The sequence below is a fragment of the Eptatretus burgeri genome, chromosome 10, assembly GCF_056783735.1.
Source record: "Eptatretus burgeri isolate ZD-2024b chromosome 10, Ebu_testis_v1, whole genome shotgun sequence".
NCBI lineage: Eukaryota > Metazoa > Chordata > Myxini > Myxiniformes > Myxinidae > Eptatretus > Eptatretus burgeri.
Window position 1 is genome coordinate 69,025,590 of NC_140970.1, and position 72,089 is coordinate 69,097,678.

A 72,089-nucleotide genomic window follows, 5' to 3' on the forward strand; every position below is an offset into this window, starting at 1 on the left:
ATAAATGTGTGTGCTGCCCGTTGGAAGGATGTGAAGCGGGAGGGGCCATCTGCTCGCACTGGTTGTTTGTGGGTGGACGTCATGCTGTCTTTCACGAAGAGTCGGCAAGTTATCCCCGGCATCCTGAACAAATTACAAATTCTTGCCATGACTGATTGCTGGGAAGGCAACACCAAACCACCGTGCATGCGTGACCCTTGTGAAGAGGCTGCTTTGGGACCCCCTTCCGACGCTCCATGAAGAGTATGGCACATTGCCCATGATACATACTTGTGTATAAAAATACAATGAATACCACTAATCATACATTTACTTGTATGGGTAATTAAATATAGAAATATGTAAGCATATTTTGTACGATTATGTGAGTATCTCGACTGTCTAACCTTTTAAAATGTCATCTGGACTCACCACACATGTTTGATTTTCTGTCTTTTCCACTTCTGAATCAATTTTACTCTCAAAGTGAAATACAGTGTGTGTGTGTGTGTGTGTGTGTGTGTGTGTGTGTGTGTGTGTGTGTGTGTGTGTGTGTGTGTGTGTGTGTGTGTGTGTGTGTGTGTGTGTGTGTGTGTGTGTGTGTGTGTGTGTGTGTGTGTGTGTGTGTGTGTGTGTGTGTGTGTGTGTGTGTGTGTGTGTGTGTGTGTTGGTTGGTTGTTAGTTATCTTCATACAGGGTGTTTCAAAAAAGTGGACTATTTGATCGTTTTATTGTAGAATTACAAAAGGTAGCAAGTTGAGTGATACATTGATGGAAAACATACATAATGCCATTTTCAAAGCACTCGTTATACTGCTGATAATTCACATTTTAATGTATGCTCCACCTCTGTTCAAGCAGGCTTTGATCCTGACTCCAAAATTCTCCACAACTCATCTGCAAGTGGCTGGCGTGGGAGCCTGATGGTCGTCCTCCATCTCCTGCTTCAGTAAGGCCAAGATTCGTAGTTTTTTGTTTTTGACGTAAACTTGACCTTTGGCAGCACCCCAAAATAAAAAAATCCAATGGATTCAAATCTAGGCTGTGGGGCGCTCACTCATGTGCTGTGCCCAGGCTGATGACATGATTTTCAAACAGTTGGTGGAGGAAATCGATGGACTCACCTGCATTGTGTGGTGAGGCAACATCCTGCATGAATCATGCAAGTCTGAGTTGGTTTGGAGACAGTAGTTGAGCGAGATCAGCAAGGAGTCATTGTAAGACCTCGCGGTACCACTCGCTGTCGACTGTCATCGTCTTACCATTGGCATCCTCGAACCAATACGGTCCCCGCGTACCCCATCTGATATTCAATGCACAGAAGCAAGTGGAGTTGGAGCCCTTGAGAGACATCTCAGACACCTACTCAAGAGGCTCAGCACCCCAAAATATGTTGTTGTGATAGTTGATAGCCCTATTCAAATTGAAGTGTGCTTCATCACTGAACCACATAGAGTTGATCCAATTTGGGTACTTTTCCATTCGGTTACTGAACCAATCACACATTGTTACTCGACTTGCCATATCATTCAGAGTTAGTTTATGTCATACAGATATGATGGAGGTGTAGAGCTTGAGTTAGGAAGTGAGAATGCGCTGCACGGATGAGGCTGAGATCGCCAGTTCTTGGGAACACCGACGGTGGGATTTCGAAGGACTTTCGACAGCAGAATCTCTCACAAGATCAATGTTCCCTTGGTCCTTGGTAACACTTGGTGGGCAGCCACTGTTGCCTTTGTTTTGATTTTTCATGCTTCCATGTGCTTGGAAGTGCTCTACAAACTGCTGAATGCTCGCATTGGAAGGTCCATTATGGATGTGAACATTGTAATACTGACAGTATCGTTGGCACACCTGCACGTAGGATTTTGTCTCACACCACAAAGTCACGATTTTCACGTTTTGTTCCAATGTGAACACCATAGTTGACGTAGGGTCCAAATGACTATTTGTTAGAAATGGCATACGACCACCACCATAACCTACAAGAGAGAAAGGTAGAGCACGCGAAAGGACAAAATAGCAGGCTGCTCAAATGGTCCACTGTTTTTGAAGCACCCTGTGTATGTGGGTTTCAGAAGGTGGAATGGAATCCTCCCAGGTCCACCTCCATTTTGATAACGGATCACGGTTCATGGACCAAGCTGTGAAGTTTTCTTGTTCTCAAAGATTTGTTCCGACGGCTCTTTGGAGGATCGTCAGCGACCCCGGACGGCTTCCGGCGCTCTTCAGCCTCCAGGATAATTTGACTTCAGTTTTGAGATCTTGGTATTTGGTCATTCTTGGTTGCGGTGTGTGTGTGTCTGTATGTGCTTGCATGTACATGTGTGCATACATGTGCAAGAATTTACCATTTATCTTTCTCCCCTGGTTTTTCTGGATATAAGTAAAAATTATATCTTTACACTTTTGATCTAAGCTTACAAATGCATTACCTTTTTTCAAAAAACAGAACGAGACATGAGGAGGAACGTCTTTTTGACGTAAAAGCTCATGGGTGGTGGTGTGAACGTTGTCCATGAAGGAAAAGACATATTGGGAGACATCGTCGCATTTTTTTTTTTTTTAGGGATTACAAGGACATCACCAGATGACAGTCAAACATGTAGTCTATGGATTTTGAACCTGCAATTTCAACACTGTGAGCTAAGTGTTTCGATGGCAACACCAACATGCCAGCAACACCAATAATTATTGGTTGTATTATAATTATAATCAGCTTTTCATTTCGCATTTTTCACTGATCTGTCATAGTTCAGCTTTTCTAGTTTTAAAAATCTGGTTGATGGACAAGTGTGTATTTGACTCGCATAAACTATCTTGTATTGCTAATTTGTACATTAACAAAGAAAGAACCAGCCAAGACTGGTTGTTGATGCACATTTTTGAAAACTAACATGACAATTGTACTTTGTCATTGCAGCTTATGGGAGCCGGCTCTCTCGTCTTTCCCTTCTCCATCCTATCTCTCTATTCCAGCGAGTAATACGTCACGGAAGGCAAAATCACCCCCTGCAAAGCACCTTATCCGGAGCTATGAAGCCACAGACAGACGCACTCACTGTGTTACAAACGATATTCCGTGACCACATGCTCACGTGTGTGGGGGCATTCATCATGGCATGATGTCTGTGCAGTCGGTCGAGCTCTTCCACCGGCATCACGGGTAGTTCTAAAGTTGAAAATAAATTACGCAAAACGAAATGACATCTGGCTCATTCGATGGCATCGTCACCACCATATGCAGCGCTTTGGTCTCATGTAGGATGCAGGCAGCAGCTCGAAGAGATCTGGAAGGACGTGCGTGCGGACATGTCGTGCATCGGGAGGATTGCAGGTGGGATGGGGGAATGAAACGAAGGCGATTAAAACAAACACCAGGGTGCTAAAAGACCATTAACCTCAGGTCCTAAGTTATGTTTGCCACCTGTCTCCTGGCGAGTTGCGCAAGTGAGGAAATATGCTATTCTGTTGCTAGAGAAATGTTCAGCCTCGGGCGAATAATTATACTGGCTCGATCTGGGCTCGGTGCAGGGAAAACCATGAACAGCGACACATTTTCGTTCCTTTTCTCGGTTTCAAACACATTTCTACGGTGCACTTGAACCCGGATGACAGAATTGGTGTGTATGCATCTGCGCGACATTACAGCTATCAGGACAAAGACATGTTTCAAAGTATCCATGCGGTTCATTGGGACATACCTCAAAGTTTCCACACATAATGTCCACTTGGCTCAGATCTTACCGGCACAATGTCCGATAGGTACCCAGGTCAATCGAAATGATCTCGGAACGAGATACTCACGAAATAGTCAAAGAAGCACCCGGACTTTCATTTGTAAATATCGAAGTGGGCTGATCTGTCCAACAGTTTAGTGCGTGGTAGCGCACTTACCTTGGAGTGGTCTCGTCTGGATTCAATTCCCACCCCACGTATAAACTGTTGGCTTGATGCTTTGTCGACAGGTGCGCATCAGAGTGCGCCTTTCCTCGAAGGGATCTAAAGCTGGGGGTCCCTTCTGTTGGCATTTGTTGGGTAGATGTTAAAGATCCCACAGTCTTTCGCAAAGAGTAGGCGAGTTACCGTCGGCATCCTAAATAAATTACAAATTTCTGCCAAAATTACCTTCAGTCGGATGTCAAGCCTGACCAGCTGGTTTGTGAAAGGCTTGTGCCAGAATGGTTCCCTGGCTGACCCCAACAATTGAAGGTGGCAACACTTGAGCCCATTAAAGAAATAGCATTCTGACAATGTTTCGCAGACATAATATGATACTGTATTTTATTGATGGAACCTTACACACTCCCCGTAAGAAATGAACATTGATAAATCCAGGCACTTTAGCACTGCCAGGATTGTTGCTCTGCTCTTGCATCGCTAAGAGAGACGAGGATTGCCGATTGCATTGCATCAGAAACAAAATCGTGCGCATCTCCTACCATGTAAAGAATGATGAGAAAGGCTCGTTATTTAACCAGCAGCATTTTTGAAATTCGTGTTGTAAAGCCTGTTTATCATACATGGATTAAATGCAAGAAAATTAGAGTCCATTCTATTTCAAAGGAAAAGACAAGCTGCTTGTCGCTTGTCAACTTCACATGCTAATCAGACCTGAAACCTTTTACCTTATTCATTATGCCTAGTCTTGCATCCTATCTCTTCCACTCCAGGTTTAATTTTGTCAGCTTTGGTGGGACAATTGATGAGTGGTTTACGACCTCAGTTGAGTACAAAAAGCTGTTCTACAATGAGCATCTTTCACTTTTTTTTCCGGACAACAGCGTTATCGTAAATAAAATACTTTACTTCTACTGTGTGTATGGTTAAGGCTCGTGGAGGAGCTTGACATGCATTAGATCGATGAGAGAGAGAGAGGCATTAAGATTACCTGTCGAAGAAAGGTCATGCAAATTTACGCAAATTATAAAGATACTAGCAGAGACCCATGGAACACCCACGCAATGGAAAATGTGACTTCAAGTCCTCAACTCCACCTCCCTCTCTAACCATGAGTCATAAATACTCCCTCCCAAGCCCAAAGTCCTCAACCTCCCCCTCCCAAGGCTTCAATCCTTCTCAACTTCAAGCCTTCAAACCACTGCACATCCTACTCCCACCACAACTCCTCATGAACCTCTCTCCCCCCACCAAAAGTCCTTAACCTCCCCCCCTCCCCACCTCCGCACAATTAAGCCTCAAACCTCTCCCTCCCAATTCTGTCCCATCTTCCCAACTCTGCCCTATTTTGCTGTCTCCCCCCCCCTCTCAACCCCAACTATCATAAAAGCAAAAAGGCATTCCCATATCAATTATTCCATATTTATTCATTGCCTCATCGACAAAGCGGAATATTTAACTCCTTCCCCTCCCCTGTCCACCCCACTATCATGCCTTCACTGACTTCACAGAAACCGTGATCAAAACAGCAACAGCATGGCTTCTACACGTCATGGCTCATTACGTTCACCAGTCCTACTCACAATCCCACAAGATATGCAGAAACCCCGTGGAATTGTAACTCTCAAGTGACCATGAGCAGACTAATTGTGCCAATAAATGACCCTAAACCAACTATCTTCTTCCGAATGCATATATTATACACATGGCTAAATGTAAAATATAGCAAGGACCATGGAACCTCTGCGGCAAAAGCCCATGCTCGAGACAATGCCATACAGTTATCTGGGTGGTGTTTAGACAACAGACCACTGCCTCGATCGCAGCGGCCGATCTTCACAAGCCCTGTAATGCCTATCGGCTCAAAATCCTTTTAACTGTCACTTTGGTCATTTTACACGGAAAGGAAAACTTGTAGGGAGGGCATGCTGATTGTGAGTATGACATTTCTAAAGATGTCATTGACTTTGCACAGCAGAAATCACCAACATGGCAGCCATTGTATATAAAGTGTGGGTGGAGTCGGGCGAACTGTTCAACCAATGGGCGGAACTTGGACGGACAGACACACACACGGACGCACGGGTAGTTTTATGGTATAGACAATTGCACCAACCCACACTACAAATCTACAACTACCTCGAACACAAACATCTTCATACAATTGTTACTATTGCCACCGATGACAAAAATGTCAAAACATGTCATGATGGCAATCCGTAAAAAGGATTGTGGTGTCATTCCTAACTTGTCAATCCTTCCTCCCTTGTTTGGTTGTTTTTGGGGGGATTTCCTCCATCCAAGGTTTTTTTTTCATTTTTCAAAATGTTTCTTTTTCCTGACTTCCATGAATTAACGTGATTGTAGGCTTGTAAGGTTATACGTCATATCAATCAATCAAATGTACTATATTCTGGACAGACAGAACATTGATGCTGCCAAAGCAGTTTTTGGCTCCTGTTGTACTGGGTGGTTTGTCGATGCCTTTACAGCAGTCAGTCAGAACAGGAGTTTGTAATTTGTTCAGGGTGCCGGCGAAAACTCGCCTACTTCTCATGAAGGGAACTGTAGAATCTTTACGATTCACCGAGGGCAAATGCTGGCAGATGGAACTTCTGGCTTGATGTCTTTCAGGTGATTGGCGCTCATATTGATGTGATTGGTATATTGATGTGGTTGGTATATTGATGATGTGGTTCATATTGATATTGATGTGGTTCAGGTGGTTGGTGCTCATATTGATGTGGTTGGTATATTGATGATGTGGTTCATATTGATATTGATGTGGTTCAGGTGGTTGGTGCTCGTATTGATGTGGTTGGTATATTGATGATGTGGTTCATATTGATATTGATGTGGTTCAGGTGGTTGGCGCTCATATTGATGTGGTTGGTATATTGATGATGTGGTTCATATTGATATTGATGTGGTTCAGGTGGTTGGTGCTCATATTGATGTGGTTGGTATATTGATGATGTGGTTCATGTTGATATTGATGTGGTTCAGGTGGTTGGCACTCATATTGATGTGGTTGGTATATTGATGATGTGGTTCATGTTGATATTGATGTTAGTCATATTGATGTGGTTCAGGTGGTTGGTTGCTCACCTTGCATGTGAAACACCAGGATGACAGTTTATAGCTGGGTCGAGAATCAAACCCAGGTGAAACAGCTCAGGGGCAAGTACACATGCAGCGCTACCTCGAAGTCGTATAAACATTAGAATCTGAGGTTATCCTAAAAACTCATTTAAGAAGAGCTTGCTCTCCAGGCAGATCAAGTGAAGTACCAAGAGCGTGTCAAAAATCAGGCAAACGCTCATGGAGTTTAACCCAGAAAAAACAAAGTCTATTGTAAATGATCAATGTGTTAGCAGATTAACAGAAAAGAAAACCATCAATGAACCTGACACCCATGTTTCAGCCACACTTGTACATGCTCGAACACCATCGTACAATCTTCTCACCACATCAGTCATGTGGCCTCACTTTAGGAAGGAGATGTGATATATTATCTGTATGTACAAACTTCACAGGATGTCTTTTCTCTAATTCATATCTCTGCATATTTATGTACATAATCTGAGGGTTGTGGAAGAGCCTCTGAAATCAGACACAAAAACTAAAATGGCACTGAAGGAGTGCATACCTCCGCCAGGGTGAACAGTTTACGTGTTGTATCCCATTGATAGGCCGGATCTTGCATCCCCACATGAACCAAAATATAATTGGCTTGTTGTCACCTACCCAACTCATCCTCCAAGTTTTGTCATAGCCCATCCAAAACTTTCTGAAATATCGTGCAATATATCGTTTTTGGCCCCATTTCTCAATGGTGATCATAATCACTTGAAAAAAATTAAAAATTCTCGTCTCTGGATCCGGATGTTCACCAAAATCGAATCAATAATCAATTATTCCTTGGCACACATTCATCCTCGCCACCAAGTTTTGTCCGCATCTGTCCATAACGTTTTGAGATATCATGCTCACAGACAGACAGACAAGCCGGTAGGCGACATGGGTGGTTGCTACATAATTGCATACTATTCATACACTTTTTGATGGATCAGGCTGAAAATTTTTGACAATGAGGGTGATTATAGTGCGCATAAAAGCCTGGAAGCCGATTTTTTTTTTTTTTTCGAATTTTTTTTTTAGGATTTTTCAAAAATTTTAAAGTCCCGTTGCGAGGCAACGGTGGCATCCATAGCAACGGTGCTCAAAAGCACACAACTAGATCCTGGTATGAACCTACCTGTCAAGTTTCATCAAAATCGGTTGACTCCTCTGGCCTCCAGAGCTGTCCATTACATGCAAACAAACAAACAAACAAACATACAGACAGATGAAAAACCTGAGAATAAGGGTAGTCCAGCAGCGACCACCCAACAGACCGACAGACAGATGGGTGAAAACAACCCCAGTTCACTTTCAGTGCAGGAGGTAACAAGCAAATGTGCAAACAACCCTGTGTTGGTCTGTTAGTGTTCCCATCTGAACACCTGGCTAATAAAATGATGGGATTGTATGATGTTGGGGAACCCTGATTGGAGTTCCTTATACCACAGGTGTTCATCCATTGTCCACTATTATCTGTTCAATTCATGCAAAAGTACATTTATGTCTTCCCATGTCTTTGCCCTTCATATGGTGTACGTGTAAGCTCCACTGCAAGCCCTGGATTAATGTGAAAATTGAAGATGTAGGAAAAAAAAGTGTATCCAAATTACATAGGAAGATCTGCTTTGACAGCCTGTGCAAAGCCACAAAATGTTGTATTGTTAACAAGTGATTGTCTCAGCTGCTTTTCCCGATGTGATTGTGTGGAGCACAGACGGTGTGGTGTGTGTGGCAGTCACATCCTGTTTGTCAGGGCCCAAGCAGCAATGGCCATTGTGGTGACTGGTCCTGCAAAAGTGAAGTGGTCTCATTGCAGAAATTACGCAGGAATAAATACCAATAATCCTTACAATAATTCACAGATCATTGTTTGTTTGTTTGTTTGTCATGCTACTCCTACAGTTCTGTGCCGATTACATCCAGACTTGCTAGGTAGGATCATCATGACCCCAATTGGTGCATAAGGGTGTTTTTATCTTTGCCAGTGGTCTTGGGTGGGGGGAGGAAGGTGAAGGGTGAGGACACAACTTCCCAATGTAAATGTGTATCGTGTAGCACCGCTCCAGGTGGGATAGGGTATTACAAGTTCCCACCCTTTACACTTTACAGTCCAGTATTCCAGTCCCCATGTTTTCTTGTACAGTGAGGTGTTTGAATTATAAGCAGTAGGTACGTTTTTGCTTCATGCTCGTAGCCTGGGTTTTTAAAATTTTTTAATTTCTGGAGCAATTGAGGCAGCTGCCAGTTGCCTATACACTGCCAAAATAAAGGTATGTGTCAAAAGAACGTGTTGCATGTTTGGAAGAAGATCGCTCGCAGGGCAGGTACTCTGCTCGTCTTACTACAATGGAGCAAACGGGGATGTGACCCAAACTCCAAAATTTACATGTGGCAGAAATAGCGCCACCTTTTGTGGTAGCTGGTACTACAAGTAATTTTCCTTTATCTTATGATATGTTGTGATGAATAAAAGATATTTCAAAAAATGACAAAAATTACAAAGTGCATTTCCAAGTCTGTGCCGCAACACCTTTCCCACCGAAGGTAGGCCGAGAAGGGTACTCCTGCACGGAGGGCGGGAGAGCCCACTTGTATGTTACAAAAAAGACTGTAATGTTCCACAAAATAGAATCTGATGATATGAGAAATATATTAAATCTGCCCTGCTTATTGCATAAAAGACACTGGGGAAACTTTAATATCCAGCAACAAACCAATGCTGCGAGATAGGTCCCCGGCTTAATGTCACATTTTATTGACAGTCCATTCTTTGACACTCGCTCTGTAAATCACTCGTCTGACAGCTTATAGTTGGATTAACATCCTCACCCAGACATGACAACAGCTGAAGGGCAAGTGCCATGCTGAGCTATCGGGTTGGATACATTATGTTAACGTCCATAACAGATGGAAGAACATAAATTACCGAAATACGACAAGGGATCATGTGATTATTACATATATGAAAGCGGAATACTTAACCCTCCTACCTCACTGCCATGCCCTGTGCATACTCTTTCCTTTCCTTCCACTTACTCCTGTCTCTTCTCTGTTCAATTTGCCTTCTTTCTCAACCTGTCCTGCATTCTCTTAATCTCCCTCGTACTCTGTTCTCTCAATATTTGTTCTAAATTTACCCCTCCACCCCTCCCCCCACACCCACCTCATTTCTTGCACAAGTAACTCGAGTTCATAGAACACCTTACCCTGCAGTCTTGAGAAACAATGACATGGGTGGGGTCTGTGAGCAGCAACTTTGATTGGTCGAGATGATGTAAAACGCCACAATATTTTGTCCAAGTACTGCGAAACGAAAGGTTTTTGAAAGTGCCAAGAAAGTGATTTGTGTTCTCGTGTTCAAGTATATAATTATATTGAAATACTAGAAGGGCACTCAGTGGAGCGCATACCTCCGCCACGTAATGCCAGATTCATGAGAACATATCTGGCCCAATACATTTTTGAAATATCATGCTCTATATCATTTTTCGCCTGATCTCTCAATGGTGAAGAATCACTTTAAAAATTCTAGTAGTCAGATCCGGATCGGGATTTTCAGCAAAATCTAATCGGTTCGTCCTTGTCACACACCCAACCTGCCCACCAAATTTCATCTGGATCCGTCCACAACTTTTTGAGATATTACGCACACAAACAGATTGACAGACAAATAAATAAACCAATGTCACCCACAGGGTGACCCGTATCTTGCCAAAAGGTGACCACGTGTGACTTCTTTAAGGTCACACTGAGGTGAACAGAGCTGCTATCCACCAGGAGCGACTCCTTGAGGAATATCTGCCTACGAGAGATTCCGATGAGAATCGTTCTACAGAGTAACCATGAAAAATATGCTTTTGCCTCATAACGTCACCAAATGATGTCATAATGTCTCAAGCTTGACATATCTAGAAAGCACTCATCGAGGTGTTCAATTTGAGGTACTACACGATATGGTTCCTAAAACTTGAAAATTTGACCTTGGGGTCAAATATGTTTGACCTCAGGCGCTAACCATGAAGGTCAAGGTCAATCGCCACCAAAAACTAATCAGCTGAGCGCCAGACCATATTCTACATTCCCATAAAAGTTGGAGACGATTCGATTAAAATTACTCAAAAAATAATGGTTCCGTCGACTCCCCTGATTTGTGACAGAGACCTTGACCTTTGACCTTGACCTTCAAAATTTTGTGCACTGAAAGGGACCTCTATAGGCCTCTGATATGCGAATTTTCAAAAATTTCCAATGATAACTGTGCTCTGCAGAGTGATTTATACGTGATTACAGACAAAAAAAAAACATATGAAGGTCAAGGCCAATCGCCACCAAAAATTAATCAGCTGAGCGCCAGACCATGAACTATATTCCCATGAAGTTTAAAGACGATCCGATCAAAATAAACTCAAAAAATAAGGGTTTCGTCGACTCCCCTGATTCGCGACAAAGTGACCTTGACCTTTGACCTTGACCTTCAAAATTTTGTGCGCTGAAAGGGACCTCTATAGGCCTCTGATATGCGAAGTTACAACAATTTCCAATGATAACTGTGCTCTGCAGAATTTTTTATATGTGATTACAGACGACAAAAAAAAATTAAAAAAAACATACAAGCTGACTAACATATCTTGCAAAAACTTCGTTTTGGCAAGATAATGAATGAAAAATCACACACAGAAAAAAGAATGTCACTCGGTGGAGCGCAAACCTCTGCCAGGCTGAATAGTTTACATTTTGTATCCCACTGATTGGTCGGATCTGAATCTGGACCTTAACCAAAATCGAATCAACTCGTCCACAGCTTTTAGAAATGTCATGCTACACTTAGTTTTTGGCTCCATCTCTCAATGGTGAAGAATCAATTAAAAAAAATTCTCAGATTCGGATCTTCACCAAAATTTAATCGATTTGTATTTGTCACACACTCAACCTGTCCACCATGTTTTGCCCGAATCCATCCATAACCTGTTGAGACATTATGCTATGTATCGTTGTTGGCCTGATCTCTCAACGGTGAGGAATCACTTTAAAAATTTGCAGATCCGGATCTAGATTTGGATTTTCAGCAAAATTATGCATTGCTGTCCTTATCTGGTCAACTGCACACATCAAAAAATTTAGAATGATTGCTTGAAAACTGTGGCCAAAAATCGTGTGACAAACAGACGGGCAGACAGCCAAATGCTAGACCAACATACTTGTCAAAAATTTTTTCACCAAGTAACAAACAGACAGAGAGGTGTGAAAACATAATCTCCTTCACCTTTGGTGGTATCGGTAAAAAATAATCAGGAAAGATGTTTTTAAGCTCCAATAGCTGTTAATTTGATAGTAAAAAGATTTGTTGATGGATTCATTTCTCAGATGATGAGTGATTAGGGCATTTCAACAACTTTATCGCTTTAAATTTAGTACATTTTGTGTGTCAGACAAATGTGGTTGTCTTCTTTTATGACGGTTGAGCATCTACTTTGAAACTCTCAGATGATGTTTCCCCTTTTATTGAGGAAGAAGTTAACGGATTATCCACTGGACAAAAAAAAACAAGCTTTGTGTTCTTCAACCTTCCATTTTATCAAGAGAGTTAATCAAAATCATTGTGCATCTCACACAACAGCAAAACACACACCGGCCGCGAGCTCGATATCGAAAGAAACAACCATTGCAATGAGAAATAATAATAGCTGTACAAGTTTCTGTCTGATGGAGCACTGCACAGTGATAATGTTGTTTAATTAGCATTCATACATTGGATGCCAAGGTCATGTGATGTCATTCCCTTCTACACTGAGGCCACAGCATGACTCATTGCTGAACTCAAGTCTCAGCGTTAGAATGAAATTATTAGCCCCGGTGTGTCACTGGATTATTACAGGCATCACATATAATGTGTGAAAATTGTGCAAGTTTTGCAGTTATTCTCACTTCCCCTGCCCTTTCAACACCCCACATCTCCCCCAGCTCGACCAGGGTGAACATGTTCACCCAGCAACCCCTTCGTTGTCAAGCTTTCAACGTCCAGGCCTCTTATTCACCTGCATCTGTTTGTCCGTCTCTTTTCCCACCTGCTAAATTGCCTCCCTGTGTCTGTCCAATCATGGTCCTTGCTCCACTGCCTCGAGATTGCAGCTCACCTCTATCACACGACATCTGTCATTACCTCCACCACCAAAGGTGGGCAGAGGTTATGTTCTCACCCCTGTCTGTCTGTTTGTCTATGAACAGGATATCTCAAAAAGTTATTGATGGATTCGGACGAAACTTGCTGGACAGGTTGTGTATGTGTGACGAGGACGAATAGATTCGATTTTGGTGATCGATCCAGATACGATATTTAAAAAAATTTTTTGAAAATTGATTCTTCACCATTGAGAAATGGAGTCAAAAACAATAGATATTATGATATCTCAAAGAGTTGTGGTGGATGATATGGTTAGATGACAAGAACAACCCGATTCGATTTATCTCAGGTCCGGATCCAGATCTGACCTATCAGTGTTATACAAAACGTAAACTATTCAGCCTGGCAGAGGGATGCACTCGACTGAGTTGGGCAACTTAGCATAACAATTGTGCATTTTGTGAGGAAAGCACCAAATTTGGCACACGAGTAGCCTAACATATGAACAGATTTGGATATTGGGCCATCTCAAATTCAGCCGCTGATGGCTGTGGCAGCCATTTTCCACTGCCATCAAAAATTTTGATATGGCCCAATATCCAAATCTGTTCATAATATGATAGGCTTCCAGTGTGCCAAATTTGGTGCTTTCCTCACAAAATGCACAATTGTTATGCTATATTTAGCTAAGTTGCCCCACTAACTGAGTGCCGTTCTAGTTTCATTCCTCTTTACGTCCTATCCTCTACCCACGTTTTCTTAGAGGGCATGCACATTCATCTAAAGTCCACTTGATCCCTCCTTGTCTCATGTCCATCGAAACTCCATCTTCCTCTGTCGTTTTTCCTCCTCCATGTGCCTCTAACGATTAATACCTTCTCAAATGATGACAAGTATAAATTCAGGAAGATTCTAGAACATGTTAGCATCATTATTTTCCAAGTAGAGCTCACAAAAAATTAATACAAAGTTCAATATATCCTAGCTCTGACATTTTTTTTTTGTTGCAGACTCATGATTCGGTACTTGTTTTGTATATATTATCACCTTATGTGTGAATAAGAACCATTACTGTTTGTATAACATCTTCAATCCACTGTATGTTGCTGTATACACGTTGCTCTGTATGTTGCTGTGAACATACAACAATACAGAACTAATGGGATGCTTGCATGGTGGTACTCTCCCGACTATATGATAACAGCCCTCGGTCTAGTATCTGCCATTTCATAATAATGGCTGAATTATTTGTTTTACCTAAAAAAAAAACTGATGTGCATTTATGCTATCATTGTTCTAAGCCAGGCAAAGAAGTCAGAATTTGGCACAAAATACCATTACGATCACAAATGTGGCCTTTTTATGTCCCACCCCAACAGTGTGACCCCACCATATTTGAGGAGAGGAAATGGCCCCAAGACCTAATTCAGTCATAACATGTTTCTCACAAGGAATTATCGGATACAGCCAGGGACAGTTTCTTTCAATATGGTGGATGTTATACTTGTTTTAAATGAAAGAGATATCAATGGTGCTATTTTAGTGTGTTCGGTGATTGCCGACGACCAATCGAATGATCTGACAACATGGTGGTGAAGGAAACTACAGAAAAGATATCCGTGGTTTGGCTGCATTTCCTAAGCTCACAGTTGTTGTGGTCATCCGTCTTCCTCGTTGCCATTGTTGTCGTCATCGTCATTGTTGTTAAAAGTCATTCCGCTCAACTCCCAAGTTCTTATGAAAATAATAATAAGGTTATCGAAAATCATCATTGTGTAATGATAACTTCTTCTTCGGTTGGCTCTTAGTTCTCCTGATGCTCAACCTATTGATCCTCAGCTTCCAGTCCTCTCAATCAAGCATTTCTATGTGCAGTTCCTCTGTCTCCAGGTCCATATCCTTCTTCAACATGTTGACGTGGTTGAGAGCTGGTCTGCGCCACTTCAGCCTTCCATGTTTAGGTGTCCAGAGTACAAGATTGGAAACAGGTTTGTTTTGCTGCCGCAGCAATCATGAGCAAACATTACCATGGTGTTAAATGATAACAGGTGGAATTTATCTTTGTAGTATTAAAACGTTTATAAAATATCACCATGACTCTTTTACCTGTAATCAAAGTCTGTATTAGTGTTTTTAGTATCATAAACACTGTGTGACATAATTGAAGATTAGTTCCATTTGATAAGTCTGTAATATAGCCACATTCCCCATGGCAAGCTATTCAGAATGTGGTGATATTACCCACCTGTTGGTGGTCATCATGGACGTTCTGTGGTTCAGGTTGGCCCAACAGTGTGGTGAAACCTGTTGCACAGTGCTGAAAAAGTCTGTCATTATAAACAATAACTACTATCAAGCTTTTACCCGATTTGTTGTATAAATCACCTGTTTCTCTGTGATGTGGAGTGAAGTTATTTCTGTGTATTTGACCAATGGATAAATACCATTGGCCAGTGGGTAAAGGTGGATGTGGGGAGGAATTGAGGTGCAACCACATGAGGGTTCAGGGAAAGGAGAAGACGTATTTTCAAAGCCAAATTCTCTGATCAAATTATTCCTGAATATATCCTTTTTCGATCCTCGTGGAGGATCTCTATGTCTTACTCACGTTGTTGTTCTTCATCTTCTTCTTGTGGACTTTTTTGTTTCACAGCCGACAGTTTTCATGGAAATTTCCTGAAACTTGGCGTATATATGTAAAAAATACCCTGCACAGACAGTAACCATCTTCGATTTTGAAAATTCGTCCGAGAAAAAAAGTTATGATGTCAAAATATCTCCGCTAATGGAAATCGCCTAAAAAATTATCTCCTAAACTAGGCAAGCTTTTTGAATTCTGTTTGCGGGAATCGAACAGGGCATTAGCAGAGATGAATTACCACACATATGATACATCACTATGACGTCATATCAATTTTTATGACGTCATTCCTATTTTTTGTCTTTTTGTTTCACAACCCAGAGTTTTCATCGGATCTTCGTGAAACTTACCATGTATATGCAGAAAGCCCACGTGCAGACAGTAACCATCTCCGATTTTGGAAATTCTTCCTAGAAAAAAAGTTGACGTCATAATATCGCCGATACTATTATCTCCGAAACTAACCAAGCTGTTTGAATTTTGTTTGCGGGAATCAAGCCGGGCATTAGCACAGATCATTTATCGCAAACCTGATACATCACAATGACGTCGTATTCGTTTTTATGACGTCTTCATTAAGAGGACGAGGATCTTAGCCCATTTGAGCTTGTTTCTTTAGTTAGTAGATCAAACACCTGTCAGTACCGCTTTCTTGAAACTAATCATTTGCATAACTGACTTTCCCGAAGGCGATGCTTCAATGTGTGTGCCGTCCCCCAGTTGTACGTTAAACTGGGAGTCCCATCTGTCAGCATGAGTTGATGTACAGGATGTTAAAGACACCACGGTCCTTCTCAAAGAGGAGGCGAGCTATCGCTGACACCGTGAACAAATCAAAAATCACTGCACACTAAGTAGAGCATCCTACGTCGGAGCAGCGACCCATCCAGCATGGCCAAGAAACTACTTCAACAGAATCGATCCTTCGTTTAGACTTGAGAGCATGGTGGACAAACAGATATTCACAAACTTTTGTTCCAAGTTTCATCAAATTGGGCCAATTCTTTTTGAGGTGGAGTCAACTTGGGTGGTGATGGAGTATTAAAAAAGGCCTTCAATTATCTCTTAATGCTCTGAGCAAGTGTGCCAAATATGCATTTGGAAAAACGGAAAACTTATTAGAAATTGAATGACTCATTTACAGCTGCCAGAACTTATTTCGTTCTAATTATCTGTGCCGTTTCTCACGTACACTGTGAGCTCATTACACACTCTGCCTTTCTAACCAACCACATCACCATGTTTCACGTTTTACATCTACACTGTCTCTTGTGTTGAAGTCCTAACCTGCTCAGCCAAGCCAGATGCAGAACAGTGGCAAACATAGGATATGACTTATTTTTCTCCTGCATAGTACAATAATTAATCCACACCCAGATTGCTCTTTAGCCGCCTTTATTACTGTGACAATTTCCTCTTTGACATCACAGGTGGTTTTATCCCACAATAGAATATCTCACACTGCTGAGTAAGCAATGTACTGATCATTGAAAGATATGGTGAGAAAATATCAAGCCAAACTTCCATTTCCATGGGTTTTTGCTGGTGGTGCAATTAGGAACCTCACGTCAAGCTGACATTATTCTAATTGCATGGTGCTAATATACTTGCAGGAACTAGTTTCAGATAATAATGAGGCACACCCAGAAACCGTGATCTGTCAAATTGGATTTCCTAATGGCTTTCTTCAGTCAGCATATCCTAACTGCTGTTCTGTAAGACCTTGTATTAGCTGGGGGTGTGCGGCATCATAAAGTTGAGATTCTGCTTCCCAACATTGGGTTGAAGAGTATACCATGTATCCTGGTAGTACTGTCAGGATGTTTCAGTGTTGAAGTTCTGCATCTCTGTTTGTCTTTGTGTTCTTGTCTGTTAAACCACTTGAGAATTGAAATATGACAATTTTTGTGGATGTATGAACAAAAATGTAAGGGCTTTTTAAGTTGTTTGAGATCAGACTCTGTGATGCCTGAGCAGGGTTTGGTAATCATAGACCCGCAGCTAACCTTCCCGGCTCTAGTTCTTAACCACGTTTGGGAAAAATAAATAATTAAAATAAAACCTGCTTTCAATTCCTACCAACCTCGAACTTTCCTCGTGTCATGTTGAAATCTGCCTCCTGAAGGACAAATTCATCAATATGGCCAGAAGAAGTCACGGCGTAGATATTTATCCTCGTCGCCGTGTAATGAATCTGTGGTGTGTTCAGTTAATCTACCAAGTTTCTTATAGGGTGCTCGCCAAGTGGCTTACAGACTCAAGCAACCGCTCCATTAGAAACCGTTGATAAGGAACAGCTGGCTTGGCAAGTGCTAGCGAAATGCTTGGTAACTGAACAGACTCTTGAGCATCCTGACAGCAAGCAGTGCATACAAAACGCTGAAAAAAGTACAATTTTTTAATTAAAGACTTAAAATATTAATTATGACTGTCATTGTAATGAAAACATATCTGGTTCAGTTTTCAATGCATTGTTTCGTTTTTAAAATGTACATAGACTCAGAGGTGATGTGGATGTGTACATTTCATATAACTTTAAAGTATACATGCACATAACTTCTTTAAAGTGCACATATCTATACTAATAAATGTGTGTGTGTGTGTGTGTGTGTGTGTGTGTGTGTGTGTGTGTGTGTGTGTGTGTGTGTGTGTGTGTGTGTGTGTGTGTCAGTGTCTCCTCCATAACTCCAAAACCATAAAACCTAGCAGCCTGAAACTTTGCATGCAAACTAAGGGAACTTCAAGGAAGTGCAAGTGAAAATTGAATGTTTGGGTTAATTAAAATACCTCTTTTGAAGACAATTAAAGGTATTATTTAATTAAGTCCTTCATCAGATGATGTTCAGCCATCTCGTTGTCTGGGGTCTTCAGGCGTGTCCTGGATAACCTTGCTGGGGTCTGAAGCCGCCATGTTTTTTTCACCTGTTCCACCATGCCTTGACATAGAACAGGCTGCAACGATTTCTGAATGATAGGTTTTTTTTTTTTTTACTATCCTCACTCATATTATAGAATGGCTGTTCATCGTAGCTACAAATCGTTGTATACATCACTTTTGTAAGTGCTGTAGTTTTCAAGTTAGGAGCTTGGAGTGATTTCATGCATTATATGATACAATTTTTCACGATCATTAAAGTATATCATCGAAATATTATTTCGATTTTGAGGATCGGATATCATCTGAACTAGATAAGTGACGAAATCTGTTGTGAAATCTGATAATTTAAAGAAATAACTAAGCTGATATACCAATTTACTTTAAGCAAGCAAGGCTATGTTCACTCCTTCTCCATAGATACACAAGAAAATGTGAAATTTCAAAAGCATTAAACTTGTCTTTTTCTACTGTTTGGAGAATTGTATTAAGTGAACAAAAAATTTAGGAACGTGCCAAAATTAATGAGCTTCATTGAGCGATGTGATTTCATGCATTCACTGCTGGACCTCATGCTCTGTCCCCAAGGACTGCCTATCCATAGCGTCTGTCATATTTGTGTCTATATTTTCGGAGGTTTCGCGATGTGCTCCACAGGGAATCAAAGCAAATCTGGTAAAAAAAACAAAAACGGACGTTTTAAAAAAAGTTGTAACGGTTGCACGGAACACGAACCGATGTACCACGTGACGTGCACAGACAGGCAGGTAAGATGGCAGATTATCTGCAATGTTTATTTCACGGGCAATTTAACTTTGTGATGTCTCCAGGGTTCTGCATTAAGCTGCAACTCTTTTGTGGATAAAATCTTTATTTATACAAATTCATTTTATTTCATTAACTGCTGTGTGCAAGGTGTGCACCAGCTTTAAAGTTAAAGGGATCCTATATGATATGCAGCGACAGCCTGGCCAACCGTTCCTTATCAACCATTTCATTGGAGTGCTTGCATGAGTACTTAAGCCACTTGCCGAATGCCTTACAGTCGATAGCGGTACAGTGCTACGTTCTTCTGAGTGAATCGTTCACTCACTGCGGACGCTTTTGCCCACCATGTTATTCAGAGCGAGTGGTTCATGCTTCATCATCCTGAGTGAGTGGTTTATGCCCTGTCTCCCTGAGTGAAAGGTTTGTGCTCCATCACCCTGAGCGAGTAGTTCATGCTCCGTCACCATGAGTGAGTGGTTTGTGCTCCGTCACCCTGAACAAGTTGTAAAATAATACCCAATTTCCAAGCCATTTGCCGTATTAAAGTGTTTTCTAAATTACCAAGCCAAATTTTTGTCCACCCGTTACACGTCGCCGTTTATAAAGAATAATGTTTGTGAACATCTCCCTGAAACGTCATATATATATATATATATATATATATATATATATATATATATATATATATATATATATATATATATATATATATATATATATATATATATATATATATATATATGTATATATATATATATATATATATGTATATATATATGTATATATATATATATATATATATATATATATATATATATATATATATATATATATATATATATATATATATATATATCGTTGTTTTTTTGGTGAAAGCTACTCAAGGTTTCTGGGTTGTAGACTGAAGTACTGCAGTTGGTAATCACACTGACTACAACCTGCTGATTCCCAAAAAAAGTTGCAGATATCGGCCAAGCGTGTGTGTGTGTGTGTGTTGTTCATGAAGCATAACATTATTTCTGCTAACTCCCCTACCCCCACCTCTCTCCCTCTCCCATCCTTGCTCTACCCCCTCTCAATACAGTGCAATACCCTCCAACCGCATGCTCTCTCTCACTCTCCCCTCCCCCCTCTCTCTCTCTCTCTCTCTCTGTCTGTCTTTGACTCTGGACATATCCAGACAGTGGTTATGTCTGGACGGTGTTCGTCCCTGGACGCGTCCCGGCAGTGTTCGTCTCTGGATGCATCCGGGCAGTGTTCATCTTTGGACACGTACAGGCGGTATTTGTGTCTGGATGCGTCCAGGCTGTGTTCGTCTCTGGACACGTCCGGGCAGCGTTCATGTCCTGATGACCTGGCTCCGGATGCATCTGGGTGGTGTTTATCGTATGACCGGTAGAAAATTGATTTCAGACACTATTTTGTTTCCATCTTCACCGTTATTCTATGCAGAATCATTTTGATGAAACAGTATGAATCGTAATTCATGCTCCACTGCACACGTCTGTCTTCCCTTACCCCCACCTCACACTGTCTTCTCTTCCCCACCCCTCATCGCTCCCCCACCCATCCTCAATCCCCCTTGTCTTGTTTCTCCTTTCCCCTCCATCTCTTCAGTCTCCCTGCTCTCTCTCCCCCACCTCCCTCTCCTTCTCCCCCCCCCCTATTTTTCTCCCTCTTCCCTTTATTTCCATCAGTGAAGTGACGGGTGGTATTTGCTCGTGTGTGTATGTATGTGTGTGTGTGTGTGTGTATGTATATATATATATATATATATATATATATATATATATATATATATATATATATATATATATATATATATTTACATATATATGTATATATTTACATATATATGTATATATATAAACACATATATTAGAAAAAACTTCAAATGTTGCAGGAATACAAAACTTCAAATGCGGGCCCAAGCTTCAAATGTTGTGGGAATGAAGGTTGCGGCAATATGAAGCTTAGGGCCCAAGAAATGCAAGAGAAGATAAATCGATTTTTTTTCTATTTTCAGGAAATCAATTTTTTTTTTTTTAATGTGCTTTCTTGGTAGAACATATCAATTCCGAAAAGGTAAATTGATGTAAGTGAAGTAACAGAAAACCAGAATTTCAAAAATCTGGATTGAATAAAAAATAATTATAATTTGATACTCTTCAGTTTGTTTTGTGTCAAAAGCAGAGAAATCCACAACCTGATTTTTTTCAAAAGGAGACAAATCCTTCATAAAAATTTTTTGGTATTAAGACCTCACAGAATTACCAGGAATTTGATTATAATCACTTAACTATACTAATAAATGTCAGTGTGTGTGTCTCCTCCAAAACCATGAAACCAAGCAGCCCCAAACTTTGTATACATACGACGAGAATTTAAAGGGAGTGCATTAATAATAATTAATGGCATTAAATCAAAAACGGACTTTATCTTTAGTCTGTCTCTCTCTGTCTCTCTCTCTCTCTCTCTCTCTCTCTCTCTCTCTCTCTCTCTCTCTCTCTCTCTCTCTCTCTCTCTCTCTCTCTCTCACTCTCTCTCTCTCTCTCTCTCTCTCTCTCTCTCTCTCTCTCTCTCTCTCTCTCTCTCTCTCTCTCTCTCTCTCTCTCTCTCTCTCTCTCTCTCTCTCTCTCTCTCTCTCTCTCTCTCTCTCTCTCTATATCTCTGTATATATCTCCATATATCTCTATATATCTCTATATATCTCTATATATCTCTATATATCTCTATATATCTCTATATATCTCTATATATCTCTATATATCTCTATATATCTCTATATATCTCTATATATCTCTATATATCTCTATATATCTCTATATATCTCTATATATCTCTATATATCTCTATATATCTCTATATATCTCTATATATCTCTATATATCTCTATATATCTCTATATATCTCTATATATCTCTATATATCTCTATATATCTCTATATATCTCTATATATCTCTATATATCTCTATATATCTCTATATATCTCTATATATCTCTATATATCTCTATATATCTCTATATATCTCTATATATCTCTATATATCTCTATATATCTCTATATATCTCTATATATCTCTATATATCTCTATATATCTCTCTATATCTCTCTCTCTCTCTCTCTCTCTCTCTCTCTCTATATATATCTCTATATCTCTCTCTCTCTCTCTCTCTCTCTCTCTCTCTCTCTCTCTCTCTATATCTCTCTCTCTATATCTCTCTCTCTATATCTCTCTCTCTATATCTCACTCTCTATCTCACTCTCTATCTCACTCTCTATCTCACTCTCTATCTCACTCTCTATCTCACTCTCTATCTCACTCTCTATCTCACTCTCTATCTCACTCTCTATCTCACTCTCTATCTCACTCTCTATCTCACTCTCTATCTCACTCTCTATCTCACTCTCTATCTCACTCTCACTCTCTCTCTCTCTCTCTCACAGGGGTCTTAAGCTTTGTTTTGGCCTGCTCAAAAATGCCTTGCCTTGGAACAGACTGCACCAGACAGGCCTCTTTTGTACATTGAGACTGAACAATGTGTCTTCTCTCATTGAACGAAGGTACTGTTTTGAAGAAACAGACACATTTTGATTACAACTCATGCAGAGGAAACAAGGTCATGCATGTTTTGTTAATTAATATAATTGATTAAAATAGTCGGATTTGAGGATCTCAGCTGGTAGACTGAGTAACTGCTAAAATGTGAAGTGAAATCTGAAATGTTAAGAAATTAATGGGTTTTTTTTATGGTTGTATCTTGCTATCGCTTGCCAAGGTAGCCATTCCTTGTCAACCATGTTATTGGAGTACGTGCTTGAGCGAATTGAAAAGCACTCCACAAGCTTCGATGTTTGCCAACAGCGGTGTAATTGACATTTGTTGTCACAACGGTCATCGTTTTTGAAAATAAAATTACAAATTTACATTAATAAACAAAGTGTTCTTCAACCGTTTCGGTGGAGTGCAGATAGATTCGGTGGTCTTATGGTTGGAGCTGTTAGATTCAGTGCTGCTCTGAATCTGAGAGGTCGGCAGTTTGAATTCTGCCCGAGTCGGACCAAAAACTTCAAGAATGGGACATGCTGCTTCCTTGGTTGACAATTAGCATTTAAAAGGATAGAGCACGAACATTATACACAAACCAAACAGTATAACCCTTGCCAATAAACTGCTTCGGCAGCACCAATGCTCCGTAAAGAGTATATTATTCTTCTTTATTGGAAACAATTATTCTCATGTTTTTGTGGAGTTGGCTGGGGGAAGCTTGGTCCAAGTCTTTCACTAACCAACTGGCCAGGTCGGTCATTCGACGAACCAGCATTTTCCACTACCCAGGATTTTGAATTTGGCCATGATGCCGGCGATAGCTCGTCTTCTCTTTGTGAAGGACACTGTCGCATATTTGATGTCTTCCAACTAATGCTGGGAGATGGGACACCAGCTTAACGTCAGTTTAATGTAATTCTTTACAGATGGATGGCACACACATTGATGAATCATATACATATATACATACATACATATATGGGGACCATGTGCTACAGCACGTTGCTGTGTCCACTTTCCGCTGGTATTCCAGTGGCCTTCCGTCTGGCCATCTACCAGGCAGATGCCTGGCCCATCCACATCTCTAAGGGATAGGACATTGCAGGCACCCACCCAAAAGGGGCCACCTCAAGTGAACACTTAAAACGCTCTCTTGCATGCACTGACGAAGCTCTGAATGTTTGACGAAGATCTGTTCAGCCATCTCTGTAAAACAGTGGTGACACACACACAGATAGATACACAGACAAACAGCTCTCTTATAGTACAGATAGTGTAAATCCTTGGTAAGGCAGTTACGCACAGTTCACATCCCATATCAGCCAAAGCTGCCCGATCTGGGAGCAGGTAATGGTCATCTGCCAAACGAGAACCTCTGCTTTACTGCCTCGCCAAACGCGAGGTGGGTTTGCAGTCGGGTGTAACTATATATATATATATATATACATACATATATATATATATATATATATATATATATATATATATATATATATATATATATATATATATATATATATATATACATATACATATATATATATATATATATATATATATATATATATATATATACATATATACATATATATACATATATATATATACATACATATATACATATACATATATATATACATACATATATATATATATATATATATATATACATATATATATATACATACATATATACATATACATATATATATATATATATATATATATATATATATACATATATACATATATATATATATATATATATATATACACATATATACATATATATATATATATATATATATATATATATATACACATATATACATATATATATATATATATATATATATATACATATATACATATATATATATATATATATATATACATACATACATATATACATATATATATATATATATATATATACACATATATACATATATATATATACATATATACATATATATACATATATATATATATATATATATATATATATATATATATATATATATATATATATATATATATATATATACATATATACATATATACATATATACATATATATATATATATATATATATATATATATATATATATATTTATACATATATATTGTTGTGGTTGACGAAATTCGCAAATCACCATTCAGGTCCCGTAGGTGAGATATCCCTGTAAGTATATGTGTAGTTAGGCCCAAACCCGTTGTTTAGAGGGAATAAATGTCATTCATTCGGGCTGCGACCCTTTTAGATAGCCGTTTTTCTTTTACTATCTTTATTTTGGACCAACCGCCATTACTACCACCACAACCACCACCAACCACGTCTCAACAGCCATCAGACAACAACCACCAACCGCAACGCCGCTTCACAACAACAACAACGCCAACAGCCACGACCTTTACCGTCACATCTCGCCCTCGCAACCATCGCATCACCGCCATTTCCGCGCCGCTTGTGGGCACCGATCCTGGACTCGTACAGGGCGCGCACCGAGCAGCGGGTGCAAAAACACCAGCCTTTCCAAGAAATCGGATCAAGAACGATTCACGCCCACTTCTGTTCCGTCCTATCGGCGAGCGTGGGGCGATTTGGCCCCGCCTCCAGGTGCGTCGGAGTATAATCGCTATATGCAGATTCGCGGATCAAGAATCATTCACGCCCACTTTTCCTCTGTCCAATGGGGAGCGTGGCTCCGCCCCCGAGCGATTCCTGATCCAAAAATCTGCATATGATTTCTCCTGTCGCACTATAAAGCGCCGAGCGCGGAGTAAATCGAGGCACTTGGGGGGAGTTGGAGAGGTGTGGCAGCGGCAGTTGGGAAGAGTTAGCAGTTGGAAAGAGTGAGCAGTTGGACGGAGTTGAGAAGAGTGGAGAGTGGGAGAGTTGGAGAGTTGTGGCGGCGGCGAAGGCAGTCGAGAGAGTGTCTGTCGGGGTCCGGAGAGGCTGGAAAAGCCAAGAATCTTTGTGGAGGTCGGCGCTCGTGTCAGAGTCGGGGAGCTGCGGAGAGGGGAGGCCGGTAACGCGACCGAGGTCGCGGTGGAGTCGCTCGTCGCGGGACCCAAGCCAGCGAGATATCCTCATTCCCCCGAGCATCAACAACCCCCTCCTGTTTCCCCCCGCGCTGAGATAGCGTGAGAAGGGGGGCCCCGTTCCCACCCCATACCAGGCAGTGCCAGCGAGGCCCGCGGAGTCGGGGCGCCGCCGCCATTTTGCGGCTCATCACCAGACGGGTAGGCTCGACGCGGTCTCGGCCCCAGGCCCGTCTGCCCCCTTGTAGTTGAGGGTGGTCCCTTTTTCTTTTGCTTTGAGTATATGTGTTGTCGGCGCCGTCTGTGAAGTAAAACTGTATAAGTGTTGCCGTGTGCTCGGTAGTCGGTAGTAGATCTGCATTGTTGCATTTGCTTTTTGTGCAGAATTGTTGTGTTTCTTCTACTTTTACATTTGCTTTTGGTGTATAATTGTATATGTGTGCTTTCCGTTTGCCACGGAATAAATGTGCTTTATGTTGAACTGTTTCTCCCGTTTCGCTTCGTCTTTTCTTTAATTGAATCTCCATCTTACTTCACGTAAAGGGTTGGTCGTGGGCTAAATACGCCCAATAATTAATCGAACCGTCGAGGTTGACGATAACACCGCTCGGTTATCCCGATAGTACGGAACGGGTCGCTTAAAGTGGCCCATGTCCGAAGTCGACCTGCGGCGAGGTGCGATCGCCCGGTCTACCCTCCGTGTGGGTACTTAGGTAGGTCGAATTTGGCGAGCAACCCTATCCCACGCGGGGGGCCGATTGGCACGATCGTGGTGAGGCCGAAAGGCCCACCCGTGACTAGTTCCCGGCGTTAGTCCGAGAGGGTCACGACGGGATTGTCCGTCCGGTGGGCGACGTGCCGTGATTCGAGTTACGTGGCCGCTCGCACGCCGGCGGGCGCGAATCCGCAACAATATACATATATATATATATATATATATATATATATATATATATATATATATATATATATATATATATATATACATATATATACATATATACATATACATATATATATATATATATACATACTAGTGGGGTATGCTTACAGATTGTAAGCAATGACGAACCGTGCATCCCCTTGTCTTGGGTCACTCACCTGCATTAATTTTTTTTCATTTATTTATTTTCATTCATTTATATTTTCATTTACGGACACTTTCCCATGGTTCTGTGATTTTTTCCCAGTGTATCGCCTTCGATGTCCGTCGGCATGCGTAATTACCATGCTTCCCCATTGTGTCGGGTCACTTACCTGCATAATTTTTTTTCATTTTTGTTTTTTCATTTATTTATATTTTCATTTATGGATGCTTTCTGACAGTTCTGTGATTTTTTTTTCCAGGTGTATCAACTTCGATTCCCATCGGCACACAAAATTTCAGCTTTCTCCATCACCGTGAAGGTACTGAACATGAATATCAGTGGGTCAGCAAGTCAGTCAATCAGTCACTCAGTCAGTCAATGGTTAGAATGAGCTTTGTTTTATATATATATATATATATATATATATATATATATATATATATATATATATATATATATATATATATATATATATATATATATATATATATATATATATATATATATATATATATATATATACACACACTCTCACATACACACACTCACACACACACACACACACACACACACACACAGACACACACACAGACACACACACAGACACACACACAGACACACACACACACACACACACACACACGCACACGCACTAGCAGATTTACCCGGTGTTGCACGGGAAGAGAAGTGAATAAGTTTAACACTTTGTCGCCAAAGGAAATGTGGAAATTGTAATACCATCTGCCACCACCACCAGGTGGTGCTACATAGTGCACATTTACATAGAGAATTTATGCCCCACCCCCAACAACCCTGCGTGAGGCTGCAGCCACATAGCCTATGCTACCCCGACACAAAGTTGTATTTGTTGCCCGAGTTTGGAGTTTGTAACTTAAAAGATGTGGCACATATGAACAAAGAGAGGCTGGTGAGGAGGAGGAGGAGGAGGAGGAGGAGGAGGAGGAGGATGATGATATATATAGAGATAGAGATATATATATATATATATATATATATATATATATATATATATATATATATATATATATATATATATATATATATATATATATATATATATATATATATATAGATATTTTTGCCTTTTATTGGTTTAGATATAAAAAGGTCCAAGTGTCCTTAATCTCAAAATGGTCAATGGTCTAAGCTGTCTCACCTGTCTGAAGGGTGTAAGGGGTATACATCGTGTTAATGTCTTTGGCATCTGAAGGGACTTAAGGGGGGTAAAGGTTCTCGGGGCTAAAAGGGTTTGAAAGGTCAAAATGGTGAAGGGATCAAAAGGTGTCTAAAGTGTTGAAAGGTTCTTAAAGGTAAAGGGGGTCTTTTGGGTCCTTTGGGTCTTTTGAATTGTCAGGGTATTTTGAGTAATCAGTGATTTTTTTGTGTCTTCAGGGTCTTTTTGATCCTCGGGGACTTTGTGTCTTTTGGGTGCTCGGGGTCTTTGCCGTCTTCGGGGGTCTTATCTTGGGGGGTCTTAACGGTCGAAAGTGTCTCAGCAATATAAAGGGTCGAAAGGTACATTCCAATAGTACGTAACTAATGGATGTATGTGTGTGAAGTCAGGGTGCAACTGATGTTCAAACAGTACGTAATTAAGACATAATAATAGACCTCACCACTTTATGGCTTCAGGGACAGACCGTGCTTTTCGTTTTTAGCTCACCTGGAACATAGCTCCGGGGAGCTTATGGGATGGCGCATTGTATGTCAGTTTGTTTGTCCGTCTGTCCAGACCACAACCTTCATCACTCGTGACGTACCAAAGTTTGTTCATCACATTAAAAAAATCGTGGTATAAGGGGTTGTACGGGGTGGTTTCCCCCGAAAATATGTATCTGCTTTCTTCTCCGAAAATACACACACAATTTCGATGAAACTTGATGACAACCTTCATCGCCCATGATGTACCAAAGTTTTTTCACGCTATTTAAAATATCAGGGTCTGAGGGGGTGTACGGCAGGGGGCGTTTGCCCCAAAAATAGGTATTTGCTTGCTTCCCAGAAACTACACACACAATTCCGATGAAACTTGACCACAACCTTAAACACACGTGACAGATGTATTAAAGTTTGTTCACGACAGTAAGCATAAACAAGGACAAATGTGTCCAAGAGCCGCGTCCTAAACGTTTTGTCTTCACCGGAAGAAGAAGAAAGAAAAAACTTCCGATATTTCGTCACGTGCCTTGACAGAGCCAATAGCGTGACCCGTCATGGGCGATCGTCGTTCATGAGGAGAAAATAATGTATTTACGAAATAACTACACACTAAATGGAATAATATTTAAATAGTAACGTGAACTTTTCGAAACTTTAAAGCAAATGTCCGAATATATTTAAAAGTTCATGATAGACGCTCTCAAAAGGCACCCTCAATGTGAGGATGTGTACAGATGTTTAGTATTTTAGGAGATCCGGATCCTGTAAATAAAAGAGCCAAGTCCTAAATGTTCTGTAAGAACGAGAAGAACCGAGGAGCTCTCTAAAGCCTGGCAGTGGCATGGAGAAAAACGAGAAGAACGAGAAGAAAAAAAAAAAACGAGAAAAATGCGGAGCTCTCGAAAGCATGTATCTCACTGGGCTGCGACAGCTCGCGACTAGTTGGAGACACCAAATTGCGATAAAATAGCGATCATTTTCACTAGGAATCGCACTGAATTTATACTAAAACACATTTGGAATTTGGGATGAACTTCGCCTGGAGTTCGCATACATGTCGCGCGACGTTCAGGTGACAAAACTGAGATTTTTTTTTGGCACATGCAACTGTCGCGCGACGGTCACACGACGGTCATGCGACCATCGCATGAACATCGCACAAATGTCGTGCAACAGTCACACGACAACTGTGCGTGACAATTGAGAAATCGGGACTATATATATATATATATATATATATATATATATATATATATATATATATATATATATATATATATATATATATATATATATATATATATATATATATATATATGGCCTCTCCCTTCCAGCAATCATATTGTCAGTTGGGAAACGCGTAAGAGAGTACCTGACTGAGTACTACAAAAGTACCACAATGGTGTGGGAGCTGTGCCCTGGCAGAACAGGATGGTGGGATTACAGGAGAATGCTGACCAAGCCTGATTGTTCAAAGTGTTCTGTTACTTGTCAACGTTGCACCCACAAACGTTGTGTGTGACCCAATTGTTCATCTGCCTTGATAGGGGCTTGTGGGTGTGACTTTGTCACACAAATGGGTGTGACCATATTTTGTGTGTGACGTAATTTATGTAAAAATGTGTGACGTGACTTATGAATGATGGGAAGGTGAAAGGAATGATGGGAAAGTGAAAAGTTTGCATTGAAGGCCATTACTCAGAACAGGAGAGAAAGAGGACAGACAATGCTGGCTTTACAATATGGACTATGAGTTTTTTTTTAAGTCATATCTGGATTGAATTATTGTGAATCTATCTACATTACATTGCATGTCACATTTGTCTCACCTTCTGACTCACGGATACTAAATTGAGAAGGGTTCGAGACCGGTTCGAGACAACCGCGACGACTCTGTGACTATTTTGAGATAAAATTTGTTGCACAAATTTTTTGAACATGATGAAAATTCCAGCGACACCAGAGCGACGTCCTGCGACTCGCGCGAGGAAATTGAGAACCACCGCGAACGTTTCCAGACATTTTAGAGAATCCCGTTCGCATTTTGTTGCGAGCTGTCGCAGCCCAGTGAGATACTATACAGGCTTTAGAGCCAGCATTCGCTACGCGAGACGCGGCTAAAAAAATCAGGGTCTAAGGGGTTCTCCAGGGGGGTTGCCCACCAAAAGAGGTATTTGCTTTCTTCTCAGAAACTACACATGATTTTGATGAAACTTAACAACAACCTTCATCACCCTTGATGTACCAAAGTTTGTTCACTGCATTGAAAAAAAAACTCCAAGGGTATTTACTTTCTTCTTTGTTACATATTTTGTGGGTCATCCATACCAAAAGTGGTTCCCTGATTTTCTTATCCAGCCGCTATCAGGTGATTGCACCAGGTGTATTTCCTCTTTTTATCTTCTTCTAGTGTGGATTCGCTCATTACGCTTTCCTCACCACATGTTGCTACCATTGGACAAAACCGCCACGTGATTAAAAACACTTCACTGCCACATTATTAAAAACACCTCACCGCCACGTTATTAAAAACACCTCACCGCCACGTTATTAAAAACACTTCACCGCCACGTTATTAAAAACACCTCACCGTCACGTTATTAAAAACACCACCTCCACGTCATTAAAAACACCTCACTGCCATGTTATTTAAAATACCTCACTGCCATGTTATTAAAAAAAACCTCACCGCCACGTTATTAAAAACACCTCACCGCCACGTTATTAAAAACACCTCACTGCCATATTATTTAAAACACCTCACCTCCACGTGATTAAAAACACCTCACCACCACGTAATTAAAAACACTTCACTGCCACGTTCTTAAAAACACTTCACTGCCATGTTATAAAAAACACCACACCACCACGTTATTAAAAACACGTCAATTCCATGTTATTAAAAACACCTCACTTCCATGTTATTAAAAACACTTCACTGCCATGTTATAAAAAACACCACACCACCACGTTATTAAAAACACGTCAATTCCATGTTATTAAAAACACCTCACTTCCATGTTATTAAAAACACTTCACTGCCATGTTATTAAAAACACCTCCCGGCCATGTTATTAAAAACACCTCATGGCCATGTTATTAAAAACACCTCACCGCCACATTATTAAAAAGATCTCAATGCCATGTTATTAAAAACACCTCACTGCCATGTTATTAAAAACACCTCACCACCACGTTTGGTAGCTTCCCCCCTCGCGGTGATCTCGCCCCCGATCCCCGGACCGCAACAATATATAGGTTTTGGGCCTATCATTCAATTTTCGAAATTAGGCCTATGTTGACCTTTTGACCTTTATAATAATTGGTGGTTGAATTAATTGACCTGGTATGCAAATCTTGTTCAAAGTTCAAGTCAATTGGATGAAAATTGACAATTTTAGAAATTGCATCTAAGTTGTTGACCTTTGGTCTATGTTGCCTTTTTGACATATGCTGACCTCAAAAAATTATTGGCTGATTGAATTCAGTTACCTGAAATATAAATCCTCTTCAAATATCAAGTCAATCAGATGGAATTTGAGGATTTCAGATATTTGGCCTATTTTAACGTTTTGGCCTATGTTGACGTCAAACATAGTTGGTGGTTGAATTCAGTGACCTGATATGCAAATCATATTCAAATGTAAAGTCAATCAGATGAAAATGTAGGATTTTAGAAATCTGAAAAAGTTAGTGTTTGGCCTATGATGATGACCTCTTGACCTCAAAAATAAATAGGATTCTGTCAGACCACCAACTCCACCATTTACTGAAGTTTCGTGAAGATCGGTTTAAAATTGTGACCTGGAGGCGATTAAAGGTGAGCGAATAGACAAATGGAAGCGATCAACATACTTGTGAATTTTTTTATTTTTTGCCAAGTCACAAGAAAGATGTCATGCAGAGCACAAAACTTGAAAAGTCCATAAAACAAATTTGAGCTTAGAAATAATTGGTGGTTGAATTCACTGATCAAATATGAAAATGCCATTCAAATTTCAAGTCAATCGGATGAAAACTGAAGATTTCAGAAATTTGACAAAGTTGGGGACCTTTGGCCAATTTTTATGTTTTGAATGAAAAAAAACAGGCTTCTTGCTTATGACGTACCTTGCCATTTGGTGACGTTTCTCGAAGATCAGTTTAAAATTGCGACCTGTAGGCGAATGACATACAAACAAACAGACAGACAGAATAACGCAGAAGACCAACCAATATACTTGAAAAATATTCGATTTTCGCAAGTAACAAACTAACCGAACGGATGAAAATACTTAGTAAAAATCTTTGCCAAATAACAAACTAACTGAACAGATCAACAAACTGTACGTCGTAAAAAAAGTTTTTTTTTGCCAAGTAACAAACAGATAGACATACAGGGATGAAAACATAGCCTTCGTCAACCTTTGGTGGAGGAGGTAATTATCTGAGCGACTGTATATCACCACAATTTATTATATACGACCAAATACCACCCGTCGCTTCATTGACGGTAATACTAAAGGGGAGAGGGAGGAAATAGGGGGGTGGGGGAGAGGGGCGAGGGAGAGAGAGAGAGACAGACAGACAGACAGACAGAGATAGATGGGAGGAGGGTGCTGCACTGTATTGGGAGGGGCAGAGCAAGGATGGGACAAAGAGAGTGGGGGTGGGGGTCAGGAGTTAGCAGAGAGAATGTTATGTTTTATGAACAACACACACACACACACACACACACACACACACACACACACACACACACACACACACACACACACACACACACACACACACACACTTGGCCAACAATCGGCAATTTTTTGGAACTCAGCAGGTTGGAGTCAGTGTGATTACCAATGACAGTACTTACTGTATACAATCCAGAAACCTTGAGTAGCTTTCATCAAAAACAATGTTGCATTTATTGAGACATTTCAGGGATATGTTCACAAACATTATTCTTTATAAAACAACTGTGTGTGAAGGGTGGAAGAAAAAAAAATTTGGTTTGGGAATTTAGACAATACTTTAATATGGCAAATGGCTTGGAAATCGGGACTTATTTCACAACTCCTTAAGGGTGGTGGAGCACGAGCCACTCACTCAGGATGATGGAGCACGAACCACTCACTCAGGATGATGGAGCACGAGCCACTCACTCAGGATGATGGAGCACGAACCACTCACTCAGGATGATGGAGCACGAGCCACTCACTCAGGATGATGGAGCATGAACCACTCACTCAGGATGATGGAGTACGAACCACTCACTCAGGATGATGGAGCACGAACCACTAGCTCAGGGTGACGGAACATGAACCACTCACTCACGGTGATGGAACAGGAACCACTGGTCCAGGATGATGGTGCAGGTGATGGAGAATGTTTTTGTTTCATGTGCATAACTGGGTTATTTTTAGCCCCCGTTGGACAGAGTCCAGAACGGAGGCTTGTGGATTTGTTCTCGGTGTGTGTGTGTGTGTGTGTGTGTGTGTGTGTGTGTGTGTGTGTGTGTGTGTGTGTGTGTGTGTGTGTGTGTGTGTGTGTGTGTGTGTGTGTGTGTGTGTGTGTGTGTGTGTGTGTGTGTGAGAGTGTGCGCGCGCGCATGTGCATCCGCAACCATATCCCAAACATGTATGGACCGATTATTATTATTATTATTATTTTTTTTGTATACCTTGTCGAGACTCGTATGAGAGCTAACACACAACTCACAGCAAGGGGCCATGAGACAAGAGGGGCGGGAGTGGAAGGGACAAAACAGTGGGGAACAGACATTAGGTGAACTGTGGAAGGGAGAGGGATGGGGATGGGACGGGGAACATGGCGAAGAGAAGATGGACATTACAGGGACTTTCAGGAAGGAAAGCAGGGGAATTGAAGGAAGTGGGCTTGGGTGGATTATCGGGGGTAGAAAAGATCGAGGATTTGGATGGGGGATGATAAGAGGTGGTGGTGAACAGCTGTTTTGAAAGCCTGGAGGGAAGAATGCGAAAGAATAGAGTGAGGAAGTTTATTCCAAAGGCGGGAAAAAAGAGGAATGAAAGAGTGAAGATGAGCAGTGATTCGTGATTTTGGTAGTTTTACCAGAAGGGGGTTGTTGGCGGACCTTGAGCGCCCTGTGGAAATGTGGTGGGGACAAATCGCAGAGAGAGCAGCGGGGGCAAGGCTGGAGAGGAGTCGGTAGAAGACAGAAAGACCACCGACCAACCTGCAGTGATTGAGTGAGAGGCCCAAAGACTCAGCTTCATTGCGGGAGATGCCGCAATGAAGCTGAGAGAGAATTATTGTTTATACTTGGACCAAAGCCAACCCAGGCATACATATGCACGTAATTTTTTTTCGACGTCAGATTCAAGATGGTCGACTGGTGGCCATTTTAGTTGTAAAAGACCCGATGTTGAACACGTCCTCAATCATTTCTCAGATATGCATTTACCGATGTTGTTCACACTTGGCACCCAGGAAATGAATGATAGCTGACATATGCACATCGTTGCTTTTCGATATCAGATACAAGATGGCTGACTGGTGGCCATTTTGTTCCTTAAATGTGTCCCCAACCATTTCTTAGACCTGCATGGTCTGGTTTTGTTCAATCTGGGCAGAAGCGCAGTACATGATGGCATACACATGCAACTCACTTTATTTTGTGATATGATGAAATATGGCCGACTGGGAGACTGGTGGCCATTTTAGTTGTACATAAATATGGGCTAGCCTTTAACTTCGTACAGCAAAATTACTAAAACAATGGGGGTTATGACATTCTATGTCTTTTTTTGGTTCACGAGCGCCAGCCAGAGTGACCACTATATTCTTTATGTCTGTCTGTCTGTCTGTCTGTGTGTCTGTCTGTCCAGAGTATAACTCCGTGCACTTTGATCCAATCTTGATGAAACTTGGTTATCTGTTCGATATCAATGTCTCGTTGTGTTTTCCTGGATGAGGGCGTGGCTACGCCCATTGGGGGTGGAGCCACACCCAAAAAATAGCCATTTTTAGGGGGTAGTTGGATTTAAAAAAATCTCTCTTCTCCTAGGGAATTGACTGAATGGAATGGGTTCTTCATTATTTGAATAGCAAAATGAATTATCTAAAACTTGTCATTGACCGATTTTTCATTTTCGTCTCGAGGTCAAGGTCACAAGGTCAAAAACTTAGAAAATTGCGAATTTTGACATAAAAATCATACGACTGCCCAGACTTTGAGAGCGTGGATGACAATATTTTTTATGCACAATCTTGAGGTCATTCTTCACCTAAAGTCTTGAAACCATTTTGCTCTATCTCGAACACCTTGCCCATGGCGCCCCCTTCAAGTTTGTTTTTACGCCAATTTAATCAAAGTATGGATAATCCGAGGAGTGCGAAGGCCATATAGCCTATATGACGTTATATTGTTCCTGGAATGTTCCAGAGGAAGTTTTGCACCAAAGGTCATAATCCTTGACATTTGACCTTTAAAGGCCACAAAGGTAAAATTTTCAAAGTTGTGGGAATCGAACTGGGTTTTCGACCTTCTTCGACAAACTAACTCCAATAAGCTAAAGCACGTTTCCTGTTTCCTTATTTTAATGTCCACAACATTGTTTGTGACCTTTAAAGGTTATGCAAAGGTCAAATTTTGAAAGTTGTTGAACGAAACCGGGTTTTTGACATTTTGCAGCTAATAACCTGTCTCTTGTACCACATCATGTTGATCATTTTTATAAGTTGGTCAAAAATTATCACATTGTCTCATCTTTGACTTCTGAAACAATCTACATCATCAAATACCGCTCGTGAACCATTGTCGTCTTCAGACTTGTACTTGTTATTTTCAGGAGCGATTGAGGCAGTGGTCTGTTGCCAATACACCACCCACATAAAGGGATGAGCAACTTATATAATAAATTAAGATTTTTTTTGGTACATAATATTGGTTTTGGTTTGAGTTTGCAAGGATTATTCGTGTGAAAATTAAGAATGATCACCCATCACATCGCAACAAACGACTACTGCAGGCAACAATTGCACGATCACACAAAACGGTGCTAATTCCCAGCATTGCAATACAGCCCAATGATGAGTCCTTCCCATCTGTGTGGCAATGATGTCAGTTCCCAGTACAGCTAGCATTTGGCAATGACAATAAAGCTCAAGATCACCGGGCATAGTAGCGTGTGCCTGTAATCCGGCTACTCGGAGGCTTGGGTTGGAGGATCGCTTGAGGACGGGTGCTCTGCACTGGGCCGCGCTATAAGAGGGTGTAGGGCAGCCCGGAATCATGGCGAAACCCAATCCTTATCCCTGTGTCGTAAGAGGCGACCAGGGTTGCATCAGGAAGAGGATTCGGCGTAAAACCTGTGCCAAGTCAGTATGCGGATCATAACGGATGATCCGCTGTGGCGACACCTAACGGGAGCAGCCGAAAGAAGAAGAAGAAGAAGAAGAAGAATAAAGCTCAAGATCAAACTTTTGAAAAAGTTGGAGTGTATCTGCATGATCCAGTTTTCACACATTGCCAACTATATGTTGCTGCTTCCCACATTTGCCATCCACAAAATATGCATTCCGCAGTAGCAGCTCATTCATTCAACAAAACAAAAAACGTTGTATATAAAAGAAGTGCATTGAATGTTTTTGTTGAAATATGTATTTTTGGCTTAAAAATATGTAAAATGTTTTTTGCAAGCAACGCTGCAACAAACAGTCAAGTGTGTGTATATGTGTATATATATATATATATATATATATATATATATATATATATATATATATATATATATATATGTATATATGTATATATATATATATATATATATATATATATATATATATATATTTATATATATATGTATATGTATATGTATATGTATATGTATATGTATATGTATATATGTATATGTATATATGTATATATATATATATATATATATATATATATATATATATATATATATATATATATATATATGGATATATGTATATATGTATATATATATATATATATATATATATATATATATATATATATATATATATATATATATATATATATATATATATATATATATATATATATATATGGATATCTTTCATAGAACATTTCACCGTTATTTCATCCGAATCCAGCACATTTGTACACATCTCGAGTATTTGCGATGCCACTTTGACGCTTTCACGTCACTTTGCGAGAGTAATGGTGAGCCGCATGATGTAAGATGAGCTTCGCCTTTTGATGTGATTTGCTTTGGTAATGAGCGTGCCGTGCGCTTTTCCTGCGTACGTGCGAGGCGAGTCCATCTCCGTGCAGAACCTCCAAACTTGCCGCACCCTCTTCTCAACCTGATCGCCTCACCCTCCCCCAAGCCTGGCACCCTGATGCTTCCCCTCCAAAGCCGACACCCTCAACTTCACCCCGACCTTCCTTTGGTTCCAAAAGTAGTCACTATATAAACCCAGACTCGCGTGTCTTTCCACTGGGAATATATCCATTAAAGAACACGCAAAGTTATTTGTGCCAAAGCAGCTGTTAATTCATTTGATTGCATGTACAAAATTATTACTTGTGTATAATTATGTATTTCTCGTTGAAAGATGTAGTGTGCACCATACTTTGTGAAGTCGAAAGTGAAACTATAAGGGTTACATGCATATCAGAGGAACTTCTATGAAGAGAATTCTCAAAGTACTAAGAACGAGATACTTATTGTCCAAGACACCAAATCTTTCCTTTGAATGTATAAATGTGGACTTATGTATTATGTACACCTCATTATAAAATAAAGCCTGGTGTGTTGGCGCAGTGGTTAGGGCAGCGGCTTGGGATCCAAAAGGTCCTGAGTTCAAGCCCCGTTGGGCCACTGAATTAATACACCAGGGGGTTGACTCAGCCTGTCATCCTTCTGAGGTCGGCGAAATGAGTACCAGTGTACTGGGCCAGTGTATACCCCGGTTAAAATAGGTGTACCATATCCCTGTGTCGTAAGAGGCGACGAGAGTTGTGTCAGGAAGGGCACCCGGCGTAAAACATGTGCCAAATCACTATGCGGATCATACGGATGATCCGCTGTGGCGACGCCTAACGGGAGCAGCCGAAAGAAGAAGAAGATTATAAAATAAATTGGCGGTTTGGACTGTCGTACCTAGTTCATAGAGAATTTAGAAATCCCCTCCATGTCCATCATTAGTCATGGCAATATGTATATATACAGTGGGGAGAACAAGTATTTGATACACTGCCGATTTTGCAGGTTTTCCCACTTACAAAGCACGTAGAGGTCTGTAATTTTTATCATAGGTACACTTCAACTGTGAAAGACGGAATCTAAAACAAAAATCCTTAAAATCACATTGTATGATTTTTAAATAATTAATTTGCATTTTATTGCATGAAATAAGTATTTGATCACCAACCAACCAGTAAGAATTCCGGCTCTCACAGACCTGTTAGTTTTGTCTTTAAGAAGCCCTCCCATTCTCCACTCATTACCTGTATTAACTGCACCAGTTTGAACTCGTCATCTGCATAAAAGACAGCTGTCCACACTCAATCAATCAGACTCCAACCTCTCCACAATGGGCAAGACCAGAGAGCTGTCTGAGGACATCAGGGACAAAATTGTAGACTTGCACAAGGCTGGGATGGGCTGCAGGACAATAGGCAATCAGCTTGGTGAGAAGGCAACAACTGTTGGCGCAATTATTAGAAAATGGAAGAAGTTCAAGATAACAGTCAATCTCCCTCGGTCTGGGGCTCCATGCAAGATCTCACCTCGTGGAGCCTCAATGATCATGAGAGGTGAGGAATCAGCCCAGAACTACACGGCAGGACCTGGTCAATGACCTGAAGAGAGCTGGGACCACAGTATCAAAGAAAACCAGAAGTAACACACTATGCCATCATGGATTGAAATCCTGCAGCGCATGCAAGGTCCCTCTGCTCAAGCCAGAGCATGTCCAGGCCCGTCTGAAGTTTGCCAATGACCATCTGGATGATCCAGAGGAGGAATGGGAGGAGGTCATGTGGTCTGATGAGACCAAAATAGAACTTTTTCGTTTAAACTCCACTCGCCGTGTTTGGGGGAAGAAGAAGGATGAGTACAACCCCAAGAACACCATCCCAACCGTGAAGCATGGTGGTGGAAACATCATTCTTTGGGGATGCTTTTCTGCAAAGGGGACAGGACGACTGCACCGTATTGAGGGGAGGATGGATGGGGCCATGTGTTGTGAGATCTTGGCCAACAACCTCCTTCCCTCAACAAGAGCATTGAAGATGGGGCGTGGCTGGGTCTTCCAGCATGACAACGACCCGAAACACACAGCCAGGGCAACTAAGGAGTGGCTCCGTAAGAAGCATCTCAAGGTCCTGGAGTGGCCTAGCCAGTCTCCAGACCTGAACCCAATAGAAAATCTTTGGAGGGAGCTGAAAGTCTGCGTTGCCCAGCGACAGCCCCGAAACCTGAAGGATCTGGAGAAGATCTGTATGGAGGAGTGGGCCAAAATCCCTGCTGCAGTCTGTGCAAACCTGGTTAAGAACTATAGGAAACGTCTGATCTCTGTAATTGCAAACAAAGGTTTCCGTACCAAATATTAAGTTCTGTTTTTCTGATGTATCAAATACTTATTTCATGCAATAAAATGCAAATTAATTATTTAAAAATCATACAATGTGATTTTCAGGATTTTTGTTTTGGATTGCATCTTTCACAGTTGAAGTGTACATATGATAAAAATTACAGACCTCTGCGTGCTTTGTCAGTGGGAAAACCTGCAAAATCGGCAGTGTATCAAATACTTTTTCTCCCCACTGTATATATATATATATATATATATATATATATATATATATATATATATATATATATATATATATATATATATATATATATATATATATATATACACGGTATTTGTATGAGATTGAGGCGGTTGGGATTCCAAATTTTTAAAGAAGAAGAATGCGCTTCCAACCAAAGGCAAAAAACGAGATCGGCTCCGCTAATTTGAGCAAAAAAGCGAGAGCAGACCTGGTCTCAGGCAACGTTTTGCTGGTTTAGCAGCTGGTTTCACAACAATAGGCAGTCTATTACACAAGTCTATTGCATAATAGATAATCGATAGTCAATAGATAGAAACCGGCGAAACGTTGCCTGAGACTGGGTCTGCTCTCGCTTTTTTACTCAAATTAACGGAGTCAATCTCGTTTTTTACCTTTAGTTGGAAGCGCATTCTTCTTTAACAAAAAAATTGCATATATATATATATATATATATATATATATATATATATATATATATATATATATATATATATATATATATATATATATATATATATATATATATATATAGACTCCTCTCATGCTCTTCTCGGCAAATAAGCTGCTTAAAGCAATCATGAAAGGCTACCCAAGGTAAGCCCTTTGCTGTTTCAAACCCTTACCAGAGCTCCTCCACAGCTATAAAGACGTTCACAAATAGTACACACATGAGAATCCCAATGCTACGCACACCCTCAGGTGCCGGATCGGTTTCATCGCTTTTTTGGCGAATCATCAGCGACAGTGCAGATAGAAATGCATACCAAATGAGGCTCCTAAACATGTACCACGTGTAAACGTCAAAAGCAGGCGATATATAAAAAGAAAGACCCAACCACATCTCTCACTTGTGAATGGAGGGAACAGCCAATCAGCTCTCACCTAATCGACTACACCCAGGAATCTCGGATTATATAAATGATTGACCTCTCCCATGCTCCTCCAGCCAAAGTATCTGCATAAAGCAACCCAAGAAGACTTACGCAAGGTCAGAGCTAAATGCCGTTTTGAACCCTTCTCAGAGTTCCTCAACAACTATAAAGACATCCACACATTGTACACACGACAAGTATACACATATATATATATATATATAAAGTTGATGATAAATAAATTTTTTTTACGTGATCTGCAAAATTGCTATTTTGGCACTTTATGCAACTTTACAGTGAAGTCGACGAAACATGTGGCAAATATTGTTTGTTCACTTTTATTCGAAAAATGTTAAAGACTATATAAGGGGGGAAGTCAGTAGGTTTTTCTCCAGGCTGTGAAGTTCTCCACTATATGTGGTCCTGGTCCTGCACTCGCACAATACTGTACATGAGATATGTCCTTTTGTGTGTGTTTTTCTACGATTGTCAGTCATTTTTCTCAATAGTGAGTGAGCTTCTGGATGTTATTGAAATATAAATACAAGTCCTGTTTTTGGCTCTGAACTATGTTGAAAAGGGGACTACATTTTGACGACCAGCCATAAATCCCCAACCCCATCATTGAGGGCTGATAATTATTAAATCTGCAGCCTGATAAAAAAAAAAACGTCAAAGACTGATGTACTACTACTATGACTACTACTACTACGTTGCGCTAACAAATCGAATGACATTCCATGGCATGAGGTTATTCTACCTCCCTTGCCTCTCCATCAAAGTTGAGAATATTTTTTTTATCTCTACCCTACACTAAAAATGGTGGGTGACCTAAGTTGGAGATTGCTTCATGGGGCACTGAGTTCTGGAGCTCTGCTGCAATACTTCACAAACTTTCCTGGTGGATGTTGCTTCTGTGGGGAAATGGAAACCATCTTTCAGACATACCTGCTGTGCTTAATTTTTGGGCTGGTGAAAAACTTGTTTCTGGACGTCAGACTTCATTTTTTCCAAAACCTTTTTATTTTTGCTCATCTTGTAAAGAAAGAAGGAAAGAAGATCATGGGATCTCCTTGTTACCCTTGCCGAAGGAGAGGGTATTGCATTTGGGTCTGTTTGTTTGTTTGTTTATTTGTCTGCACAGAACTTTCGTGTTTTTCTCCTCAACCACTTGTCGGATAGAGACGAAATTTTCACCATTGGTGTGACTACTCGTGTGGAATGTTGTAATGATAATTATGATGTCATAGGTTACGTGGTGTGGCAGGATTGTTGGAAAAATGGAAAAACTTTGGATCTCTATCTCTGGATCTGTACCAAGGAAAACATTGAAACTTGGGACAAAGCAAGCACTCCTCATGGGGAATCAGTGTGATATTTTTATGACATCATAGGTGCCTTCATTATGACATCATCATTGCATCAGTGGAACGCTACATCTGATCAGCATGAAAAATTTTGAGGGTCATCTCGGGATAAAATGGTCCACAATTTTTTTTGATGACGTCATCGGTCACGTGTTTCCATAGCCACATTGTTTTTTGTTTTTTTTAAACCTTCAAAAATCTTCTCTGAAATGGCTGAATATATCAAGGCGAAACATTACACATATGACCGCCTATTCATGAGGAACAAAAGGTTCACACATATGATGTCATAGGTTGCATGATTTGGCAGTCACATTGGATTTACCCTAAAACATGTAAAAATCTTCTTCTCCAGAACAGCTGGACAGATCAAGGGGAAACTTCACAAAAATGTTCCCAAAGGCATGTGTGTAGAAAGTTGTTCAGGAATAATTGATGTCACATGGTTTGGCAGCCATATTGGATTTAAGAAAAATATTAAATGTTTTCTCTCGAACTGCCTAATAATTTGATGTGAAACTTCACAATTGTGATCTATTAGTGATGGGAATACGTTTTAAATTTCAACTTGATCGGACACATGGTCTGGCAGCCATAATTATTTAATTTTTGATGTGGGTTTTGTGGAAATCGAAGTGTCAACATGACCGTCATACCGAAGAAAAAAAACAATAAAAAAACAGGGAATCTGGAACACTGATGCTAACCATTAAGGCCCGGTCACACCTTGACGTTTTAGCCAACGTATGCCGATTTTTGAATTTTTTTTCTAAAACGCTGGCACACGTTGAATACGTTATGGGTAAGTTTTGATAACATTGAGAGCACGCTGAAAAACACTGCCATACGTCGTTGTACGCTGGCTTTAAACGTTGTACTTTTTGGTTTTCCTCAAATTTTTTCATGCTTGAAATTTCACGACGTATGCCGGCGTATGACTCGCACGTTCTGCTACGCTGGCCACAAGTTGTATGCACAGTCTGCGATCGTTGACAGACGTCAACACATGCTACTTGTAAGTTAATCATAAGTTGAGACACGCTGAGGTTATGTTTAGCGTACCCGAAACTTATTTCTAACCTATGATTAACGTGTTGTTGGCACGTTACGCGATCGTTGCCACACGTCGACAGACGTTACTTTTAAGTTACTCATAAGCTGAAAGACGTCGGTATAATGGATCGTCCTTGCGTCAGCGTCCACGGCCACGGCCAGGACACTTATTTGCAGCATTCTTCAAACTTTTCTTCGGCATGACGAGGATGTTCACACTTCGATGTCTAGCTTGGCTATGATTCCAATTGTCCATCGGCAGCGTCTATTTAAAATAGTCGAGTTTGAGCGTTTAAACACGTTCAGAAGAAACGCTTCAAATTTCCAAACGCCAGCGTCAAAAAACAAAGGCGAGTGACAGCAATTTAAATCGTTCATTGTAAACAATGAAACTAGCTGAGTGGTACCGTTTAAAAGTCGTTGAGTGTAAAAAAAATCCAATTGTTGAGCGCAAGCGTCTACTTTCAATAGTGGAGATGCAGCCATTTAAATCGTTGAGTTTATCATTTAAATCGTTAAATCGTTAAACGCAAGGACGATCCATCATAACCCACACCCTCCCCCTCACACTCACCTACTACTGCCAACATGAACAAACTACTACTAATACTAATACTAATACTGATACTGATACTGATACTGTTACTGCTGACATGGACATCGACTCAAAAAGGACTCGAAAACACTGTTGGGTTCCCCTTTTATGAGCAGCATTTTTATATACCAATTCCCAAAACCGCTGGGAACACGTCTTTATATGGCAGTTGTAAGCTAGAAACACGTTAATTTTTTTTTTGTCGACCGGAAGACGTCATTGGAATAAGTCTACATACGTCGATGTGTGTTGGGACTACGTACAGAATTGGTTCAAAGCACGTCAAACACAAGTTAGAAATAAGTTTCACATAAAAAAGACATTACCGCGACGTGTTTCGACTTATGAGTAGCTTATAAGTAGCCTTTGTGGACGTGTGTAAAGGCCTGGTCACACCTTGACGTTTTAGCCAACGTATGCCGATTTTTAAATTTTTTTTCTAAAACGCTGGCACACGTTGAATACGTTATGGGTAAGTTTTGATAACATTGAGAGCACGCTGAAAAACACTGCCATACGTCGTTGTACGTTGGCTTTAAACGTTGTACTTTTCGGTTGTCCTCAAATTTTTTCATGCTTGAAATTTCACGACGTATGCCGGCGTATGACTCACACGTTCCGCTACGCTGGCCACAAGTTGTATGCACGGTCTGCGATCGTTGATAGACGTCAACACATGCTACTTGTAAGTTAATCATAAGTTGAGACACGCCGAGGTAATGTTTAGCGTACCCGAAACTTATTTCTAACCTATGATTAACGTGTTGTTGGCACGTTACGCGATCGTTGCCACACGTCGACAGACGTTACTTTTAAGTTACTCATAGGCTGAAAGACATCGGTATAATGGATCGTCCTTGCGTCAGCGTCCATGGCCATGGCCAGGACACTTATTTGCAGCATTCTTCAAACTTTTCTTCGGCATGACGAGGATGTTCACACTTCAATGTCGACCTTGGCTATGATTCCAATTGTCCATCGGCAGCGTCTATTTAAAATAGTCGAGTTTGAGCGTTTTAACACGTTCAGAAGAAACGCTTCAAATTTCAAAACCTCAGCGTCAAAAAACAAAGGCGAGTGACAGCAATTTAAATCGTTCATTGTAAACAATGAAAATAGTTGAGTGGTACCGTTTAAAAGTCGTTGAGTGTAAAAAAAAATCCAATTGTTGAGCGCAAGCGTCTACTTTCAATAGTGGAGATGCAGCCATTTAAATCGTTGAGTGGCAGCCTATGAACCTACCCGTGGACACGCGGACGCAAGGAGGATCCATCATAACCCACACCCTCCCCCTCACACTCACCTACTACTGCCAACATGAACAAACTACTACTAATACTAATACTAATACTAATACTGATACTGATACTGATACTGCTGACATGGACATCGACTCAAAAAGGAACTCCAAAACACTGTTGGGTTCCCTTTTATGAGCAGCATTTTTATATACCAATTCCCAAAACTGCTGGGAACACGTCTTTATATGGCAGTTGTAACCTAGAAACACGTTCATTTATTTTTTTTTGTCGACCGGAAGACGTCATTGGAATACGTCTACATACGTCGATGTGTGTTGGGACTACGTAAAGAATTGGTTCAAAGCACGTCAAACATAAGTTAGAAATAAGTTTCGCGTAAAAAAGACATTACCGCGACGTGTTTCGACTTATGAGTAGCTTATAAGTAGCCTTTGTGGACGTGTATAAGCGTCCACATATCGTGTGTAAAACTTATCCCCATCGCATGCGGAACGTGTGTCATACGTCGTAAAATTTTGAACATGTTTAAAATTTCTTGACGTACTCTACTTACTATGACGTATGATAGCATACTTTAGCGTTCTACTCACGTATACCAAACTTACCCATACCGTATTTGACGTGCCCCAACGTTTTAGACACACTTTTTGTTATGTCGGCATACGCTGGCAAGATCGCCAAGGTGTGACCGCGATGTTGACCCTTCCATTTCTACGGCAGTTATGATTCGAATCGTTGTGCGTCAGCCTTTTAATAGGCTACGTCACGACATCGTCGGTGATGCGTGCAACGCGCTATGCCTAAGTTAGACTGTCGGTGGGCATCGGTTGTGTAGGCCGACAACAGGTTCAGCATTCGTTGGTATAAGTTATCTATAACACAACGAAACGTTCTGTGTTGTTACCAATGCGTTATACATAAGACCAAGTCGCTATGAATACGTCCGAATCTTTAAAAAAAACATCAAAAGTTCAACGTAAGCCAGCGTTTTACATAAATTTTAACACGTTGCCATCGCTGGCTAAAACATCAAGGTGTGACCGGGCCTTAAGCGTCCACATATCGTGTGTAAAACTTATCCCCATCGCATGCGGAACGTGTGTCATACGCCGAGTACGTCGTAAAATTTTGAACATGTTTAATTTCTAGACGTACTCTACTTACTACGACGTATGATAGCGTACTTTAGCGTTGTACTCACGTATACCAAACTTACTCATACCGTATTTGACGTGCCCCAACGTTTTAGACACATTTTTCTTAGGTCGGCATACGCTGGCAAGATCGCCAAGGTGTGACCGCGATGTTGACACTTCCATTTCAACGGCAGTTATGATTCGAATCGTTGTGAGTCAGCCTTTTAATAGGCTACGTCACGACATCGTCGGCGATGCATGCAACGCGCTATGCCTAAGTTAGGCTATCGTTGGGAATCGGTTGTGTAGGCCGACAACAGGTTCAGCATTCGTTGGTATAAGTTATCTATAACACAACGAAACGTTCTGTGTCCGTTACCAATGCGTTATACATAAGACCAAGTCGCTATGAATACGTCCGAATCTTTAAAAAAAAACATCAAAAGTTCAACGTAAGCCAGCGTTTTACATACATTTTAATACGTTGCCATCGCTGGCTAAAACGTCAAGGTGTGACCGGGCCTTTACATTGACGTGTTTCGACTTATGAGTAACTTACAATTAACGTGTGTCGACATGTGTCAACGATCGCGTAACGTGCCTACAACACGTTACTCATAGGTTAGAAATAAGTTTCGGGACACTAAACATGACCTCGACGTGTTTTGACTTATGATTAATTTACAATTAACGTGTGTCGACGTGTGTCAACAATCGCATAACTTATGGCCAGCATAGCGGAACTTGTGAGTCATACGCTGGCATAAGTCGTAAAATTTCAAGCATGCTAAAATTTGAGGACAACCGCAAAGTACAACGATGAAAGCCAGTGTACTACGACGTATGGCAGTGTTTTTCAGCGTGCTTTTAACGTGTACAAAACGTACCCATAACGTATTCGACGTGTGCCAGCGTTTTAGACAATTTTTTCAAAAATCGGCATAAGCCGGCTAAAACATCAAGGTGTTACTGGGCCTTTACTCCAATCAATGCAGGACTGCACCAATTTGGTCTTCCATTTGATTTGAATTGAATTGATTTTAATCCCATTCTGATTCCAACTGAATAATAATAAAAAACGTCATGAGTCAGGGTCAGGTGTCTGATCAAAGCAGGATTGCATCAAAGTGGGACGTCTTGGGACCCGGTCATCATTGCAAGCAGTTCTAATTATATCTTATTAATTATGTAACACACCAGTCCACAAACGCCACACAAAATACACCACTCAACGCCACACAAAATACACCACTCAACGACACAAACACCACACAAAACAAGTCTTGTCGAGAGTCTGCGATCTCTGATTGCTCGTTTTCTTGTTCACTTTATTTGGGCCTCTGCAAAACTTGGAATGTATAATACCAGAAAGGCCAAGATTGAAAGTGATGTGGTAGAGAATAGTTTTGCATGCTTGAGAACTTTATTATGTTCCTGTATCACTTAAGTTCACTGTTGCACAACATTCCTGAACTATTGGGAGGGAGGCTGAAATAAATTTCAACCACAAATGATGTGCTCTGAATTATTTCCCCACAATGTACTTTACTTTTACTTGCCTGATTATTTTTTATTATTATTTTGTACATACTTCAACTTTATATTTATTTCAGCCTCTCTCCTTCCTTATCTGTCTTGGTGGTGTTCTCTTTAAAATGCTCTGCCTTGTCCACTGCAGTTTGAGCCATGGACTTGCAGAGATGAGGAAGTCAAGCGACATTAAATACAAAACTTGTGTCTGACTGAGCTTTCCTGTGATCTGAGCACATGCCTCTGAAGCTACTCCAACAAAAGCATTACTACTACTACTACTACTACTACTACTACTACTACGACTAGTAGTACTACTTTAACGACCCAATTTATTCCCACCTTCTTCACCCTGTCGGCAAAACACCAGAGTGACAGTCTCGAGCTGTGAGGGATTCAAACTCAGGCTGGAAGCCTAAATTCTTTGCAAAGTCTCGGTTATCTTGCCAACCTCATTGACAGACATTTGAGCAAAGTTATTATTTTTCAAAATTGCATCGTACTAGAATTGGTGGCATAATGGTGAGAATGTCTGTGTTGTCTGTGAGGTCAGTGGTTCAAACCCAGGCTGAGTAATACCAAACACTTTTAATAAGGTATCTGCTGCTTCCTTGCTTAATGCTCAGCATTTAAAAGCATATCATGTAACAGCATTGGGAAGGCAATGGCAAACCACTCAGTATAACCCTTGCCAAGAAACTACTTGGGCAGCACCAAGACTTTGTAAAGACGATGGTCCATCAAACTATGGTCATTTTCCAAATAAATTATCCCTTAATTGAACAATCACCTAATTTCATTTTTTTTTCTCTGTCTATGCTTTAAGCTGTAATTGCCTTATTACTCCACTGTCTTCAACGATTGGCAAGTGTGCTCGTCATTGAGTTGGCAACTCTGGGTTCAAAATGACATCCAATTGCAGTGTTATCCTGGTGCTGAATGCTGCATCCGTTAAGAGACGACATACAATTACTTTGGAGAGGACATTAAACCAGTACTTGTGGTATCCTTTGCAAGCATACCCTTTTAAAAATAATAAGGAAGTCTGGTTTTTCAAGATAATCTATCTATAATTCCAGCAATCTCTGTGTGTGTGTCTCTGTGTGTGTGTGACCGCTGTTTCTCAACAACCTCTGGTCCGATCTAATTGAAACTTGCCAGGTATATTGCTGGGGACCTGAGGATGTGCCTTTTCAAGGTTTGATATTAATCGGACAAGTGCTTCCCCGGTTAAGGCCATTTATTTACCAAACCAATGGGAAGACACGTTGTTGCGTGGGCGTGGCCGATGGGGAAGGGAAGCTCAGCCACGTTCCCCATTACGGGTTACAACGTACGGGCTTCCGGAAAGTGATGACTTCGTGTATTCTAATAATTTCTCGATTTCTTATGCGCATTTATATATAAACACAATGGCCCAAGTTATGATCGTTTTCATATTAGACAGTGTATAAATTTTGGGAACATCAGAGTGCTGGTATGTTCCGAACCAGGAAGTAAATTTTTTCTCTCTCTTCTCTTCTCTTTTTGTTTTTCCTTGCCACGACATTGCAAAAAGGTAAAATACGTTGGCGCTAATTGAATAATTGGGTATTAAAAATAAATTGCGAATAATCGACACTGCGAATAATATCGAACTTCTGGGTCACGTACGTACGGGCACGTGAGAGCGAAGAAACGGCCTGTGTGGTTTATTTATTTATTATTATGATTTTTTTTTTTTTTTTTTTACGGGCACGTACTAGTTAAAATAAAACAGGAGAGTATTCAATTGGAGGATGCCATTTGGTCCTCTTTAATTTACCATAATATTGAAAATCTATAACAATAAATGTAAGTGTGTGTGTGTGTGTGTGTGTGTTTCCTCCACAACTCCAAAACCAGTGGAGACTTGTAATACCCTCCCCCACCCAGACCACTGGCAAAGATAAATACACCCCAAAACATTAATTGGGGTTATGCTGATCCTTTGTAGAAAGTTTGGATGTATTTAGGACAGAACTGTAGGAGGAGTAGCTTGACAAACAAACCCCAAGCAAACAAACACAAACACCAGTTTGTGAATTATAGTAAGGTTATGAGCAAATACCACCCGTTGTTTCACTGATGGGAATATTGAGAGGAGGAAAAAAGAGGGGAGAGAGGGAGGGTGGGGAAGAGAGAGAAAGAGGGGTGGGGGAGAGTGAGGAGGTGGAGGAGGAAACAGAGGAGGGAGGGAAGTGAGAAGGGGTAGGGGAAGGGAAGGCAGCGAGAGGTCAGAGGAAGGGAAAGCAGATGCGTGGTGGAGCGTTAATTATGATTCATACTGTCTCATCAAAATGCTTCTGCATAGAACAGTGAAGATGGAAACAAAATACTGTCTGAAATCCATTTTCCACTGGTCATACTATAAATACTCCCCAGAGACAACCACCGCCCAGACGCGTCCAGAGACAAGCAGTCAGGAGACAAACACTGCTCGGACACATCCAGAGACAAACTCCTGTCCAGACACGAACTCCCATCTGGACTTAAACACCACCCTGACATGTCCGGAGACAAACACTGCCGGACGCGTCCGGCCACAAACACCGCCCGGACATAACCACTGTCTGGGTGGTGCTGCACTGTATTGGGAGGGGGTAGAGCAAGGATGTGTGTGAGAGACAGAGAGACAGGCAGGCAGGCAGAGTAGTTAGCAGAGAGAATGTTATGCTTTATGAACAACACTCATGCATGCATGCACGCACGCAAACCCGCACACACACTTAGTGCTTGGCTGATATCGGCAATTTTTCAGGAATCCGCAGGTTGGAGTCGGTGTGATTACTCACGACAATATGTACTGTATACAACCCGGAAACCTTGAGTCGCTTTCATCGAAAAACAATGTTACATTTATACAGACGTTTCAGGGAGATGCTCACAAACATTATTTTTTTATAAACAGTTGCGTGTGATGGGTGGAAAAAAAATTTAGCTCGGTAATTTAGAAAACATGTTAATATGGAAAATGGCTCAGAAATTGGGTCTTATTAAACACATTATGCTTTAAAACTCACAAAGAGAAGCATATAACCTTGGTAAAGCAAATTCAATAACCAAATGCTTTAGAAACAATCGTGCAGATGAAGGAAAAAAAATGATAAAACCTCCATAAGATATGGAATGAAACTTTGCCACCATGGTGCCCGTAACAGGCATTGCATGCCCACACACCAGCAGAGAGTCCTTACAGATCCAAATCTACCCATATTTACCACGTCTGTGTGCACTATGTACATACCTCTACCTTGTAGTAACTGTCGACTGTACATCCCGATAGCGACAAGAACTGTACTGCGATTGACTATAGAGTGCTCGGAAAGTGGTTTACACACTCAAGCAAGCACTTCAATGGAACGCCTGGCTTGGCAGTGATTACCAATTGCTGTAAATAAAACTAAGCACCCAGAAACGTCCAAGTAATGTATGAGTTTGACAAAGGAACAATTTTTTTTAGCATTGGAACTGCTGCTTAGTTCAAATCTTGAGCTTAAATTTTGTAATTCAGCTTAGTTTAAGGGATTCTTGAGGTTGTGACATGAGCGGAAATGAAAAAAAGCCACGAATGCTGCTGTCTCCGGGTGTTTAGAAACAATGCAATGTATCTTGCAATTCGTAACTATGATGAACAAGCACTCAATAATATGAGCGAGGAAAGTGAAAGAAAACGATCGTTAAGAAATTGTTGCGGCCTTTTCCAAGTTAAGGCATAGTTGAGCAGGCCAAAAAACATAGCAGCTTCAGACCCTAGCGAGGAAACTCAGGAAATGCCTTAAGACCCCATATAGAGCGAGGTGACCAGTGATCACTTGATAAAGGATATGACTAAATAAGGCCATTAATTATCATCAAAGGGGGTGTTTTAATTAACCCAAACACCCAATTTTCACTCATGCATTACTTTGGAGGTTTCGGAGTAAGCTTGCAAAGTTTCAGACTGCGAGGTTTCATAGTTTTGACACACACACACACACACACACACACACACACACACACACACACACATTTAGTAGTGTAGATTTGTTTGGAACTGCGGATTGTATTTTTAATAGGCCGAGTTAGTGTGTTGGTGACATTTCAGGAATATGACTCATGTCATATTTGTTTGGGGCTAGAAAACTGACGTGTCTGGTACATGACATGACTCATGTAATTCTTTTTTGAGAGGGATGGGGGATGGAGAGGTAAAAAAAAAAAACTGGCGTGTCAGGTACGAAAAGCCGGCGGCCATTTTGAAAATAATAATAATAATAATAATAAATAAAAAGGGCCTCCTTCCTTTTTGAAAAAACTCCGGATGATCAACTGATATTTTTTTATTTTGCCATATTCAGCATTGTTGAAAATTTAATGACAAAAGTTAAGATGGTAAAAAGGTTATGGCCTGGACACGCGCACGCGCGCACACACAGACACACACAGACACACACACACACACGATAGCAAAACCCTTTGTCCCACTGCGCGGGGTCAGGCTGTTAAAGCGAATCATACAACCTTACTCAATCTGTCAATCGAATATCCATCATAATGATGAACAAAAAGACGTTCGAAGAAAATCATTCGGGGCTGATAAAATATTGGAGAGACGTATTTGTTGCTTCCATATCTTCTCAAAATAGTTTCGTCCAATTATTATTCACACAAACGACGTCAGAATCGTACATGACGTCATTCAGCTTGCACGGCGCTGCGTGACGAATCTCATGATTAAATGAGGGTTTCTCACCGACTTGCTTGGGTTTGATCCCCCCTCGAGTGTTGCCTTTGTTATACGAGTCCAAAGGAGAATGAAAAACGGAAACGACCAGACCTACAGGGAGAGAGGATCAAGCTCTTGACCATGCATCTTTAATGGCGCAGTGGAGCTTTGCGGTGCACGCGCACGGCTCGTGCCCACAATAGCAGTGCACGTTCGAGCCTCGAGCCCGGTGGGATCTGCCAAAGCGAAAGGTTAATTGGACTTTAAGCCTCGGGTTACATTTCACGCCGTTATCACCAGATAAGGTTGGATTTCATGGCTCTGCGGAAGTGTTGATCGCACGGCATGAAGGAGGGCCATGGATTTTAATCCCTGCTTTCCAAAACAAGACATCAGAAAATGGAATACACCCCTTGGTTCAAAAGAAATCACTGCTTTGAATTTGACCGGATTCAATATGTATATAAGGTCATATCTGTTTGTGCGTTTCGACCTGAATCCCTGACTCATGATGCAGAGGAATCCAGGTTGAAATCCCATATGGCAAATGTGTTTGTCCATTGTCTACCAATACAGGTCCTTGTAATTGTTAAAGTACAATATGGCATATGTGTTTGTTCATTGTCCACTAATACAGGTCCTTGTAATTGTTAAAGTAATTGTTAAAGCATACAGGTCCTTCTCATTGTTAAAGTACAATATGGCATATGTGTTTGTTCATTATCCACCAATACAGGTCCTTGTAATTGTTAAAGTACAATATGGCATATGTGTTTGTTCATTGTTCACTAATACAGGTCCTTGTAATTATTAAAGTAATTGTTAAAGCATACAGGTCCTTCTCATTGTTAAAGTAATTGTTAAAGTACAATATGGCATATGTGTTTGTTCATTGTCCACTAATACATGTCCTTGTAATTGTTAAAGTACAATATGGCATATGTGTTTGTTCATTGTCCACTAATACATGTCCTTGTAATTGTTAAAGTACAATATGGCATATGTGTTTGTTCATTGTCCACTAATACAGGTCCTTGTAATTGTTAAAGTAATTGTTAAAGCATACAGGTCCTTCTCATTGTTAAAGTAATTGTTAAAGCATACAAGTCCTTGTAATAGTTAAAGTACACCGATGTCTACAAAATGTCTTTTTCCTGCATCTGATTTATGTCTAAGCTCTTCCATGAGTCTTAGGTAACTTTTCTTTTCAATCTATACAAAAAGATGGCCGCATGAACAGATCGCAATGAATTTAGTGAATTGAATACCTATCGTGGTGGGAATCCATAGGGAATGAATGCATATTTTTCTGAGAAAATATACCAGAAATGACAGAGAAGGACATGTAGAAACAATACAAGGAATGTATCTGCCAGTTTCCACATTTGTCTGCATGTCAGTCCGTTGTCGCTCTATCGTTGTGTTGAGTGACATCCTCAGTTGTTGATCCCAAGGTCTTCCATCAGGTTCAATATCTGTACTTGAAAAATAAATTACAATTTTATACATCTGAAGAAAATCTCAACAGATATCTATCAGATCTGATGAGAAACCATAGGTGTATGTCCATATAAATCATACGTGGGGAGTGCATGTCCAAACGTTACGGAGAGTTACATGGGGGGGGGGGGGGTGTTTCCAGTGTCATTACATAACACTATTAACCAATGACTATTTTGTTTATCTCACTAATCATGTCAGTTTTTGCATTCACATTTTACATTATAAAAATGACATCAAATAAATTGGGGAAAATTGTAGCATGTGGTGTTGTATTGCATTTGTCGCAGGTTGTTTTATTCTGCCTGAATGACAGTCAAACAAAATTGAAAATCATTCCAAATAGGAAATTTACTGTTTTTAGGGATGTCATAAAGGACATAAACAACAAGTATGAAGAATTAATGTAACGTATTAGATTAGGTGGTGGAAATAGACACTGCGTTAAGAGATGGTAAACTTCGGAATTTTTTATGTTTTTATATGACCTTTACAATCTTTCTTTTATTTAAATTGAATTATATACTTGAATATTGTATAACACAAATCACCTTTCTACTGCTTCCAAAAACCTCCAGTTTTGAAATCCTTGGACATGTTAAATATGGTGGTGTATAAGACTGCTTCAATGGCGCTAAACGTCTGGATTTTGTGTTTTTATCCAACCTTTAAAATCACTCATGAGGAATATAGTTTCATTATGCTATAACACAGATAATTTGTGCATTTTAGAATGATTTGTACAACTTACAGGACTTTGATATATTTCTAGTGATAAAATCAAGTTTTTTATTTATTCTCTCCATTTATTCAGGACATTAGCAAATATGATCAATCACCAACTTCTTATTTTCCATGTAAAGGTCACAAAGGATCAGCAGGTATGATCATTCACTGACTTCTTATGATAATTCCCTACTTTAATATAAAAGTAAAAACCTAAGCTGGAGGTGGCCATCCTCACTTATTCGAACACTCCCATGCACATCCAGAGCACAACCACCACTTTTCAATTGATTTCGTCCAATGGTTTCGTAAGTAGGACATAAAATACAGAGCACATATGTCAATTGGCAAAGTTGTTTTCCATTTTATGAGGTTTTCATACAGAGATAATATTATGCTCCTATAAACCGCTGGGACTTGTAATGCACACTTCCACTGGGAGCGGCACTGCACAATGCACTTTTACAGAGAAAATTTGCATCCCCAACACCCCTCCCGAACCACTATAACTATAAATTTTATTCAAACACCGAAAATCAGATACCAAGGCACACCCCGAGTACAATCAACTAATGTCAATCAACTTGATGTGATAATTGGAGTGTATACAAGTCCAGCAGCTAAGGAGTGCCTACAGGTCACTCACTCACACAAACACACACACACACACACACACACACACACACACACACACACACACACACACACACACACACACACACACACACACACACACACACACACACACACCTATATATAGTACTAACAGGGGTACCCAACGTTGTCGTTGCCAGGCAATGTGGGGTGCCAACTCTCACCTTTTCCTCTCCATCCTCCCACCTCTTCCCCTGCCTCTTTCCACCCTACCCCCTCCCTCCAGACTCTCACCCCACCACTTCCCACCTCCTCCTACCCCACCCCATCCCTCCCACCTCACATCCATCCGGACTCCAACCCCACCCCTTACTCCCCTCCCTTCGTACCACAACGGCATCACTTACTTCCATCCCTCTGTATTCCCATCCCACCACTTCCCCTCCCTCCTCCCACTCCACCCTTCCCTCCTCCCACTCCACTCCTTCCTCCTCCCACTCCACTCCTTCCTCCTTCCACTCCACTCCTTCCTCCTCCCACCCCACCCCTTCCCCTGCATCCTCCCATCCTCCTCCCACCTCCACCCTTCTCCTCCCTCCTCCCACAAAATACTTTTTGCAGGGTTTTAACTCCGTTTGGGAAAAATCAATAATTAAAAATAAAAACCCACTTTTGATTCCAACCAACCTCTCACTTGCCTCATCACCTCCAAATTGCCATGTATCATGTCAAAGTCTTCCCCTAAAGGACAAATTAATCCATATAGCTGAAATAAATTGGGTATAGATGTTTATCCTCATCACAATCCAGACTATAATGGAGTTAACTAAGTGTTTCTTTTCTCCTCCTAGACGAAGCGTCAACGGTCCACGGAACTCAGCTATATTGTACTTAGTATACATGACTCTGGATCGCAATACTTTTAGCTCGCTTTCACGAGCGAATGAGCAAAAATTATGGGGGTTAAAAAGTGAAGCTGAGGCTGCCGAGTATTGGCTATGCAGCTCGAGGTACATCACAGAACATGATTGGTCCAGTGCTATCACGTGCCTACCACAGAACAGACCAGTGACGGCAGGTTTATCGTACTATAATTCACCATCTGTCTGTCTGTCTGTCTGTCTGTCTGTCTGTCTGTCCCCGGGTACCGCTAAAACGGCTGAACCGATCGCAACCATTTTTTGGGTGTGTAATCCTGGGACCCCTTGGAGTAAAATAGGCATAAATATAATAACATGACCCCCTTGACAGCTCCCGTGGGGAGCGGATGCTTCTAGTACTATTAATGGAGCGAAGTGTTTCTTATCTTCCAGACGAAGCATCAACGGTCCACGGAACTCAACTATATTGTACTTAGTGTACATGACTGGATTGCTATACTTTTGAGTTCATGAGTGAAAGTGTACACACTTGCTCATTATTGCCTGTTTCTGTACTACATTTTCAAAACAAATGCTGTGACAACATATGTGGTGTCTCCGCGTGACTATCTTCAATTATAACCCCATAAAAGCCACTCTACTCAGGAATCAACGCCTCATTCGGAAAAAATGGCACTCGAAAAAGGAACGGAATCACGACCGCAGATCTCCGAACCGCGAAGGACAAGGAAATCACGTGACCACCACCACCTCTGCCACCCGTCCATGGGACGGGTGATGTGCTAGTGTAATAAATCTGATGTGTGTTCAGTTCCCAAGTTTCTTGTTGAGTGCTTGCCAAGCGACTTAAACACTCAAGCAAAACCGTTGATAAGGAACAGCTGGCTTGGCAAACATTAGCTAGCTGCTTGGTAACTGAACACATCTGGACAGCCTACAGCACATACAAAACAGCAACAAAGATATTTACAAAAAAAGTGGAATACTTCAAATATTAATCATGAATAATTATGAAAACGTACCTTGTTCAGTTTTAAACGCGTTTTTTAGTTTTTACAATATACATAAACTCAGAGGTGATGTTGAGTGCACGAAAGTGTACGTGTACATTTCATATAACATTGCTTGTGACGCTGGGGGAGATAGACGAAGGTGTGGCCTCTAGAATGGTTGACACTTATGACCCACAGACATGAACTCAGCTTTATACATGAGAAGATGAGTATGATCTATGATGATAAGGATAAAATAAAGTTTCCTAATTATTTTACAAGTTACTGAAACGTTCCAACCTGTTCTGTAACATTACTATGCAAACTAGAAATTTCCAAACCAAGATGTCATCCCACGAGATAATTTCCCCCAAAAAGCAACAAACATGAGTTGAGCCAACCTGAATTTGATGACCAAATCTGAGCGAATTCATGGGTGGAACTTTCGAGACCTTTATCCAAGCCTTTTATGTTGACTTGTGTGACCTTTGCATGGAACCTTCTGGTCCTATGTTGATTTCTCTGCCACCAATTGTAAAGATGCAAGTTTCAGACTATTGTTTCATCATTGCATCGCTTGGCGGATGAAGAAGTGTGGATGCCTCTCAACGGATGAGTTTATTTAAGTTTCTTTAACACGAGATTCTTCAAAATTCAAAAATACATAAACTGTACTTTAAAACGTGCTGTTGTCATCATCCAATTTGTCTGCTCGCCTGTCTTTCTCTAATTTTAATTCCACCTCACAAATTGTCCCATTTGTTGTGACTCAGTAATTCCCTCTTTCGTTAGTCCACTGGATCTTCAGGGATGATAAGCCATTCCTTCCCCCTCCCAGAGCCACAGCATTCAACCCCTCCCACAACAGACAACCACCATGGTTCCTGTCGCTATAATTTGCCCTCCAAAATGCTCACTCCCCATCACTTGGGAGCCCGCGCTTGCCCGTCTGCTGTCGTAGCGATAAGGAGAGTTGCTAAATAGCTCCTCGTGCCGTTTTAATCCAGTGATTATCAGGCGCAGGGCATATTGTATGTAACACACACTGTTGCTCATGGACCTCTGGTGGTCTCCTGTTTAGTTAGGCATAAGATGATCTCGGGCAGCAGACAGGAGAAGAGGAGAGGGAAACAAAGAAGGAAAGGCTTTGTACAAGTCATGTCATTAAGCCTTTCGCCAAAACTGCAGATCAGGAAGACAGATGCAGATAAAAAACTAGAAGGGCACTCGGTAGAGCGCACACCTCCGCAACGTCAGGCCTGATCCATGAGAACATATCGGGCCCAATACATTTTTGAGATATCGGGCTATATATCGTTTTTGGTCCTATCTCACAATGGTGATGAATCACTTACAAATTAAATAATCCTCATATCCAGATCCGGATTCGGATCTTCACCAAAATCTAATCATTTCGTCCTTGTCACACACCAAACCTGTCCACCAAATTTAATCCGGATACGTCCACAACTTTTTGAGATATCCTGTACACAGACAGACAAATAAACAAACTAACAGACAGAAAGGGGTGAAAACATAACCTCCTTCACTCTCGGTGGCGGGATTAATAACAGGCAAAGATGTACAATATCAAACCATTTGCTCTAAAAACGCTTGCCGAGAAAAAGTACATGATGCTACAACACAACACGATGTCATTATGATAGATTGCTGAGACTAATGTGAATGGTGGGTTAATGGGCCAACAACATGTAAATGTTCGGTCTAACATTACAACAAAGAAATCTTAACTGTGGGCTTGTGCATCCCAGAAAGTATCCAAGAAAAGGGTGGAGGAAATGCAGCATAAAAGGAAGTCAGAGAAGAGGCTGAACAGAACGACGAAGGAGGTTGGGGTGGGGAGGGATAGATCAGTAATCAAGGAGGTGATGACAGATGACTGGAACAATAGGTAGGGGGTGTGAATCGACATTTCTGCTATTTTTTTTCGTGGAGTTCTAACTATTATATAACAACTAGTAGGCCAGAACCTGTGGGAAACCCAAGGGCATAGACATGTATGGCATTTGGACATCTTGAGTTGGATGATGCATGAAGAGTTCCAAAACAATGGGTACTGGCAATTCGGCAGATCCAGAACTGATGAAACGTAAACAATTTATTTACTTCACCTAATATGTGAATACATGTTCATCCACATGTGAAATACAGTTTGTTTACCAATCGTTTATATGCAAACCATTCAGCCTTGAAAACTCTGGCTAAAAACTAAATTACATTCAACAACCTTCCATTTTGTGTGTAGCATCAAGGCAGTCAAAAGGACAGGTTGGAGTTTCTTTTAATTAGAGACTTCAAATTTTAATAATCACTATTTCCTTTCCTCTGCATGGGTTGGAATCAAAATATAATTCTTTCTTTTTTTTTTCTTCTGGAAAGAAGGTATCCATTTGAATGAAAAGTACCGAAAATGCGGTTTGAAATCGGAAATCCCCAAAGTTCGAGGGGGTGCTGTGGGTGAACAAAGATCTAAATCGAAAATCCGGCTCGATCGTTTGTGCACAATGTATTCCAGACGATTAGTGTGAATTTTTATGACCATCCGACCATAACCCTGGGACTATAATAGAATAAAAAAGGAAAAGAAGAAGAAAACATCCAAGACACAACCATCGAGGTCCTGACCGAAAAACATTCATGAACGAGATGGTGGCAATGCCAATCTCACCAAGGTGAGCAACCACCTTGAAATACAAGACAAAGAACGAAAACGGCACTTGGTTGAGCGCATAGCTCTGCCAGGCTGAACAGTTGACGTGTTGTATCCCTCTGATCGGCCATGTCTTCATTCGGACCATAAACAAAATCGAATCGGCTTGTTCTTGTCACCTACCCAACTCATCCACCAAGTTTTGGCATAACCTGTCCAAACCTTTTTTTAAAATGTCATGCCACTGGTAAGGACCTGCGGAACACCCGCTACGTAATGTAAAACGTGACTTTAAGACCTCAACTCTTCCACCCCCACCCTCACAAACCCCAAGTCCTCAACCTCTGCCTCCCAACCCCAAGTCCTCAATCTCAACCTCCCACCAATCCTAAGGCATCAATCCCCTCCCACTCCAAGCCTTCTTCAACCCCTTTCTCCCTCCTGACCACAACCACTCAACCCCCACCACACAAAGCCTCAACCTCCCCTGCCAACTCTGTCACATTTTTGCTCCCCCGCTCCCTCCCGAAATCCTTAACCCCCTCAATAAAAGTCATTCCCCCCTCCCCACACACAACATCCTTCCCCAAAGCCTTAACCACCCAACTCCATCTCTGTCTTCCACTCCTCACCCTCCCCCCACTCATAAAAGCAAAAGAGCATTCCCAAATCAAAACCGCGGAATATTGAATGCTTTCCCCTCACCTCAAGCTATCGCCAACTTCACAGAAACTGTGATTGAAACAGCTGCTACATGTCATGGCCTGTCACGGTCACCTGTTCAGCTCACAATCCCATGAGATATGTGAAAACTGCCTTGGAAATACAACTCTGAAGGAACCATGAGACCCGAAACCAATTATCTTCTTCCTGACGCACGTATACACATCGATAAAAGTAAATGATGACGGATGTTTCATGTTTTCTTTCACAATGTCGTGATATTTTTTCTTTCAACTCTTGAAGGCGGAGTCAGGCAAACTGTCCAACCATTGGGTGAACTGAATGTTACAGACAGACGGACGGACAATCAAGCGTATTTTTTATTAAGATACACTACATGGTCAAAAGTATGCAGACACTTCTAATTAGTGGATTTAGCTATTTCAGCCACACCCATTGCTGACAGGTGTATAAAATCAAGCACACATCCATGCAATCTCCATCGTGATTTTCAACGGAGCACCGTCATAGGATTCCACCTTTCCAACAAGTCAGTTCATCAAATTTCTGCCCTGCTCAAGCTGCCCAGGTCAACTGTAAGTGCTGTTATTGTGAAGTGGAAACATCGAGGAGCAGCAACAGCTCAGCCACGAAGTGGTAGGCCACACAAGTGCACAGAACAGGACTGTTTTGTGCTGTGGAAAAATCGTCTGTTGTCGGTTGCATCGCTCACTACCGAGTTCCAAACTTCCTCTGGAAGCAACGTCAGCACAAGCAGTATTCGTCGAGAGCTTCATGAATTGGGTTTGCCTGGACGAGCAGCCGCACACAAGCGTAAGATCACCATGCACAATGCCCAGCATCAGCTGGAGTGGTGTAAAGCTCACCGCCATTGAACTCTGGAGGAGTGGAAACATGTTCTCTGGAGCGATGAATCACGCTTCACCATCTGGCAGTCCGATGAATGAATGTGGGTTTGGCAGATGCCAGGAGAACACTACCTGCCCAAATGCGTAGTGCCAACTTTAAAGTTTGGTGGAGGAGGAATAATGGTCTTGGGCTGTTTTTCATGGTTCAGGTAAAGCCATTTAGTTGCAGTGAAGGGAAATCTTAACGCTACAGCATACAATGACATTCTAGACGATTATGTGCTTCCAACTTTGTGGCAACAGTTTGGGGAAGGCCCTTTCCTGTTTCAGCATGACAATGCCCCCCATGCACAAAGCGAGGTCTTCTCCATGGTTAAGAATCACTTTGGCATTTAAAATAAATTCACGGATCGGGATCCGGCCAAATCTTCAACAACATCTATTCAGTTCGTCCTTGTCACACCCAACCTGTTCACTTAATTTTATCCCAATCTGTCCATAATTTTTTTTTTAATATCCTACTCACAGACAAACGGACAGACATTCAGGGGCGAAGACAACCCCTGCCCACCTACGGTGGCAGAAGTAATAAAAACTAGAACGAGCACTCGTAGAGCGCATACCTTCGCCGCAGCCACGAGTTTGAACATGGCATGAGAGTGAAATGAGGAACTAAAATTCCACTAAATCTGCTCGGGAATTTCGCAAATTTAAAGTCCATGATCCGGATTTTGTGAAAGGATTTTGTTATTAGAACTATTACGATTATGACAATTTTAGGTGATTCGTTGTCCCGAGTGCCGAACTCTGTAGCATGTAGGGTCGGATTCGGTCTAATGTCACTGACCATGCAGACACGACCTGGATCAAGTAGATCATGTTTTCAAATCCGAGCGAGGACAAAAACGTCATTTTAATTGGCGTCTAATTAAACAAGAAAGTAAAACTCCTTTTACTAAACCATGAGCGAAGCTATGTGCATATCAAACTATACCAGGTCTCCTTAATGAAAATTTGTTGTGTTTTACTTAGTAACTAGAACCATATTAACCGTTTTCATCATGAAAAAACGATGTTGACCTTTTTGTGACCTTGACCTTTGATCCGATCGCTCCCAAAATCTAATGGATTTGTCCTTTCATGATGCCAAACAAATCCAAAACAATTAAAGCCTCTCTGCGTTTTATTTTTTTGCGTTAAGTTGTCCACAACACTTTCCGATATAAATGTGAATTTGTGTGACCCCCTTGACCTTTGACCCCCAACCGATGCCTTGGGTGACAAAAGTACTATACCATGTGTCATATTAGAGGATGGGGAATTTAATTTTGAACATTTTGGAGTTAATTTGCTGTAAATCAAAACAAAATTGACAATTTAATCGCGAAAAAACGATTCTGACCTTTTTTTGACCTTTGATCCGATCGCTCCCAAAATCTAATCGATTTGTCCTCTCGTGATGCCAAACACATCCACAAAATTTCATGACAATCTGCGAAGTGGTTTTTGTGTAATGTTGTCCACAACGCTTCCCAATCAAAAACTCCATTTTGGTGACCCCCTTGACCTTTGACTTCCACAGAATAACTAGGGTTGCAAACACTATACCATACGCTATATCAGTGGATCGGGATTTGAATACTGAACATTGTGGACTTAATTTGATGTAAATCGGAACAAAATTGACACTTTAATCGCAAACAAACGATTTTGACCTTTTTGTGACCTTGACCTTGACCTTTGATCCGATCGCTCCCAAAATCTTATCGATTTGTCCTCTCATGATGTCAAACAAGTCCACAAAATTTCATGACAATCTGCTAAGTGGTTTTTGCGTAATGTTGTCCACGACGCTGCCCAATGAAAAATGCTTTGTGGTGACCCCCTTGACCTTTGACCTCTAACCGCTAACTCGGGTTACAACAACACCATATAATATGTTATATTTGAGGATAGGGCATTGAATACTGATCATTTTGGCATGAATTTGATGTAAATTGGAATAAAATTGACTGTTATCGCGAAAATAAAAATGTTTGACCTTTTTGTGACCTTGACCTTTGATCCGATCGCTCCAAAAATCTACTCGATTTGTATTTTCATGACAACAAACCTTCCCACACAATTTCAAGCTAATCCGCTGTAAAGTTTTTGAATAAAGTGATCCAAAACATTATTAATATTAATTTTTGGTGACCCCCTTGACCTTTGACCCCCAACCGCTACCTAGGGTAATTTCGCCACACTTTCATGTGGCATAGCTTCGAATGTAGAATTGATTAATGAACATTTTGGTGTTGGTTTTATCTCGTTCGGATAAAAATTGACCGCGTTATGACGAAAAAACGATTCTGACCTTTTCGTGACCGTGACCTTGACCTTTAATCCGATTGCTCCCAAAAGCTTCGCCTGGCGTCCTTGAGTAACTGCACATCATCTCTGAAAATTTCATGCAAATCGGTCCAGCAGTTTTTGCGCAATGTTGTCCGCACACATATTTACCAATAAATAAATACACAGGGGTCAATACAATTCCTTCGTCAAACGAAGTTTGCGAAGGTAAAAAGACAGTTCAACGACAAAAATCTGGTAAAATAGGGTGAAACCTCAAAGATGAAAGAAGTTGGAATTTATATTTCTCTGAAAGCTGCATGGATCATCGGATGATGGGATGATATTACAGAGAGTGAATTCCAAAACCAGACAGCACAAGGGAAAAAAACTTTGCGTAGCAATTTGTTCCACCCTTTGGATCAACTACTGTGTACGGTATGTATCGATGTACAGAGATGGCAATCTGAGTGATGTACAGAGATAACTATGCGTTTCTGGAGCCAATCAAGTACGGATAAGTGGTAGGCTGGTGTTCCAGTCCAAATGTGGCAACAACACTCCATGAGGGGAGATATAGTTGTCTTATACAGGTACAAAACAGTATCAGTAGGTAAATACCTCTGCACTCAATGAAGCCAAACAACTTGTTTGGAAGCACTCTTAGCAATACCAGATATGTACTTATCCCAATGGAGGTTTGAGGAGATGTTAAGACCAAGAAGCCAAAGCTCAGATGATTCTGTTCAGGTTGAAAACCCCATGTGCACAGAAGGGAAAGACCTGTTTCTGAAGCGAGACATGGACAACAATTTAGTTTTCTTCACATCGAAGATTACCAGCCAGTCATGCCCCCACTTCAACACATTCTCTAAATCATGGTCCAGTGAAACTCCAACCTCATTACAAGTAGTGTTGAGTGAATCAGAAGATAAACAATAAAGTGAGGAGTCATCAGCATACATGACGAGCTGAGACAGAACATTATCAGGAAGATCATTGATATCAACAAGCAACAGAGTGTGACCAAGGACAGAGCCCTGTGGAACACAAGAATTGATAGAGAAAGTACATCATTGACTCTCAAGTACCACCTTCATCTTGCGATTTGAAAGGAAAGCTGAAGTCATCGGATGCATTACTCCAGATACATCTTAGAGGTTCGGTTGAGGAATTTATTGCTTGATTTGGTATGACCTCACTGGTAATTGAGAGGCCATAATCTGATGGTTGGCGACCGCATGCGGCGAAGCCAGGAAGCTGTAAGCCATTTCTATTTCTCACATAATTCTTCTTTCATAAGCAGCCCATGTGAGTGGGGAGCAAAATCTGCTGGGGGTGCAGTTGTGCTGCTGATGCAGTGGCCCCTGAAGGTTGAAGCAGGAATTTGGAATTTGGCCAGAGTGTCAGTGATAGCTTGTCTACCATTCGTGAAAGACACCATGGGATCTTTAACTTCCGCCAGCGAGTGCTGGGAGATGGGACACCTAGTTTATAATCCGTCCGGGGGGGGGGGGGGCAACTCATATTGTAAAACCGCCTTGCTGGCTAAACACAAGGATGACAGTTCATAGCTGGGCTAAGATTTCTTATTCTTTATCTTTCGTATACAGCACACGGCGGTGAGTAGCATCATTGCATGAAGGTGTTGCGGCAGTACCACTAATGCAGTGCCCCCTGTAGGTTATGGCTGGAATTTGGGCAGTATGCCGGCGACAGCTCGCCTACTCTTCGTGAAGGTCGGTGGATATTCAACGTCCACCAACTATTGCTGGCAAAAAGGGACACAGCCGAGATTTGAACCCAAACTAGACAACTCAGAGGTGGGTGTGCATACCTCTCGGCTATTCCACCAACCTTCCCATCTAATAAGATTTGGTGTTTCTTAAGAGGAGCAGAATACTTTCTCATGAGTCGACACGATGAGAATATGCCAATGAACCAAAACACAGCATGACAATGGCCCATCATTGTGGATGCCCTTTACAAATGGTGCAGAAATCCTCAAGAGTTGTGCCAAAGTCATACGATCAAACAATAATTTTTTTATTTTCGGCAATGCATATTTTTTTTGCTTCAAAATGAAATCTTCACATAGTCTCAGATGATATGCATTTTAACAACAATTCTTAAGATCAATTCTCCACTGTAATAACGATTTTGCAAAACTTTTTTTTTCAATTTACTTCCTGTCATCTTTCCAACTTATTGAGGCATGGATATCTTGTTCATAACCTCTTCTTGAAAAATAATTTCAATGAGCCTTAATTTAATCACCATGAAACACATTCCTTTCTTAGCATGTTATTTATTCAGGACATCATCCAGTACTTTTTGAAAACTTAAGTAAACCAACTTTCACAGCAAGGATCCATCAACTGCATGACTTAAAGTCATGTTAACTACCTCCCAATACAACTAATTTCTCAATGGCCTTCATCATTGATTTATGACCAATTATATTGAATTTTTTTATCCACAGCTGGTTGTACCACAGCTTTAATGTGCCAATTGGATGAGCACTGGGCCAGCTCTCCATAAAAGAGACCTAACGGAAATCTGTTTCCAGCCTTGTGCACAAAGGTCACCAGCATAATGTAACTGCGTGACAATCAGGGTTCATTCAACATCATGGTGATATCCTGTGCCTGATAATCACTGGATTAAAGTGGCATGATAAGCTATTCAACTATGACAACAGATGGGCATATTCACACTCAGTACAACCTCCTCAATGGTGACATTTTCTCCACCAAATAGCCATATGATCTTGCATTGACAGTACCAGTGCGTGCCCGTCCGTGCGTGGCGGAACGTGCAAAAAAAAAAAAAATTTTCAAACCGCGTGCCAGAAACAACACACACAGAGGCCATTCCTTCGCTCTCGTGTGCCCGTACATGCATGGACGTATGTGAAAAAAAAAATTCAAACCGCGTGCCAGAAACAAGACACACAGAGGCCATTCCTTCGCTCTCGTGTGCCCGTACATGCGTGGCCGTACGTGAAAAAAAAATTTCAAACAGTGTGCCAGAAACAACAAATACAGAGGCCATTCCTTCGCTCTCGTGTGCCCATACATGCATGGATGTACGTGTGTGGCCATACGTGCAAAAAACCAGAGGGTTGGTGTCAAAGCCACCCAATGCTCGCTTGTTTATACATTTATCGTTTTTAAAAGACTAGTCCAATTATATTTTTTATAAAGCATTGCAGTGAAGTCTGATCCAAATAATTTTAAAGCAATATATGTATTTTTATATTGTAATCAGTAAAAAATAGTGTTGCAGATAAAAACATTAGAAAGGGAAAAACTTTAACGTTGATGTGCAACAAAAAAGTTAAGTTCAAAACAGGTCAAAAATTTAAAACATTTGAAATTATTTTTTAATTTCAACTTCACTACATCAATAATATACCCCAAAGGAACCTCCATGCCAAATATCAGCATCCTAGTACACATATTAAATGAATGGCAAGCTTCGAAATAACTTGCACCAAAAACTTTAACATTTTCATGCTGACGCTTACGCTGACGCTCACGCTGACACCGAGGGTATCGCCAAAGCTCTCTGTTCTTCGAACAGGCGAGCTAAAAATAATAAACTTTCAAACCGCGTACCAGAAACAACAACCACACAGGCCATTCCTTAGCTCTCACGTGCCCATATGTGCATGGCCGTACGTGCAAAAAAAACAAACCAAAAAAAACTTTCAAACTGCGTGCCAGAAACAACAACCACGCAGGCCGTTCTTTCGCTCTCGCGTGCCCATACGTGCATGGCCGTACGTGCAAAAAAAAAATTAAAAAAGTTTCAAACCATGTGCCATAAACAACAACCACACAGGCCGTTCCTTCGCTCTCCCATGCCCATACGTGCGTGGCCGTATGTGTGTGGCTGCACGTGCAAAAAAAATTAAAAAACTTTCAAACTGCATGCCAGAAACAACCACACAGGCTGTTCCTTCACTCTCGTGTGCCCATACGTGCATGGCCGTAAGCGCAAAAAAAAACCCCAAAAAACTTTCAAACCGCGTGTCAGAAAGAACAACTACACAGGCCGTTCCTTTGCTCTCGCGTGCCCGTACGTGCGTGGCCGTATGTGTGTGGCCGTACTTGCAAAAAAAAAAAAATTCAAACCGTGTGCCAGAAACAATGACCATGCAGGCCATTCCTTCGCTTTCGCATGCCCGTACATGAGTGGACGTAAGTATGTGGCCGTACGTGCAAAAAACCAGAGTTAGTGTCAAAGCCACCCAATGCTCGCCTGTTTATACATTTATCGTTTTTAAAAGACGAGTCTAATAACATTTTTTTTTATAAAGCATTGCAGCGAAGTCAAATCCAAATGATTTTTAAGCAATATATGTGTTTTTATATCGTAATCAGTAAAAAAAAATAGTGTGCAAGGTAAAAACATGAGAAAGGAAAAAACTTTAACATTGATGTGTAACAAAAAAAGTTAAGTTCAACCAGGTCAAAATTTTTAAACATTTGAAATTATTTTTTAATTTCAACTTCACAACATCAATAATATTCCCCAAAGGAACCTCCATGCCAAATAACAGCATCCTAGTACACATATTAAATGAATGGCAAGCTTCGAAATAACTTGCACCAAAAACTTTAATATTTTCATGCTGACGCTTACGCTGACGCTCACGCTCATGCCAGGGGGTATCGAGAAAGCTCTCTGTTCTTCAAACAGGCGAGCTAAAAATAATAAACTTTCAAACCGCGCATCAGAAACAACAACCACACAGGCCATTCCTTCGCTCTTGCGTGCCCTGAGGTGCGTGGCCCGACGTGCAAAAAAAAAAATAATAATAATAAACTTTCAAACCACGTGCCAGAAACAACAACCACACAGGCCGTTTCTTCGCTCTCGCGTGCCCGTACATGCGTAGGAGTACGTGCAAAAAAAAAAAAAAACTTTCAAACCGCGTGCCAGAAACAACAACCGCACAGGCCGTTCTTTCACTCTCGCATGCCCATACGTGCGTGTCCGTACGTGCGTGGCCGTACGTGCAAAAAAAAAAAAAATTCAAACCGCATACCAGAAACAACAACCACACAGGCTGTTCCTTCGCTGTCGCATGCCCGTACGTGCAAAAAAAAATAAAAAAAACTTTCAAACCGCATGCCAGAAACAACAACCGCGCAAGCCGTTCCTTCGCTCTCGCGTGCCTGTACGTGTGTGTCTGTACGTGCAGAAAAAAAACTTTCAACTCGCGTACCAGAAACAACAACCGCACAGGCCGTTCCTTCGCTCTCGCATGCCCATACATGCGTGGCCGCACGTGGAAAAAAAATTTCAAACCACGAGCCAGAAACAACAACCACACAGGCCATTCCTTCACTCTCGCATGCCCGTACGTGCAAAAAAAATTAAAAAAAAACTTTCAAACCGTGTGCCAGAAACAACAAACACACAGGCCATTCCTTCTCTCTCGCGTGCCCATACTTGCGTGGCCGCATGTGTGTGGCTGCACGTGCAAAAGAAAACAAAAAAAAACTTTCAAACCGCATGCCAGAAACAACAACCACGCAGGCCGTTCCTTTGCTCTCGCGTGGCCGTACGTGCAAAAAAAAAAACTAAAAAAAAAAAAACTTTCAAACCGCGTGCCAGAAAAAACAACCACACAGGCCGTTCCTATGCTCTCACGTGCCCGGACGTGCATGGCCGTACATGACAAAAAAAAACTTTCAAACCGCGTGCCAGAAAGAACAACCACACAGGCCGTTCCTTCACTCTCGCATGCCCGTACGTGCGTGGACGTATGTGTGTGGCCGTACGTGCAAAAAAAAACAAAAAACTTTCAAACCGTGTGCCAGAAACAACAAACACACAGGCCATTCCTTCTCTCTCCCGTGCCCATACTTGCGTGCCCGTATGTGCAAAAAAAAAAAAAAAACTTTCAAACCGTGTGCCAGAAACAACAACCACACAGGCCGTTCCTTCGCTCTCCCATGCCCATACGTGCGTGGCCGCATGTGTGTGGCTGCACGTGCAAAAGAAAAGAAAAAAAAACTTTCAAACCGCATGCCAGAAACAACAAACTCGCAGGCCGTTCCTTTGCTCTCGCGTGGCCGTACGTGCAAAAAAAAAAAACTAAAAAAAAAAAACTTTCAAACCGCGTGCCAGAAAAAACAACCACACAGGCCGTTCCTATGCTCTCACGTGCCCGGACGTGCGTGGCCGTACATGACAAAAAAAAAAACTTTCAAACCGCGTGCCAGAAAGAACAACCACACAGGCCGTTCCTTCACTCTCGCATGCCCGTACGTGCGTGGACGTATGTGTGTGGCCGTACGTGCAAAAAAAAAAAAAAACTTTCAAACCACGTGCCAGAAGCAACAACCACACAGGCCATTCCTTCGCACTCGCGTGCCCGTATGTGCGTGGCCGTACGTGCAAAAAATAAAAAAAAACTTTCAAACCGTGTGCCAGAAACAAAAACCATGCAGGCGGTTCCTTTGCTCTCGAGTGCCCGTACATGCGTGTCCGTACGTGCAAAAACTATAAATTAAAAAAAACTTTCAAAGCGCATGCCAGAAACAACAACCACACAGACCGTTCCTTCACTCTCGCGTGCCTGTACATGTGTGCCCGTACGTGCGTGGACGTATGTGTGTGGCCGTACGTGCAAAAAAAAAACAAAAAAAAAAACTTTCAAAGCTTGTGCCAGAAAGAACTCACAGGCTGTTCCTTCGCTCTCGTGTGGCCGTACGTGCAAAAAAAAAAAACTAAAAAAAAAAACTTTCAAACCGCGTGCCAGAAAGAACAACCACACAGGCCGTTCCTTCACTCTCGCATGCCCGTTCGTGCGCGGACGTATGTGTGTGGCCGTACGTTTTCCAAAAAAAAAAAAAAAAAAAAAAACTTTCAAACCACGTGCCAGAAAGTACAACCACACAGGCCAGTCCTATCCTCTCGCGTGCCCGTACGTGCGTGGCCGTACATGAAAAAAAAACTTTCAAACCGCGTGCCAGAAAGAACAACCAAACAGGATGTTCCTTCGCAGTCGCGTGCCCGTATGTGCAAAAACTATAAATTAAAAAAAACTTTCAAAGCGCGTGCCAGAAACAACAAACACACAGGCCGTTCCTTCACTCTCGCGTGCCTGTACATGTGTGCCCGTACGTGCGTGGACGTATGTGTGTGGCCGTACGTGCAAAAAAAAACAAAAAAAAAAACTTTCAAAGCTCGTGCCAGAAAGAACTCACAGGCCGTTCCTTCGCTCTCGTGTGGCCGTACGTGCAAAAAAAAAAAACTAAAAAAAAATACTTTCAAACCGCGTGCCAGAAAGAACAACCACACAGGCCGTTCCTTCACTCTCGCATGCCCGTATGTGCAAAAAATAAAAATAAAAAAACTTTCAAACGATGTGCCAGAAACAACAAGCGTACAGGCCGTTCCTTTACTCTCACGTGCCCGTACGTGCGAGGCCGTACGTGGAAAAAAAACTTTCAAACCGCGTGCCAGAAAGAACAACCAAACAGGATGTTCCTTCGCAGTCGCGTGCCCGTATGTGCAAAAAAAAAAACTTTCAAACCGCGTTCCAGAAACAACTACGCAGGCCGTTCCTTCACTCTCGCGTGCCCGTATGTGCAAAAAATAAAAATAAAAAAACTTTCAAACGATGTGCCAGAAACAACAAGCGTACAGGCCGTTCCTTTACTCTCACGTGCCCGTACGTGCGAGGCCGTACGTGGAAAAAAAACTTTCAAACCGCGTGCCAGAAACAACAACCACACAGG

The 72,089-nt window shown here is 41.2% G+C and overlaps 1 long non-coding RNA gene across 1 annotated transcript; it reads right to left on the reverse strand.

The window, feature by feature from the left end:
* Positions 1-23,293: 23,293 nt before the first annotated feature.
* On the reverse strand, positions 23,294-53,386 carry LOC147018797 (uncharacterized). The gene is made up of 3 exons (XR_015062814.1): positions 53,130-53,386; positions 23,934-24,165; positions 23,294-23,835 (listed from the first exon to the last, which is right to left on the reverse strand). It is a non-coding gene; the product is annotated as an uncharacterized LOC147018797 (long non-coding RNA).
* Positions 53,387-72,089: the final 18,703 nt, after the last annotated feature.